Source organism: Zea mays, chromosome 3, assembly GCF_902167145.1.
Source record: "Zea mays cultivar B73 chromosome 3, Zm-B73-REFERENCE-NAM-5.0, whole genome shotgun sequence".
In the NCBI taxonomy this organism is placed as follows: Eukaryota; Viridiplantae; Streptophyta; class Magnoliopsida; order Poales; family Poaceae; genus Zea; species Zea mays.
The window spans coordinates 232,749,865-232,821,953 of record NC_050098.1 but is presented as its reverse complement, the minus strand read 5'-3'; the positions used below and the strand labels follow the sequence as shown (position 1 = coordinate 232,821,953).

At 42.5% G+C, this 72,089-nt stretch overlaps 2 protein-coding genes across 2 annotated transcripts; one reads left to right on the top strand and one right to left on the bottom strand.

The window, feature by feature from the left end:
• Window positions 1-48,956: 48,956 nt before the first annotated feature.
• On the top strand, window positions 48,957-60,907 carry LOC100276737 (uncharacterized). Its single transcript, NM_001150454.1, is given in 3 exon segments — window positions 48,957-49,272; window positions 60,090-60,321; window positions 60,402-60,907. Coding segments are annotated over 3 exon segments (723 nt in total). The 5' UTR covers window positions 48,957-49,078; the 3' UTR covers window positions 60,699-60,907.
• A 3,527-nt stretch (window positions 60,908-64,434) lies between these two features.
• Window positions 64,435-66,065, bottom strand: LOC100384373 (zinc finger protein). The gene is given in 3 exon segments (NM_001176916.1): window positions 64,435-64,876; window positions 65,009-65,082; window positions 65,520-66,065. Coding segments are annotated over 3 exon segments (423 nt in total). The 5' UTR covers window positions 65,864-66,065; the 3' UTR covers window positions 64,435-64,871.
• Window positions 66,066-72,089: the final 6,024 nt, after the last annotated feature.

Genomic DNA, 72,089 nt, shown 5'->3' with positions numbered 1-72,089 from the left:
CACAGCAGAGCACGCACAAAACTCCATTTCGAACCTGAGAAACACCTCTCACTCTCTCACACACACCTCTTGCCTCTCCCATTTCAAATCTTTGGAGAGAAATCTTTGAGTGAGATTGAAGAGCTGCGATTTTGGTGCTTCATCTCTAAATCCTTCTTGCTCTTCTTGATTCGAGCTTTGGTATTACATCGAGTTCTTTGTGGATTCATTACTCTTGGAGCTTCTAGCTCCTAGACGACTAGGTGTCTCTTGTGAGTCTCCAAATCTTGTGGAAGACCACAAGAAAGTTTGTATTACCCGCTCGTTTGAGCAAAGATTATTGTGTGGGCTTGACCTTTGTGGTCGGCAAAGGGAGGATTAGGGTTGAAAGAGACCCGGCTCTTTGTGGGCGCCTCAACGAGGAAGTAGGGCACCTTGGTGGTGTGACCGAACCTCGGGATAAATCTTGTGTCTCTTGTGTTCTTGCTCATTGTGTTTGGTTGTGTTCGTCGTTCTCTCACCATTCCATGAAAGATTTGTTTATATCTTTTTGGTGTGTGGATTTTGAGAAGTGTCCTTCTCAAATCTACTACTTTGAACCCTGTGGATCATTTAGAACATCTCATTTCCAAAGTTAACTGGGTGAATTTTGAGATCAATTCAGTTTTACCCAGTTTGCTTCTAGTTTTTGTTGAAAAAGTTTTAACTTGCCTATTCACCCCCCCTCTAGGCAACTTTCAATTGGTATCAGAGCCTAATCCTCATTCTAACGCTTAACCGCGTGAGGAAAAGATCATGTCGGGGGGACTAAGAAACGGAAGTGCTTCTAAGCTTGAAAAAGTCGAGGTTGCCTCAACTTCATCTTTTGGTGCAGATGTTGATCCTAGGGCAATTGATCTTGCCATGAGAATCGCCGAAAGGATGTTCCTCAAAATGAAGGAAGATGAGGCAAAGAACAAGATTGAAGAAGAAGAAAATGATCGATGGAGACCAAACGACGAATCCACCTCTTCACAAGGTTCGTCTTTCAAATCCACTTCTCATATGTGCGTTGTCGCTAATGGGAGTGACAGTGAAAGCGAAAGTGAGGATGAGGAGGAGCAAGAAAGTGATAGTGAAGATGAGGATGATCTTCAACAATTCTTCGCTCAGATAAGCAAGAAACATCGGATGAGCTTGCTCAAACTCATGAAAAGAGCGGAAGAACAAAAAGAAATGCTTCATAAGCAAGAAGACTTCCTCATCAGAAAAATTGAAGACTTAGAGAAGTTGACCAAAGAGCATGAGAAGCTAAAGTGCTCTCATGATGATTTGGTCCAAAGGTATGAAGACATTTCAATTGAGCAAATTAAAGTTGTTAATCATTCATCATATGTTGCTCAATTAGAAAATAAAATGCTATGTTCAAGAACACGATAGAAAGGCTAAATATTGAAAATCTAGCTTTGCAAGAAAAACATGATATGCTTGTGTGCTCTCATAATAAATTTATGGATTCACATATCATGTTAGAAATGGCTCATGAGGTTGTGTTAACTAATTTGAAATCATACCAACCTCACATATGTACATGTACTCAAGTAGAAACTATATTATCATGTGCTAACAAATGTTGCTCTCAAGAAAGCCAATCTTCCATTGAGCTAGAAATTTCAGGAATTAGTGATATTTCTATCACACAAGAAACAAAAGAGCTCAAGGAAGAAGTTGGAAGGCTAAGAAGGAGCTTAACTCTTTTGAAGGGAAAGTGTCATGCTCAACCTTCTCAAGATAACCGTGATAATATGGTGATAAAGCTTGAGAAGGGGACAACCGTAGCATGCACAAAACCCCTTCAAAAGAATACCAAGCTTTCCAAGAAGGGCATGAGCAAAATTCATGGTAATAAAATTAATGCTCATATGATTTGCTCTAACAATGTACCTATGTGCTTCAACAAAGAAAGATCAAAGAGAAGCAATAGGAGGTGCTATGGATGCAAGGAGAAGGGCCATGAAATTTATTCATGCCCCCACCTGAAGAATCAAGACCTTGCACGATCAAGAAAGATGACCATCAAAAAGGATGAAAGCAAAAGGCAAATGCATTGCAAGGACAAGCATCACATTTGCTACAATTGTCGTGACAAAGGTCATCTATTCAAGGTTTGTCCAAAGGGTAAAACTCCTAAGCCTAACTTGTCAATACATTCAAATATGCTTAGGAGACCCAAATTTGACTCTTGTGCTAGAAAGGTGATGAGTTCACCACATTCTAGGACCAAGGCTATTTGGGTGCCTAAGTCCTTATTGGCTAACCTTGATGGACCTATCATGATATAGGTACCAAAATGTACTTAATAAGTTTTGCAGGTACCTAGAGATGATATGAAGCTTTGGGGTGCTTGAGCGGTTCAACTCAATTCTTATCTCAAGCTATCAATCTTACATTGTCTATCCTTTAAGATTGACCCAAAGATGAATTGAGTTGTTATATCACTAACTTCATATTCATCTCTAGCAAGAACTTGTGTTGTAGGGAATAAGGATTAACCTTTGTGGAAATCAAGCAAAAGGCCTACAACCAAGTGATATCCAAAGGATGGTAACAATTAATTCTTAAGTGCACATTGCTTTTAATTGGTATATTCCTTTGTGTCTTTTGTAGCCACATAGGAAAAATGAAGCACTTGAGAATGAACTTAATATATTTTTACCTTGCTTTGGAAAGGATCTAATTATATGGTAGATTGCAAGTTCATATTTTTATATTGTGACAATCTACATGCTTTAAATTGATTGTATGTATCTTGTGGCATATTTCAAGTTAATCATCATATTATTGCCATGACCTAGACATAAAGAGTATTATCCCATGTTCTTAAATGAATAGAGTGCTAAGTAAGAAATTCAAATTCTTATAGCACTTACCAAATGGGGAATTCTCTATATGACTAGAGTTGTGAGACTAATGTTTCTATCTAAGTGTTTATGTAGTCTCACAACATGAGAATGTGTTTCCCAAATGGAGTGTGCCATTCAACATTCAAAGAAGATCGAACCAATCTCTACTACTACATAAGAAGCTAATGTAGACGTTCACAAAAGCTTTTGGTGCACGGTTCTGCCGAGGACCTCCGCCATCAACGCTCGCGATCGGACCAATACGCGATATCACAACACCGCCCGTTGCCGAGGCCGCCATCAACGCCATCCTCCCGCAATCCCCGCCCTCGCCACCTCCATTTCCTCAGAGGAAACGCCTTGCACAGCACAACTCCTCCCCATCTACCGCCACCTTTCTACCTACCCATCTAGCACCCCTCGCTCGCAAATCGCAATGGCGCTGGCCACCAACTCCGCCGCAGCAGCCGCGGCCGTGTCCGGCGTGGAGGCGACGATCCATTCCGCCCCCCGTAGGATTTTGCTCCTCCCGATCCAGACGTCAGATCTCGCGTGGCGGCACGCGGATCTGGTGGTTTCTCTAGAGGCGGCGGCGGCGGCCGGAACAGGGGCAGATGGCGCTCTCGGGGATGCGGGGGCTCTCTGTCTTCATCAGCGACGCTCCTCCGACGCTCGCCCCGCTGTGGGACCTCCGCTGGCGAGCCCCTCACCGCCGAGGGACGTCCGCTGGCGAGCAGACCAGGTCCATCATTCCCTATGCTCTTCTCCTTCACCATGGGTTAGGCAAGTTTCCTACCTCCTGGTATACGTTATAACCCTACCTCCGTATACAGTGCACCTGATACTGTATGGTTGCCAAAGGCCCGCAGCGGAAGCCTCCACGTCTCATGTATGCGCGCCGCCAGCCCCTGCCGATTGGAGACCCCGCTGATTGGAGTCGCCGCCGCCGATCCGTGGCCGCCGACGCCGATCTGTGGTCGTCAACTCGTCCGTCGCCACGAGGTCGGTGGTCGTGTTCTGTTGTCACTCGTCAACCCGTCCACCATTGCTAGGTTTGTGGTCGTGATCTGCCGTCTGCCCTGCCCTTCTTTCTTCTCAAAGACTCAAACTCCTCCCGTTCTTCTCTGTTCTTCTCAGATCTCATGGCCCGCGGCAAGTTCTGTACTTCTGTTGGCGCCTGACTCTGACTGCTAATTGTTCCATTCTCTGTTCTTATTAAATCTATAGTAACCACCTTATTTTTCTTCTTGTTTATTTCTTTTCAGGGAAACCATTAAAGGGGTTTAACTTTCAATAGTATATAAATATTAATGGGTTGCCGATATGATTTTGTTATCCCTTTTTACCTCCAGCTTGGGGCATGAAGCTATATAGAAGAAATTACCTTTTGCTTTCTACTTACATGACATATATTAAATATAAAAATTTGTACAACAATTTCATGCTAGGACAAGCGCAGCTCCTCCAAACTTGGATGAACAACAACGTAATCAGGTATCTTGTCTTCTCTTGTTTATCTGATATTCTGATGTATGTTATTCTTATTTGTTTGTTCAGTGCTTGTTTATTTGACAGCTAGAACTAGCAAAAATATTCTTCCAATGACACTATCCGTCCACAATATGCCTAGAAAAAGAGAGTACTTTGCTAGAAAAATCACCATAATGCAAGTGAATCATCAAACGAAACAACAGATTTTCGCAGAGCTATGTTAATACGGATTAAACCTGTTGTGCCTATGTTAATACCATTCTAATTGTAAGACACTTGTCATTTTTCCCTACACCACGGTTGCAATGGAAATCGATGCGCTAATTTAGCCAAAGAGACAACTGTAGCATTGTGCTTACTACTCAAAAATAGAGACTGTACTATATATCTACAGTGCTGCACAAATCCTGACGAGCAATTTGCTGCTGCAAATTTACGTCATAATGCTCTTTAGATTAAGCAATTCTGCCCAGTTCAGGAGTTCCTATGATGCGGACATGAATGCATTCAGAGACCCTTTACAGCGAAAACACCTTATTGAAGTATCTAGCAGTACAAACTACAATCGATCATCCAGGATAGCACATTTTATTTTTTCCACATGATATCTATGTGTCATAGAGATCGTTAATCTCAGAGTCTAGACTGAACACAAGTGTTACTCGGGTCAAGCTAGATGGCATATCCTGCCACTATTTAGCGTCTCTGCATCTAAGCCATCAAAGGTCACGAATCTCACTATCCCCGGAGATCATCCAATCCAAAAACACTTACCGTAAACTTTTGCTACCTTCAGTTCAGTAGTAATGTTGCCGTGTGTCTATACTGTACCGTTAGACACTTAGATAATACCTAAAGCTTGTGTGATCATCTGTCGTCTTACAATTCTTTTTTAAGTGGGCAGCGCCGCTCCCCAAGATCTGTTTGCGCTGTTCGTGCAAAGCCTGCCTACACCATTTTAGTCCCGCTGGTTTGTTTCTTTTACGAATCGTGCATGCAGTTCTGTATTTACCTGATGGTTCATGGCAAACGCTGCGTCATCATAATATAGCTACAGTACTTTGTAAGCTGTTCTTCAACTGTTCTATATTATGATTGTAAGATGCAAAATATGTGCACGCTTCATTGGTTTCGCGATTTTAAAATGTTGTTTTTTCCAGTGTGAGCGTCGTGACCAAGGACCGGCAGAATGGCAGGTGCGCAGTGCGCTCCATCTATGAGCAGCAACAACATCAATAAGGGATGCGATTGGTATGTGGGCACAGGAGGGCGCACCATGAGGCATGAGCTGCCAGCAGCCTGATGATGCGTCGCGGCCAGTCCTCCGGTTCCGTGTTCTTTATTCCTGGTGGATGACTTCCCGAGTGGTGAGGTTGCCTGGGCCCTGGGCCAAGGGAAAATATTAACGCTGCGTTCGGTTTGAATGTTCCCTGAACTAGGTAATATAGTGATGCATGGTATGCTCCACAAATAGTCTACTAATCAAACACACTAAGCAAAGAAAAGCCATGGTAAACTTTTGCTACCTTCAGTTCAGTAGTAATGTTGTCGTGTGTCTATACTGTACCGTTAGACACTTAGATAATACCTAAAGCTTATGTGATCATCTGTCGTCTTACAATTAGGAACTAAAATATTTCAACATTTTGAGTGCTGCAAACAAAGAGTTAATTCTCATTGAACTCAAGAACAGCCTGGGAACATATGAGTCCTTTTAAGATGTTGTTATCTGCTCATACCATGCAGTACTTTTCCTCAACAAGTGGTGTTGTTTTAAATACTAGAATAGAACTACATCCATGAAAACTATTACTGCTCATATCCACGACAAAGCGCCAGTGAACGTGTGTGCGACGAGGAGGGACCGCCTGCTGTTCTGAGTCCAACCAACTAGACCTACAAGTGAAAGGTATGCTATATATAATATGGTGCTATTTTGTCGTGATCCAGATTGTTATTGTAGGCCACACACAAAACGGGGACCGATAAAATAAAACCACAATTACTTCTGATTCTGAATTGGAAGCATTACATAGTTTCGAAGGTATACACTTCCCTTTTGATTCTTTGGGCAGTTCAACCACATTAGCTACTCCATCCACACTAGCTACTCCATCCTCAGATTCTAGAACTGCTCATCATTATCTTCATCCAGGTCAACACCTTTGTCATCTCTAATTGTTTTAGCGTCTTGATGTCATTGTACTCGTGGACAGGGGCTAGCTGTCTTTGTGTCATTGTACTTGTGGACATGGGCTAACTCATGTAAGTTTCAGACTCTCAGGTATTCTCTATTGCAACATTTTCAGGCTAGAGCACAGTGTTGTTACCTAATCCTTTGTTTTATTTTTTACCTTCAAGCTCTGGAATTACATTCTCCTTAAGCATAAAAGGAATGCCACTATAATTCTGGAAACATTAGCACATAATCCTATCTTTTAAAGGGTTATACCTGGTTCTTCCTGTGCAATCTTACCAATTTTTGCATGCAATCTTCCTGGTTATACATGATAATTATGAAGAGGGACGTATGGTAGCGGGTTCCAGAGGCAGCAGACCGCTTGATGCCTAGCTGGGGATGCAGGCGGACGTGGTGGGAGCGAGCAGCGCCGTGGTTGGTAGGACTGGCGATAGATGACAGGGAAGAACTAGCATGTTTTTTTGATATATGTCCATATCAATATTTTATACTAATTTTTAACTCTCGCGGCAACGCAAGTATACAATGCTGCTCATCTAGGCGCCACTCACCATGCTTTGCCCTTATACTATGACTTATTAGACTGATTTGTTATTCCTGCACACAAATCTCAGGAAACCAAATGATTGAAAGACTTCAACATATATTTGCTTCATCAAGTCACACATATGGTGGTTTGACTCTAGATTTTCATTGTAATCGACTGGGTCCAACTACTTTATCTCAAGTTTTTACAATCCTAGAAACTTATCTATCAAAGTGAAATAATATGATACTCCTATCATCTCATCGGGATTTTGGCTTAAATTCTCCATTCAACTTCTGCACATTAGTAACATGCATCTTGGATGTTATAGTAATGAGAGGAGGTAGATGATATAATTTGCATGTTCCTGTTCCAGTATAAATTCAATTCTGGTTTCTTTGGATGCTCATTTCCAGTTCAATCCTGCCCTTAGCATGGGGATGTGGTGAGGTGGTACATCCAGTCCGCGGAGCCCAGGATGAGGTGGAGCGCCGACCTCCACTGCAGCTTCGTGCAGGCCATAGACTGCCTCGGTGGCCAACACAGCACGTTCTCCTTCCTCTGCCTCTTCCCTTCATCATAAAGCCTCCCATGGTGTAATCTTGCCCTCAGTTTTTGTATGCTCATGTAGTAACATTGCCCTTGAGTGATTCAGTAGAATTATTCAGTGATTTGTTCCCTATCGGTTCTAATATTGATTCCATTCTTTCTTTCGAAGAAACTATTGGTTGTGTTGTGTGCTTGTGTGTATTTCTCCTACGTCCAATCACGTTTTCAACAGCCTAGCTAACTTTTGTGTTGGCGGTGTAATAAATCGCAGAGGCTACACCAAAGCTCATTCTTCAGTTCATGGGCCATGGGTGCCAGGGGGCTCACCATATCTCATGTCAAGAGTCATCTCCAGGTTAGTTGTTTCACTTCTTCATCCATTGCCTGGCATGCACCTGTAGCTTCTCTGCCACTCATGTCTTCACAAAATCTTGTAAGCATGGCTGCCAATGTTATCTTAGCCTTTTTCTAAAAGAATTATTTTGCTTACGATTGTTATGTTTGTCCACTGTTGTCGTAACCAGTGTAGGTCCTCTAGATTTTAGCAAACCTTGAATCATTCTGCAATTCTTTTTATGGTGAGTTAACAAAAAATAATTGTTATACTGTGACGATAAAGGCGAAACAACTTTTTAGGTTCTTTTTTGTAGAATATAACAAGCTGAATTAATCTTGCAAGTTGTTCAATGTAGACCTCATACTTATCAGTTTCTTTCTTGTTGTGGGATATCTCAGATTTTATCTCAATATTGACTTTAAGTATCGTAAGCCTTTGTCAGTTTGTGGTTGTTCATTGTTGTGTCAATCTAAGAATATTGATTGCAAATTCTGTTGTTTGGACAATGAAATTTACAATATTTAGAATATATGTTAGACACTGAATACTGTAATGTTGTCTTTGAGTTGGTGGACATTGATAAAAAGGAGATGGAGATGATCAAGGACCTGCCTGAAGAACTCAAGCAGGACATCAAGCGCTACCTCTGCCTCGAGCTGGTTAAGTAGGTACAATCATTAAAGTCACTTGGGATCTTGCCTAACTTTTTTACATATGAATGTGCGGTGAGATTGTTACAATATTTTCCATTGCCAGGTCTCTCTGTTTCATGACATGGACGACCTGATCCTGGACAACATTCATTATTGTTCTGAATGAGATATGGATTGTTCTGTTTAGGTTATGATCCTGCTATGGGACTGCTTCAGTTATGACCCAAATTCTAAGTTGTGACTATCATTGTGTGCATTTGTTTTCTTTTACTTTAGAAAAGTAGCTCATGTTCTATGTCAGCTTCTCTCAAAATCCGAAACACGTTTTTGAGGTTGGCATAGTTGTAGTTTGGCGTTCTGATGTTTATCAATTTTGTTTTATATTTTTGCATCCAAAATTCACTTGTCTTTCTTCATAGTCTGTTTCAAAGATGCCATGAATGTTTTAGACAATTGGTTTACAGTTGACAGACTTCTTCACTTAGCTTGTGATCTACAACTGATGTACAAGCTGACATATGTAGTTCATTTGAGTGGAACTGCAGCCGCATCAAGATTTCTTTCATTACTTCTACAACCCATTCTAAAGAGATTTTTGTTATATAGGATTCGACCGAGGATAAGCATTGGTCATATCCATGATTTTGACCACTAATATTGTTGCTTATAGTTGACAGAAGCTCTCACTTCTTCACTTCTAGATGGAGTCCTTTTGATACTTGGGGTGTTCGGTAAGTTGGTGTTCAATTGGAGTATGTTGCATAATTTCATAGCTTTCTTAATATGCCAATTCTGTTGATGGAGCTTTACCGACATGCCAATTTATAAATGGAGCATGTTGCAGTTAGATGTAGTCTATTTCAGAATTGAGTGTACAAATAGATTTTACTTATAATGTGTTGCATAATAGGACTAAGCTTTAGGGGAGTGCTTTTGTACCAATGGTAGTAATTGGTTAGTATCTTATGATCTTCATGAGAAATATGACATCGTTATATGACTGTATTTGGTAGCACCTTATGCAATTTTTTTGAATTGGCCAAGTAGTGTGGTTTCGTGCCCATAATAGAATAGTGACACTTAGTTGATCTTTTGTTATTCTTTTTCAGATGTGAAGACCAAGTAGGAGACAACTCATGGGCATAAGCATATTTTCTAGAAGAGGAGAGTAGCACTTGATGACTTTGATAGGTTCAAAGTCATGCTATCAAATGTTTAGTTCGTGTTGGCACTGTTTCTATTGCTCGCTCACACTTTTTTCTTTATGTAAACAGAGGGTTGGTGCTATCAGGCAAGAGCTCGCCAAGTTGAAGAAGGCATCCATGGCTTAATCGAGATCAATTGTTTGTATATATCTTATCATAACATTTTTACTTCGTAGCAACACATGAACATTCACCTATTTGTATATAAGTTATCATGATATTTATAAGTTGCCGTTGCAACGCACGGGCACTCACCTAGTACTATGTGATGTATTCATTCTTGTTTAAATTGGTTTTGAGTCTTCTCCATTAATCACTCACCATGCTATGAATTAAACTTGCCATGTAAACTTAATTAAATAATCATGCTACTTTCATCTTTTTTACAATTGATGTTATGCATGATGCTTGTAAGGGTAATTTAGTTCATATCATGAGGTTTCCTTGTTTTAGTAACCTTCTTGTCATTCATATACTAGTGCTAAATAGGAAACTATTGCTTGTGTTACTAATAGAATCTCTTTTAAGATATTTTATGGAAATTCATAAGTAGAGATTGTGCTCTTTCAATTGGTAAAATCACAAGCATTAAAGGTTAATCTTCACCTAAAAGAAAGATTAGGAATGCTCAAGGCAAAGGTATTGAACTAATTGCTTCAATTGGTTGTTGATCAATGGTAGTTCCTTTCAAGTGACATTCTTTCAATTGCTAATAATATATTCTATGGAAAGGAATGTCAATATGAAGGTTAAATTCCTTTTGGCTTAAATTTGTAAATTAGTGCATATTGTGAATTCACTGCTCCATGTGCATTAACTTAAAAGAATTTAATTTATGCCTTTACGCCTCATAAATGATGATTTGTTTGCCATTCATATATAGATATCATCATTCATTAAATACTTCCTTGTACTACTAATACCTCTTTTCAAAGTGTTTTATCGACTAGTTTTAAAAGGAAAAGAGATAACAAAGAAGGAAGTCTCCACAAATGATGAAAAGAAGAATACTAAGGTGACACCACCACAGATAGTAAGATCTGTCAAATTGGTATAACAAATGGTACATTCTATATGGTGGTAAGTATTCTTAGGCATAAGTTAATTCATTGCAAATTTGTCATGCCTTGACCATGATATGTAATATACTCCTCATGAGACTCTTAACTGAATTGAAAGTGCAAGTGGCAAGTCATTCAAATACTTGATGCACATATCTAGTGGGAGAACATTATATATCTTGTGTCATAGAGAATAAGTTTCACTTGAGTAAGCTATACTAAGACAATCCAAAATGGTAAATTTGTATCTCATTCATATGGATTGTAATATTTGTTTTCTAAATAGCTACTCTTGATGCAGTTTAAAATTCCCTTATCGTTAATTCTAAAAGTGCATAAGAATCTTTTTGTTGATATTCATCACATACATATGCATTAACATGGATATGATTTTAAAACTGTAAAAGGTACAATTAGTGATCCATATTCTCTAAATTTTGTAAACCCATATTTTGATATCTTAGAAATCTACTTCAATCGATATCCATATGCTTCACATTGAATTGGATCACTAAGTTGTAAATTCCATGCATAACTTGTCTTTATGATATGAATGCTTGTGCAACTAACCTTGATAAGCTAGGTGCACCCAAAGTCAAGGTAGGTTCATCATCAAGAAGGCAACTCAATGATGTATTAATAAAAGGAGAAAATGCTCCTATTCTTAATTCTAGTTTTTATCTATGTGATTAAATATTGGCTTGAAACCATGTAAGATGGTTGTCAAGTATATGTGGGTGCCTACACAAAGAGAAATGCCACAATAAGAATTGTGTGGGTACTCAAGGCTCTTACTACTAATCTCAAAGGACCCCATTCAAATTGGGTACCAAGATATGAAGCTTAAACTTGTTTTGCAGGATCACTCCTTCAATGGATCAAGTTGGGTGCTCGATAATGAATGTATAAATCATCTTTGGAGATAGCAGCTAGGGTGGTAACAACTGAATCTCATGTGCATATTATTTTCAAAATCTTATCTTTTTGTGACTTGTGTAGCCACTAAGGAAAAAGAAGCACTTGAGGATACACATCAGTTGTTGATTATGAAATAAAGGTCTAATTGGAAGTTGAATGAATATTACCATATGGTGAACAATCCAAAATTATGTGACGTATTCTCTATCTAGTTAATTTGGATTTGATTCTTCTATATTAGACACTCACCATAATATGGATTAAGTCATCCCATTGGACTTCTGTAACACCCTCGGGGTCCACAAACACCCCGGAATGATACTAAACAACACTTCTGACATCTATATATAAAATTTCGGCAGCATCCCCTTTGCAAAATTGCATAAATGAGGGGGCAACAGTGTATAAACATATATCATGACAAGAACATACTAAGTATTATTAATCGGCTAGCAAAGAGAAGTTAAACATACGACATGAACTGAATTAACTAGTGCGCATGACTAGTTAAAAAACAAACTTCCTTTGACAATAAATTTCTAATTAAATCATGGTTGCGCCTGGGCAGCGCTATTGTGAGAGTGAAAGTGGACGTGCTGCTACTCCCCTCATTCCCAACATGTATCAAGTACCTGCATTGAGTAATGCAAGAGTGAGATGACACATCTCAACAAGTAAAATAATATAAAACTGTTTAACCACATAAGAACATTGTTTTACCACCACTTGATTACACAACCTTCTTATTACGAAGGTGTAGCATGTATACAACGTACAACACACCTAGTCTTTACACCTCGCAGGTAGGAACCACAATAGTAACATAGTAATGTCACACTTCATATATACCTCATGAGTGCAAATGTCTGCAAATGTAAGGATGACTTCTGCCTTCATACCTCTAAGGATATGAAGCCGCATCGTACCCCTCCTCGGGCAACGTACGATGCTAAAAATGTACCGGTACGGTCGGACCATAAGATCACGACATAACTTCAAAATGCAAGATGGATGATGCGATGTGCATGTCATGCCTACAACACTTCATATAACGTGATTCAAAAAGATACTTCAACTTCATCCAAGATGAGAATCAACCACATATATCATTACCAAATTATGATCATCCACAACATTAGACAATTGAGAATTAATACTTCCAAACAAATAAACTTCATCATAGAATTCAATGATTAACACAATTAAAACTTATGTATACTCAATGACAGGGAATAGGATGCAAACCAAACGGTAGCAACCACCACTGTATTTACTTGCCTTTACCGGAAGTTCGGGCAAATCCCTAAGTACGATCCGGAAGTCCACCACCTGTTTTTGACACACAACTTAGTGCACCAATTTCACATAATCAGGCTCATAAGCGACGTCGCACCTATGCACAAACTCAAACCCCGTCGCGGGTTACTGTTAGAAATATAGGCATTTTCTGTATCATTTTAATTCCATAAATTAACATTATGATGATGACATATAATAGATAGTCAAACATAGAAAACGTGATCTCAAAAATATCCATAACAATATGGATCATGAGAACACAAAGCATATGAAGCATGTAAATCATATAAATAAAATAAGTATATAAGCATGGTTCATGGATTATTGCGGAACAACTGGAAATAAACAGATAACAATATAAACAGGATGACTGTAAAATTAAGACAGACAGATATAACATATTATAATACGATAGAACAGAGGTACATACGACATATATAATATGCAGAATATAAAACAGTAACGAACTGAATTGATCATACCCTCCCATGCGCTCCGAGGATCCTGATCCTTGTCCAGCTTCTCTTGTCATCCGATCGAGATGAAGACGCCAGGAACCAGCGATGAAGACAACGACAGACGTTTGGGCAGTCGCGTAGACGCTCCCCAAAAACCTAATTGTCGATCCCCCGAGCAGGGTCTCGAACGGCAAGGGCTTCGGAGGCACCTGCCCTCTCGCCTCTCTGTGCGCGCAGAGCCACGAGATGGAAATACCCTCACTCGGCGGCTGAACTGTGATTCTGAAAGTGTTTCTCGCGTGTACCGAGTGACAGGGGTGCTCCTCTATTTAACCTCTCACAGAGGGAAGTTGAAGGAGAAAGGTCGCCGAGTCACACCAAGAGTCGGCGAGCTCTCGCCGAGTCATGCAGTGAGTCGGCCAGCACTCGCCGAGTCATGCCATGAGTCGGCCAGCTGAAGGAGAAGGGTCACTCGGCTGGCTGACGAAGAGACAGGGTCACTCGCATGACGTACGCGGTTAGTGAGTGCTAAAAATTAACACAACCACACCACGCCCGCTCTCCTGCCTGCCTGCCACGCCACGCCACGCCCGGCCCGGCCCGGCCGGCGGCGGCGCGCGCGCGCGTGTGGCACGCCCTTTTCCATTTCTTGACATCTCAAGTTAAGTGGAATAAATCCCACCATATAAGTCAAGGTAAGAGACCCTTGGACTTCCAATGTGGTACTATTCGTATTCTCCACCATTACACACCATAGAGTTTATTCAATAAATGGGCCAAGCCCATAAAAGATCCAACAATCCCCACCAAACTCTAGGGTTTGTAATGATGAAGTATCAGAATCACAATCCTTTGATATACCAGTGTTTCGATGGAGACTGTTAAGTTGAACATCCATCTAGAATAAGAGTTTCACTCATTCACAACTGAACAATGGACTATGCCTTGAATTGACAGTTTTGTGCGAAATAAGATTCACTCAAATCCTTTGCTGATACTAGGCTGCAAAAGGGTATTCCCGCTTTTTAGAAGCATATAAGTCACACTTCAGTGCCTTTCATGAGTATTTAGGGATTACCCAAGTCCCATAGACTGTGACCAGCAGTCTGACTCATATAGGTGTATTCCTCAAAAGATGTTCTGTAGGACAACATCTCACCTTTATAAGACTCTTGGAATACATTAAGGTAAAAACCATCCTGCCTTACAGATAGGAAAAATGTGCATCAGAAATGAGTTAAAGAAGGGATCTTTCCTCACAATCTACTCCTAGCTTGTTTCTCCACTCTACTTCACGGGATCTCCGATCACATAGAGCAGGTTACCACTAGAGTAGATCTCACATGGGTCTCATACCCATTTCCCTCGATGCACTTTCTATCACATTGCGTGATAGACCCTTAGTGAATTGATCTGCCAGATTATTTGATGTGTGGACATAATCCACAGTTATAACTCTGGAGTTTTTCAACTTTCTGACAGATTTCAATCTCCTCTTAACATGCCTTGTAGACTTCATGTTATTCCTAGAACTGTTAACCTTTGTAATCACCGTTTGGTTGTCACGGTTCATGGAAATAGCCGGTATCGGTATTTCAACTACCGGTAAGTCCAATAGGAAATCACGAAGCCACTCGGCCTCAGCCCTAGCAGTGTCTAATGCTGCGAGTTCTGCTTCCATTGTAGACTTCGTTAAGATGGTCTGCTTGCAAGACTTCCAGGAAACAGCGCCACCTCCAAACAGAAACACATATCCGCTTGTGGCATAAAGCTCATCAGCATCAGAAATCCAGTTGGCATCACAATAGCCTTCCATCACTTTTGGGTTTCCGGTATAATGAATATCGTATGTCATAGTACCTTTCAAATACCGCAACACTCTCTCAAGAGCACGCCAGTGATCATCTCCTGGTTTCGACACAAACCGACTTAGCTTACTCACAGCATAAGAGATGTCTGGCCTTGTTGCACTTGCAAGGTACATGAGCGAGCCAATGATCTGGGAGTATGTCGATTGATCCCTTGCTATTCTCCAATTCTTTCTTAATAGCACACTGGGGTCATAAGGTGTTGGAGCAGGATCACAGTCACTAAAACCAAAGCGACTCAATACCTTTTCCACATAATGGGATTGTAACAGAGTTACCCCACCATCAGCTTCTCTAACAAGCTTGATGTTTAGAATGACATCAGCCTCTCCCAAATCTTTCATCTCGAAATTGCTCGATAGAAGATTTTTAACTTCCTCAATCACATTGAGATTTGATCCAAAGATCAAAATGTCATCAACATAAAGGCACAGCATAACAGACTCACCCCCACCATATCGATAGTATACACACGTGTCAGATTCATTTACAACAAAGCCAGCTGTTGTAAGAGTATTATCAAACTTTTCATGCCATTGCTTGGGTGCTTGTTTTAGGCCATACAATGATTTTATCAACCTGCACACCTTGTTCTCTTGACCATCCGCAATGAACCCTTCTGGCTGATCCATATAGATCTCCTCATCCAACTCTCCATTTAGGAAAGATGTCTTAACATCCATCTGATGAATGATAAGATCATAAGAGGCTGCCACAGCTATTAATGTGCGAATTGTAGTCAATCGAGCCACTGGTGAGTAGGTATCAAAGAAATCTTCACCCTCCTTTCGGGTATATCCTTTGGCCACAAGCCTTGCCTTGTACCTCTCGATTGTACCATCAGGCCTAAGCTTTTTCTTGAAGATCCATTTGCAACCTATAGGTTGACAACCATAAGGACGGTCAACGACCTCCCAAGTTCCATTAGACATAATAGATTCCATCTCACTCCTTACTGCTTCCTTCCATAAGTCAGCATCAGGAGAGAAATATGCCTCACTAATGGTAGTTGGTGTGTCTTCCACAAGGTACACTATAAAGTCATTACCAAAGGATTTTGCAACCCTCTGTCTCTTGCTCTTTCGAGTGACTATAGTGTCATCCTCCTCAGGGATGTGCACGTGAGAATCCTCAGCATGATCTATAGGAATCGACAGTTCGTGCTCATGGGGAATTATAGTCTCATGACTTATATCACTAGGTGTATTCTTCATAGGAAACTCATTCTCAAAAAATGTTGCGTCTCTTGATTCCATGATAGTATCAACATACATATCAGGCACATCAGATTTTATAATTAAGAACCTATACCCAGTGCTGTGAAAAGAGTACCCAAGGAATACACAATCAACAGTTTTAGGCCCAAGTTTACGCTTTTTGTTGATTGGCACATTCACTTTAGCCAAGCAACCCCAAGTGTGCAAATATGAGAGATTTAATCTTCTCTTTTCCCATTCCTAGAATGGTGTGATCTCTTTGTTCTTTGTTGGAACTCTATTCAGGACATGACATGCTGTCAAAATCGCCTCACCCCACCATGCCTTGGATAATCCCGCTGTACTCAACATGGCATTCACTAAATCTGTTAGAGTGCGGGTTTTCCTTTCAGCAATCCCATTGGATTGTGGTGAGAATGGTGGTGTCCTCTCATGAATAATACCATGTTCCACGCAGAACTCATCGAACACATTAGAGAAATATTCTCCACCTCGGTCGGACCTTAAACGTTTTATTTTCCTCTCAAGTTGGTTCTCAACTTCAGCTTTATAGGCCTTAAAATATTTGAACGCTTCATCTTTTGTTTTTAAGAGATACACATAACAAAATCTAGTGGAGTCATCTATAAGAGTGAGAAAGTATCTTTTACCACCTTTGGTCAAAATTCCATTCATCTCGCATAGATCAGAATGAACAAGTTCTAGAGGTGCCAAACTCCTCGCCTCAGCAGCCTTGTGTGGCTTGCGGGGTTGTTTTGATTCAACACACACATGGCACTTAGACTTTTTGACCAAGTTAAATTGAGGAATTAAATTTATATTTGCTAACCGCATAAGACAGCCAAAGCTTGCATGACAAAAACGTGAATGCCATAAATCTGACTCATCAGAAAAATGAACAGAATTCACCAGTTTATTACGCACATCATGCAGTGATAAGCGGAACAAGCCTCCGCAGTCATATCCTTTACCAACAAAAGTACCATGTTTCGACACAACACATTTATTAGACTCAAGAACAACTTTGTATCCATCTCGACATAGCATAGAAGCGCTAACGAGATTCTTTTTGATAGAGGGCACATGCTGCACGCTCTTCAATGGCACCGTCTTTCCCGAAGTAAACTTCAGAATGACCGTACCAACACCAAGAACATGAGCATGCGACCCATTTCCCATCAACAAGGCGCCAGACCTCCCGACCTGATAGGAAGTGAACATAGAGGCATCAGCACACACATGAATGTTTGCACCACTGTCCATCCACCACTCAGGTGAATTACAGACTGAAAGAACAAATGGTAAAGAATTACCATACCCAGATGTTCCTCCTTCAGTTTCAGTGGTTACAACATTAGCTGATTTCTTGTCTTGAGTGAACTTGCGATCAGGGCACTCTCTTGCCCAATGTTGATCACTGCCACAGACAAAGCATCCTCCCTTTCCCTTGTTATTGTTGTTCTTCTTTTTAAACTGTGCTGTTTGAACAGGTTTATTTGCGTTCTCTGGTTTGTTCTGGTTTTTCTTCTTGTTAAACTTGCGGAAGTTTCTCTTCTGCTCCACATTAGCAGTAGAGGTCTCAATACCTTTTCCACTGTCCTTTGTTCTAGCCCTTTCCTCAACATCAAGAGTACCAATGAGCTCTTCCACATTGAACTCTTGTCTCTTATGTTTGAGAGAGGTAGCAAAGTCCTTCCAAGAAGGTGGCAACTTGACGATTATACCGCCAGCCACAAACTTGTCAGGCAAAGGACAAGGAAAAAGTTCGAGTTCCTTAGCTAGTGCCTGAAACTCATGAGCCTGTTCCACTACAGATCGGTTCTCAACCATCTTGTAGTCATACAACTGCTCCATGAGATACAGCTCGCTACCAGCGTCAGTTACTCCAAACTTTCCAACAAGTGCATCCCACAGCTCTTTCCCTGTAGGAAGGATGATATAGCTTTTCTGGAATTTAGTGTCAAGTGCGCTAATCACTGCACCTCAAAAGAGGTTGTCTTCAGCCTTAAACTTAGCCTCATCCTCAGGAGGTAAGTTGGCAGGCTTGCCCTCAGCGGCACGAAAACAAGACATTGCAGTTAGCCACAATTCCATCTTAGCTTTCCATATCAAGAAGTTTTACCATCAAAAGGATCAGGCTTTAGCACAGCAGCAAAACCTCTGACAAAAAAATGCCTAACATTAGGTTTTTGGATTGTTAGAAATATAGGCATTTTCTGTATCATTTTAATTCCATAAATTAACATTATGATGATGACATATAATAGATAGTCAAACATAGAAAACGTGATCTCAAAAATATCCATAACAATATGGATCATGAGAACACAAAGCATATGAAGCATGTAAATCATATAAATAAAATAAGTATATAAGCATGGTTCATGGATTATTGCGGAACAACTGGAAATAAACAGATAACAATATAAACAGGATGACTGTAAAATTAAGACAGACAGATATAATATATTATAATACGATAGAACAGAGGTACATACGACATATATAATATGCAGAATATAAAACAGTAACGAACTGAATTGATCATACCCTCCCATGCGCTCCGAGGATCTTGATCCTTGTCCAGCTTCTCTTGTCATCCGATCGAGATGAAGACGCCAGGAACCAGCGATGAAGACAACGACAGACGTTTGGGCAGTCGCGTAGACGCTCCCCAAAAACCTAATTGCCGATCTCCCGAGCAGGGTCTCGAACGGCAAGGGCTTCGGAGGCACCTGCCCTCTCGCCCTCACACCACGCCCGACGATAGAACAGAGGTACATACGACATATATAATATGCAGAATATAAAACAGTAACGAACTGAATTGATCATACCCTCCCATGCGCTCCGAGGATCCTGATCCTTGTCCAGCTTCTCTTGTCATCTGATCGAGATGAAGACGCCAGGAACCAGCGATGAAGACAACGACAGACGTTTGGGCAGTCGCGTAGACGCTCCCCAAAAACCTAATTGCCGATCCCTCGAGCAGGGTCTCGAACGGCAAGGGCTTCGGAGGCACCTGCCCTCTCGCCCTCACACCACACCACACCACGCCTGCCTGCCTGCCTCGCCCTCACACCACACCACACCACGCCTGCCTGCCTGCCTGCCACGCCCGGCCCGGCCGGTGGCGGCGCGCGCGCGCGTGTGGCACGCCCTTTTCCATTTCTTGACTTCTCAAGTTAAGTGGAATAAATCCCACCATATAAGTCAAGGTAAGAGACCCTTGGACTTCCAATGTGGTACTATTGGTATTCTCCACCATTACACACCATAGAGTTTATTCAATAAATGGGCCAAGCCCATAAAAGATCCAACAGTTACATCTCTCCCCACACCCACCAAACTGCAGCGACGCTGCTTAAAAATTTCATAACTTTAAAATTATGACAGCAGTGGTAACAAACAAAAACTCTAGAGGCATCTACATAAAATTCCCCACAAGTTTTGTATACAATTTATAATTAAATTCAAACATCTAATTAGCCCAAAACAGTCCACAAGATGAACCCTCTAATCTGTTTTTTTGTCTTTTACACAGCGACATACCCGGATTCAAACAGCGATATCTTTTAAAATACAATTCCAAATCAAGCGCATAAGTACTCATTGGAAAGATAAAACAAAGCCCTACATGATTATCATACTGGTTAACACTAATTACCCCCGAAAAATTCCCAGAAACTGCTAATACTACTGCTGTTCATCCCCCTGAAAATCTGTTTGTTGGACAGCCACATACCCGGATTCAACCGATGATAACTTTTAATTTATAACTCCAAATTGAGCGCATAGATACTTGTTGGAAAGGTATGCCAAAGTTCTACATGATTCCCAAACTGATTCCCATTAATTCTCCACGAAAGATGCCCAGAAACCACTAATACTGCTGCTGTTCGTCCACCCCCTAAAATTTTGGACAACCCTTCTACCCAATCGCATACGCAACATCTAAACAATTGGATTGCAGCACAAATGAACAAGAGATAAACACAAAAATCACCTTGGGTTCTCCCCCTTTCCTTCCTCCCTTCCTCCCTCCACCAAAAACAGTTGAAGATTTGCACCACGCGACGTAGATCCGAGCGACAACGAACGACACCTTGGGAGGAGGAGATGGGGGGCGGCTAGGGTTAGGTGTGTGGCTGCAAGTGCTTGAGAAAGGAGGAGATGGGAGGGGGCGGCCAAAGGGGTAGGGGAATGGGGGGGCTGCATCAAGAGGGGGGGGGGTTAGGGGGGAGGGCGGCTAGGGTCAGGGGAGGTTAGTGGGCTGAATCAAGATTCGCGGCCCAACTCGCCCACGCGACAGCTCCCGACCCCGTTGCAAGCGCCTAACCAAAGAAATTCTACTGCCCTACTGGTGAATGATTTTCCTCAAATTCCAAATTCCCAAAATGCAACAACCGAATGAGAAAAAAAACAAAAAGAATAACTTCCAACTTCTCTTCTTTGCAAACCGGGTATCACACTCTACCCCCTTAAAAAGAATTCGACCTCGAATTCCGACGCTTCTATCGAAACGACAAGGAAAGATCAATGAACCAACAAAACTCACACATAAAGAAAGGTTCGGGTACTTCTGTCGCATCAGCTCCTCAAGCACCTAGGATTCTAAGATACACAGCAGACGACACTCTAGAGTCTGGTCTTGCTACACAGGAATCGGCTCTAGCTCGATTTGATGGTCTGGATTCCGCAAATACTTCCTCAACATAAAGACATGGAATACATGGTGTACTCTGATAATAGACTCCGACAATTGTAGGTGCTAAGCCTAGCTGCCAACTCGGGCTAAGATAGTAGACGGTCCTATATAACTCGGACAAAGCTTTCCAGACACCAAATCAACATTGACACATGCAAGTACTTCAATGAATATATATATGAATGCAATACATACTGTGCTCAAATAGCCTAAACCAAACCTATCCAAACAAGAGTAACTTCAAAAGATCAATTTAATGCTTGCATATTTCTAGACAGCAGCACAACGGTTATTTGTTTTCCTCATAACTCACAAAATATGCATCCAATAGAAGTAAACTAGGACTTTAAGGAAAGCTTACAAAGTCCACTATACCCTTGGTATTATCATCACCACAAGATTTGACACTTAGAAAGGCCAAACAATGTGAAACGTAAATTTTGTTCAGACTTGGACAGAATTCAACTACTCACTTCAAAAATCCATAATTGGAGTCTCAGTCATCCAATTCAGGCGCTCCTAGACTTTTTAGAAAGCCAGTAAAATTGTCTATATTTCATTTATAAACCTATCAGGTTAATTCAATGCATATCAAGATCAAAAGACATAAGAAAGGCTTTGCTGTCCAAATTTGGACAGATTCAAATATTCCAATTAAAACAGCTGTAGCTTAACCTATAGGTCACCAAAAAGGGTGATCCAAAATTTGTTGGAAAGCTTAAGGAAAGTACTACCACTTCTTTATAATTTATAAGAACTGATTCGAAGTTTAACTTGGGCAAACAAGGTCAGTTTCGAAATCTGTACAGATTCTGGACAGATTCCAAGACTAGACTTGAGAAAATCATAACTCCCAAACTACTAGACCTATGGTCATGAAATTTTACACAAGTAAGATGAAGAAGTTGGCTACAACTTTTATATACAACACCTCTACCGAAAACATGGTGTACTTCATTGAACTAGCGGCATAACCAAAACTGGTCATGTAGTCCCAAACATCAAGCAATAGATTTATTCAGGTTCTATACTCTTCTAAGATTAAGCGTTCATCGAAGGACTAATAATTTTAGGTTCTTCATTACGAGACACTTAGAGCCAACGTAAGGGTAGAAGCAATATGCTTACTTTTTAAATCATTTTAAGTCTGATCTCACATCATGCAAGCAAGAATCGATTTAAGCATACTATGCCTGCCCATATATCCATCCAAGCACATTCTATACATTATATCATCCCATCGAAGAACTCTCTCTTTTTTTAATTATACTATGCATATATATATCCATCCAATAACTCACACAATCTTCATCTCCACCTAGACTTCACACGACATAACTATTTCATACTTACGCAAACACGCCAAGACCAGAAAACATGGCTTCACAACAATACGTACTGGCCTATTCAAACATCCCTCGCCAACTCTCTGTGTCAGCCCACGCTCCGCATATACAATAACAAGATAACTATCACAACCACTACTTCTATTCCCTCCCACCATACAACATAATTAACATAGATTACGAAAGAGCTCACCATAACTAAACCAAACTCCCAAAGAAATATCCCTAAATAGAAAATTGACAATCAACAGCACAAATTCTCATTCTGTCTCTACCTCTTTCACTATAAAAGCAATGATAACAAAGAAATATTGTAAAATCATCTAAACTTCATGACCTACAACTTTTGTATTCAAAGGATAAACAAAGTTTTATTTTATCTCCATTTTTTTTAATTTGGCTTGTAAGGCGACATACATGATCTGCCACCAGAACCTGACGGAACATGACCCATAAATTCAAAACCTCATAACTCTCTGCATCTAACAAAATTTTACAAATATAAACTCATTGAAAAGATTATAACATTCCCTAAAACTTTTATTATAATGAGTGTCTCAGAATTGGTTTCCAAACCGATAAAACAATGCAACTGCTTTGTTGCAAAACTGATAGGTTAGAAACAATGGACAACTAAAATTCAAAATACTATAACTCCTGCTATACTCAACTTAAAACTACAACGAACACGCGTTGGAAAAGTTTGGAAATTGTACACGACTTTTGCAATAAAGTTGCACCCAAATTTATCTTTATAGCCCTCAACTCTTCATGACCTACATCTAAACTCAGCCTGAGATACTGCACATCAGAGGTTCGACTTATATCCGGACCACCACCTCTCTCAGTCTATTTAACAGACAATTACAAGTAAATACCCATTAAAAGGTACTAAGAAAAACTAAAAGTTTTTTTTTCTTAAAGAGAATTCCCAAATTTGGGCTCTGAAACTATCAAAACGTGGTCGATTTATTAGTGGTTTTAACGACACCTAAAGCTCAGACACAACGGTGCAACAACTTCAGAGTAGCCTAACTCCAATTATATGCAATGAAAATTACAAACCAATACTCTTTGGGAAGATCATGAAATTACTAAAACTTCCATAATCCAACAAAACCCAAAATCTACCGTATTCAATGTCTATACTTCCGTACAAACTTAAGGCTGCTATAGGAAACCCATAACTCTCAAATGTTTAGACCAAACTAGGTGATTGAGCATCCTATGCAAAGATGAAGAAACCTACTACAAAACATTCTAGATAAGTGAAGTCTGATTCAGCCTCCAACTAATTTAAAATGACTCCTAAAACAAAACAACACCTTACCCATAATAAAAAAAACAATATAAAATAAAACCCAAGGCATTGGCAGGTGCGATCAACACTAGGATTTTCCACTACCAAATGGGGATGCAACTCCCAAAAGCCTTTAAGCAACACTTTATCTAATAGGTTAGAACACTAAGCACATCAATCAACGAATTCAACAACCTCATTTGCTAATGCAACTAAGGTCAAACATCCATGTATCGACAATGTATGCAACACCTGACATACTCGTCTCTAGCACTATAAAACATGGTTGTTATTACACTAGAATCCAACTATTAGAGCTCTCCACAACTATTCTGTTGACGTGAAGCAAATGGTGCTCATGTCATGTAACGTCTTTTCCTCCTCTCAAAAGAGATAGAATTTGCAATACTCATAAAGCAATGGAGAGATAACAACAAGAAAAACTAATGTACTTCTTGACACAGACTCATGCAAAAGCTTCATAAATATTACTTTCAATACTAAAATAATAACACGATACTATGCTCAACAGGAGTAATTGGACGTCAATAAGACAATCCACATAACCAAACTACCTTGATTAACCTCACATACAACAAAACCTACTATTACTGCACTTGAACAATTTGTACATCGTGATATCACAGGATGCATTCAAAGTAGTAGACATACATGATCTATCAGACCATCATTCATATAAGAAAAATCTCAATCCGATGCAACAACCCCATCATTAAAGAGATAGATGACTAACAAACATAAGCAACTCCCAGTTAAGCATTGACTTCGTTTAAGATAAAGCGGTCCAAATAATGATTCAACAAGCATGCATAGAGAAACTGCTCATAAAAAATCAAAATTCCATACAATGTTGGCAAATAATAAAAAAATAATATATAAAACGGGTTGTCAATATCGCCCACATGACTAGCCTGCAACAACTAAAAATTATGCATAACCTTTATGACTATTGAAACAAGCCATAGAAGGAAAACATGCACGAGATAAAATCCACTTGAAACCACCCTATTTATTGTTAAAAATAAGGTTGCACATAATAAGAAAATCTATCAGGTAGACATGGTTGGACTTATCAATCTACGTCATCTCACAAATTCACTCGAGTTCTACCAGTCTAAAGAATTCATAAACATTACAATGCTGCCTCTGCTCTATAGAGACAAACCATTTTATACTAAGATCAAGTTAGCAAGTAGCCACACTAGCTTAAAAAAAAGTGAGGCGCAAAGCATTGCACCCATGGAAATATTACATTGATAAGTTGGGTTGTAACCCAACAGTCAATCAAACTCAACAACAGCATAAAACTACATTATATAGTGTTTTCACACTACACCAAGTCGGATTAGACCCACTATACACAAGCTCAATAAACAATCGGTCCTATAAGTACAAGGACCCAAGAATCCTTTTGGGGAAAAAACATCCACAGTCAAGCATATAGAAATATATGATGGTAATAGCTCAGAGATTTGAAAACATTGCATTCCAAAAAACATCATGACGACATGTATATAAAACAAGTACATTAGTAGCTTCACTTGCATAATATCTTCAATAACAACCACATCAAGAAACCAATATTAAATAGAAGTAACATATCATATCAAGCATTACGTCGTTTACGACATACCCCATCAAACCATAAAGGGATTTGGAGTAAGGAAGTTCTAGTCATCTATACAATAAAATACTAATATGAAAGATATACGAACCCATACCCTTCCTATATGTGCAAGTGTGTCAAATTTATCTTCAAATTGCGTAGAATCTAAAGCCTATCCTCTGATACCAACTGTAACACCCCCGGGGTCCACAAACACCCCGGAATGATACTAAACAACACTTCTAACATCTATATATAAAATTTCGGCAGCATCCCCTTTGCAAAATTGCATAAATGAGGGGGCAACAGTGTATAAACATATATCATGACAAGAACATACTAAGTATTATTAATCGGCTAGCAAAGAGAAGTTAAACATACGACATGAACTGAATTAACTAGTGCGCACGACTAGTTAAAAAACAAACTTCCTTTGACAATAAATTTCTAATTAAATCATGGCTGCGCCTGGGCAGCGCTATTGTGAGAGTGAAAGTGGACGTGCTGCTACTCCCCTCATTCCCAACATGTATCAAGTACCTGCATTGAGTAATGCAAGAGTGAGATGACACATCTCAACAAGTAAAATAATATAAAACTGTTTAACCACATAAGAACATTATTTTACCACCACTTGATTACACAACCTTCTTATTACGAAGGTGTAGCATGTATACAACGTACAACACACCTAGTCTTTACACCTCGCAGGTAGGAACCATAATAGTAACATAGTAATGTCACACTTCATATATACCTCATGAGTGCAAATGTCTGCAAATGTAAGGATGACTTCTGCCTTCATACCTCTAAGGATATGAAGCCGCATCGTACCCCTCCTTGGGCAACGTACGATGCTAAAAATGTACCGGTACGGTCGGACCATAAGATCACGACATAACTTCAAAATGCAAGATGGATGATGTGATGTGCATGTCATGCCTACAACACTTCATATAACGTGATTCAAAAAGATACTTCAACTTCATCCAAGATGGGAATCAACCACATATATCATTACCAAATTATGATCATCCACAATATTAGACAACTGAGAATTAATACTTCCAAACAAATAAACTTTATCATAGAATTCAATGATTAACACAATTAAAACTTATGCATACTCAATGACAGAGAATAGGATGCAAACCAAACGGTAGCAACCACCACTGTATTTACTTGCCTTTACCGGAAGTTCGGGCAAATCCCTAAGTACGATCCGAAAGTCCACCACCTGTTTTTGACACACAACTTAGTGCACCAATTTCACATAATCAGGCTCATAAGCGACGCCGCACCTACGTACAAACTCAAACCCCGCCGCGGGTTACATCTCTCCCCACACCCACCAAACTGCAGCGGCGCTGCTTAAAAAATTTCATAACTTTAAAATTATGACAGCAGCGGTAACAAACAAAAACTCCAGAGGCATCTACATAAAATTACCCAAAAGTTTTGTATACAATTTATAATTAAATTTCAACATCTAATTAGCCCAAAACAGTCCACAAGATGAACCCTGTAATCTGTTTTTTTTTTGTCTTTTGCACAGCGACATACTCGGATTCAAACATCGATATCTTTTAAAATATAATTCCAAATCAAGCGCATAAGTACTCATTGGAAAGATAAGACAAAGCACTACATGATTATCATACTGGTTAACACTAATTACCCACGAAAAATTCCCAGAAACTGCTAATACTACTGCTGTTCATCCCCCTAAAAATCTGTTTCTTGGACAGCCACATACCCGGATTCAACCGGTGATAACTTTTAATTTATAACTCCAAATTGAGCGCATAAATACTCGTTGGAAAGGTATGCCAAAGTTCTACATGATTCCCAAACTGATTCCCATTAATTCTCCACGAAAGATGCCCAGAAACCACTAATACTGCTGCTGTTCGTTCACCCCCTAAAATTATGGACAACCCTTCTACCCAATCGCATACGCAACATCTAAACAATTGGATTGCAGCACAAATGAACAAGAGATAAACACAAAAATCACCTTGGGTTCTCCCCCTTTCCTTCCTCCCTTCCTCCCTCCACCGAAAACAGTTGAAGATTTGCACCACGCGACGTAGATCTGAGCGGCAACGAACGACACCTTGGGAGGAGGAGATGGGGGGCTAGGTTTAGGTGTGTGGCTGCAAGTGCTTGAGAAAGGAGGAGATGGGAGGGGGGCGGCGGCCAAAGGGGTAGGGGAATGTGGGGGCGGCTGCACAAAGAGGGGGGGTTAGGGGGGAGGGCGGCTAGGGTTAGGGGAGGTTAGTGGGCCGAATCAAGATTCGCGGCCCAACTCGCCCACGCGACAGCTCCCGACCCCGTTGCAAGCGCCTAACCAAAGAAATTCTAATGCCCTACTGGTGAATGATTTTCCTCAAATTCCAAATTCCCAAAATGCAACAACCAAATGAGAAAAAAACAAAAAGAATAACTTCCAACTTCTCTTCTTTGCAAATCGGGTATCACAACTTCATTGAATAACCATGCATATTATCCATGTCATTCAAAATATATTGTGCATGAGGGTTCAAGGAAATTTAGTCCATATTATGATGTTTCTCTATTTTAGCAACACGCTTGTCTTCCACATATAAAGGGTTGCTAAATAAGAAACTAGTGCTTGTGCTACTAATGCCATCTCTTGTGTTGAGTTTATCCATAGAAAATCTATGTTAAGAGATGGTGCTTGTTTTAAATTGGATAAATCACAAGCTTAAAGGATATTATTCAACTAAAGTAAGATGAAGTTGATAAGAGGCCAAGGTATGAAAACTTCCTCTCCTTCAGTTGTTTTTAGTATTCTATCCTTAGTGGGATGTACCATAGTATAGGTTAAATTCCTCGCAATATAAAATGTTCAATAGTGCATATAACTTTGACATCAACTATATGTGTGCACTAATTTAAAGGAATTTAGTCTATCCTTTTAGGTTTCAATAATGATGATTCATTTGCCATCTGTATATAAGGATCATCATTTGTGAAACCCTCCCTTGTGTTTCTAATGCTCTCTTTTCTAAGTGTTTCAATAAGGTCCTTCCAAGTGCTTTCAAGATGGATTGAAAATCTACGGATATAAGAGTCTTGGTTCTTTGAATCATTGAGTTTCAATGGGTCTCATATCAAGTATGATCGAACCAAGCAAAGATGAATAAAGTTCAAGATCACTTGGTTGGATGAAATCATAAAAAAAGCACAATGATTCAAGAAGGGAGTTACACTTTTTTGTCAACCAAATAATGAAGATGTAGTGACATATTTATATGATATCCTTCATTATGAGGTTTGAGGTTCATATTAGCATGCTTTACCCTTCAGGATTTCAATTGATATACTTTTAGTTCTTAAACTTTCAATTGGTTTGATTTTCATCATCTATGTAAAGCATGTTATGTTAAACCAAGATATAGCGCAAACTTCACCTTTAACCTCGTATTGTTGATGTGCATAAGTGTACTTTGTGTACTCTTGCATGCACAAATCGAGGAAGAGTTTAGCCTATATCTTGTGAGGCTAATGATTTCTTCAAGTTCATGTTTTGTAGTCTCACACCTTGGAGAACATCAAATGAGGATGAGTGGTTCCAAGGAAATGATCAAATATTTACCACATGTCACCCCATGGATTAGTTCTATTGGGGAACAATATGTGCTCTCTAGCATAAATTCAATTGTTTCAAATATATTATGCCTTGACCAAGATATATGATGAACTCCTCTAAGAATCTTAATTGAATCAAGTGCATGTTACAAGTAATTCGAGTACTTGATGCATACATTTAGGGGGAGCTCACTCTATATCTTATGTCCTTAAAGACTAACATTTTCTTTTAGTGAATTTGTGTAGTTCTTTGAAGAGAATGAGTTTCTCTTGATCATTTAAAGAGGATAAGTTTCTCTTTGAAATGTCAAGCCTATAAAAAGCTAAGATAGAAATTCATGATTATAATGAAGACCATATGGCATGGAACAAAGGTGTGTCACTCCATGAACTATTGTATTATATTTGTGTATCTAGGCTCTTACAAGTCAGTGTATGCATGTATATGCAATATCTTAAGTCACATCATAAGGTTGAACTTGAATCTTGGCTTAAAATATTGCATATCATGTCTATTAGTATACCTTTTGATTATGAGTAATTCCTTAAATTGGTGCAATTTCATATTTTCATACTTTATTTGTACCAAGGTTCAAATTGTAGAACGTAATCCCCTGGCCTCACAAGCATCACTTGTATGCATACATTTAGAGGGAGAATGGTCTATAATTTGAATCTTTGAGACTAACTTCATTTTCAACTCTATTATGTGTGTAGTCTCAAATTAGAAAGGAATCTTCAAGCAAAGACAATCGCTTCCACTGCAAATTTTGATGGGTATCAAAAAAATTCTTTGCTCCAATAAATGTATCTTTTATACATTTCATAAGAGAATGAGTTTCTCTTGTATATGCTACTCCGAAATCATCTAAAACTGGTAAACATGTATCATATTATTTTAGATTGCAAATGTCTAAAGTAGCATAGCTTATAAATTCTCTTGTCTAGAACTTAATTGATTAAATAGTGCACATGTTTCTTATGTTGCATGATTATGTTCAATTGATACTCCTTTTATGCCAATGGTACTTTAACTTGCAAATAAGTACTCTCAACATATATCAATTGAATTCATATATATGTGTGCACTAAAACTTGAGGAGAACTTAGTGTAATATGCAATTAGTGATCTGTTCATCTATCAAATTGTATCAATTGGTTTTTTTCAATTGGTATTTTTCGTACATGGTCACTAGTTGTACAATCCATACTTGTTAAATTTTCATGTTGCCTCTTGTTATGATAAGAAAATGCTAGGTGACATCTAGACTCCAGGTATCAAGATTTATCTTTCAAATTAGTATGACAATATTCATTTGATATCTTGGACCTATGTCACATTTTTGCAAACAAGAGCTTGCTAATGAATTCTAAATCCAACACAAGTCTGGAAATCCCTTGAAAAGGTAAATCGCAAAGGTACATCACTTTTGACACTTATCCATTACCTTTGTGCCATCTAAGGACCCTTTTCATGATAGCGTGTTTAAATCTTGCTTAATCAAAATTTCTTCCCTTTATATCCTTTGTATCCTTTTTGGAGATTTATGACAAAGGGGGAGAAATTGTGCATTAAAGCTTATCTTTAGTCTTATGAAACTAAGTGTAAGAAGACTTTTGAAAAGGGGGAGAAATAATTGACAAAAGGGGGTTGAATCATAAGTAAAACATAGAAATTGTGCATTAAAGCTTACCTTTAGTCTTATGAAACTAAGTGTAAGAAGACTTTTGAAAAGGGGGAGAAATAATTGACAAAAGGGGGTTGAATCATAAGTAAAACATAAGATGAAGGAAATTGATGAGTGCATAATATGTCATGAGCATCGCATTTATTTATGACACAAAGCACCCTATGAATAGTATGATATAAGTTGTCTTCACTCTTTGACCCAAATATGTGCTTTTGGCATTTGAGTACAAAATTGGTATTTTCTGAAATGCACATATTTAGGGGGAGGAAACTATATCATAGGATTCAAAATCTTATTTATCAAATCTTATGTAAGCTTTAAATGTGTTGTCATCAATCACCAAAAAGGGGGAGATTGAAAGTGCATTCATCCCTTTTGTGAGTTTTGGTGATTTGGATAACAACACATTTAAAGGTCTAACAAGTTTGCTAAGTGTTGAACAGGAAATTCAGTATGATCAACATACTTGAATGGTGTATAATGACAGTGAACAAAGGTTCACCACAAGGTTAAATAACCAGTGAGACAATGCAAATGGATATAATATGATCTCTATATTGGTTTGAATATATGGACAAGACCTGAGAAATCATTATGCATAAATATGATCATAATAGAGGTTGAAGTGATTAAGAGGATTGGTCAAGCCAAGGTGAATAAGATATGAGGAACCGTGATTTGGCTTGACCATATTACTATTAGTCCATATATGAATATATGAGAATCAAACTAGAGCTTGATTGATCTTAGCAGTTATATCTAGATGACATTCAAGCAAGGTTCACAATATTGAAGAAATGATTCTCTCAATGGATGCTCAATAGGATGTGACTCAAGAATGGCTTGATAGGGTGAAGATAGCAAGAAAAGGGCTTCGAGGAACTAAGCGAAGGTGAAGGCCAAGCGACGGCTTGTAGACCGAGGTACCATGGCTAAGGTGAAGAAGAGAGTACTTGCACTAAGTCGATGAACTAATCAGCTATGAAGAGTTACAACATGTTGATGCATCAGTAAGGTGTCTTGAAGCCATGATTTGAACTCATATATGGTGAAATGGCACAAGTCACATGCTCGATTTGTGTTTACTTCAAAAGGTGAGACAAAGATGTTTGTGATCCTTATCAAGCAACACCATGGAGAAATCACACTTGAGACACCAATGACTCAAGGAGTTTACTTAATTATATTTTATCTAACTTGAGTATAGGAATCGTCGTACTATCAAGGGGGATCCATAAAGAAGGTTGGTGTTGGTACTAAAGCTCAAAATCCTTGATCTAAAACTTCCATTTTACCCTTGTTTCACTTCAGTTTCTCAAAATCTGTGCAACAGTTTCAAAAATCGGTTCAACCGGAATTAAAACCGGTTCAACCGGTTTCTGCACTGTTCCCCTCTGTCACAGTCTGACCTGCCAGTCTGCGAGTCAGAAAAAGTCGTGAGCAGATTTTTGGAAAACCGGTTCAACCGAATTTTGGTCCGGTTCAACCGAATCTGAGTCCGGTCCAGTCTCCGGCTGAGTCCGCCAGTGAACCGAAAACCCCTGGTGGAATCCGGTTCAACCGGTTTTAGAACCGGTTCAACCGTTTTTCAGTCAGATTTCCCCAACGGCCACCAGCTTTTGGGGGCACCTTTATATACACCTCCCACACTCTTCCCCACAGCAGAGCACGCACAAAACTCCATTTCCAACCTGAGAAACACCTCTCACTCTCTCTCACACACCTCTTGCCTCTCCCATTTCAAATCTTTGGAGAGAAATCTTTGAGTGAGATTGAAGAGCTGCAATTTTGGTGCTTCATCTCTAAATCCTTCTTGCTCTTCTTGATTTGAGCTTTGGTATTACATTGAGTTCTTTGTGGATTCATTACTCTTGGAGCTTCTAGCTCCTAGATGACTAGGTGTCTCTTGTGAGTCTCCAAATCTTGTGGAAGACCACAAGAAAGTTTGTATTACCCGCTCGTTTGAGCAAAGATTATTGTGTGGGCTTGACCTTTGTGGTCGGCAAAGGGAGGATTAGGGTTGAAAGAGACCCGACTCTTTGTGGGCGCCTCAACGAGGAAATAGGGCACCTTGGTGGTGTGACCGAACCTCAAGATAAATCTTGTGTCTCTTGTGTTCTTGCTCATTGTGTTTGTTTATGTTCGTCGTTCTCTCACCATTCCGTGAAAGATTTGTTTATATCTTTTTGGTGTGTGGATTTTGAGAAGTGCCCTTCTCAAATCTACTACTTTGAACCCTGTGGATCATTTAGAACATCTCATTTCCAAAGTTAACTGGGTGAATTTCGAGATCAATTTAGTTTTACCCAGTTTGCTTCTAGTTTTTGTTGAAAAAGTTTTAACTTGACTATTCACCCCCCTCTAGGCAACTTTCAGTGAGAAAAGAATTAATCACAATGATGTATAGACTTGTTGGTTGCACTTGTGTACTCAAAAGGGTGCCAAGGGGGTCCTTTTATAGCCCCAAAAGATCCCCTAGCCGTTGCCCCTTTCCATGCAAAGAGGATCTCAAATCAGGGAGAAAAACTGCCATTCTGCTGGGGCACCGGACTGTCCGGCGCTGACATTGGAGCCCGTCATCATGGGTACTGATTGCCTCCTTCCTTTTGCGCTGACAAACATCGGACTGTCCAGTGTGTCAGGTAGTCATTGCCACTGAGTAGCCGTTAGAGGTAGTCGTTGCCTCCGAGAACCACCGAATTGTCCGACATTTTTAGACGAGACACCCGAGGCTGGATAGTAGGCTGCCCAGGGCACCGGACTGTCCGGTGCATGGGCTCGGACTGTCCGGTGCACATCGGACTCTCTGGTGAGGTGCACCGGACTGTCTGGTGCTGTCCAGCCAGCATCTTTTTCCTCATTTTCTTTTTAACTCTTGGGAGCATTTTCCTGTGATTTATACAAGCATGTTTAGAGTGTAAATCAATTGACTGAGTCTCAGAAGATTACCTCTTTTCTTATCTTCTCCCAGCTTTTCTGTTTCGCCTCAATCTGAGCTCCAAAAAGACACTTTCTCGTTTTGGTCTTTATTGCTTGTTTGAGGTTGATGTTGGACTCCAAAACTTCAAGTCTCCTAGACTTGATCTAGATTGCCATCTGAAAGGGAATTAGGCTTACACCTAGTTCCTAAATAATTTTGGTGGTTGAATTGCCCAACACAAATAATTGGACTAACTAGTTTGCTCTAGTGTATAAGTTATACAGGTGTCAAAGGTTCACAACAAGCCAATTAAAAAGACCAACGTTGGGTTCAAAATGGAGAGCTAAAGGCATACCGAAGTGTGCCCTGGTCTGGCGCACCGGACATGTCCGGTGCACCACCGGACACTCTACAGTACCTGTCCGGTGCACCAGGGGACTTCACGCTGAACTCGTCACCTTCGGAAATTTCCAGAGGCACTCCGCTATAATTCACCGGACTGTCCGTCCGGTGCTCCAAGGAAGAGCAGCCTCAGGAACTCGCCAGCCTCGGGAATTTGCTTCGCTATAATTCACTGGACTGTCCGGTGAACCAGCAGAGCAACGGCTACTTCGGCGCCAACGGCTACCTGCAGCGCATTAAATGCGCGCCAGCGCGCGCAGAAGTCAGGCACGCCCATACTGGCGCACCGGACACTCTACAGTACATGTCCGGTGCGCCACCGGACTTCCAGGCGGGCCCAGAAGACAGAGCTCCAACGGTCGAATCCCAACGGCTTTGGTGACGTGGCTGGCGCACCGGACATGTCCGGTGTACACCGGACTGTCCGGTGCACCATACGACAGTCAGCCCCACCAAACGGCTAGTTTGGTGGTTGGGGCTATAAATAACCCCAACCACCCACCATTCATTGCATCCAAGTTTTCCACTTCTCAACCACTTACAAGAGCTAGGCATTCAATTCTAGACACACCAAAGAGATCAAATCCTCTCCAATTCCACACAAGGCTTTAGTGATTAGCGAGAGAGATTTGTCGTGTTCTTTTGAGCTCTTGCGCTTGGATTGCTTCTTTTCTTTCTCACTTGTTCTTGTGATCAAAACTCCATTGTAATCAAGGCAAGAGGCACCAATTGTGTGGTGGCCCTTGCGGGGAAGTTTTGTTCCCGGCTTTGATTTGAGAAGAGAAGCTCACTCGGTCGGAAGGACCGTTTGAGAGAGGGAAAGGGTTGAAAGAGACCCGGTCTTTGTGACCACCTCAACGGGGAGTAGGTTTGCGAGAACCGAACCTCGGTAAAACAAATCCTTGTGTCACACTCCTTATTTGCTTGAGATTTGTTTTGCACCTTCTCTCGCGGACTCGGTTTTATTTCTAACGCTAACCCGACTTGTAGTTGTGTTTATATTTGTAAATTTCAGTTTCGCCCTATTCACCCCCCCTCTAGGCGACTATCAATTGGTATCAAAGCCCGGTGCTTCATTAGAGCCTAACCGCTCGAAGTGATGTCGGGAGATCACGCCAAGAAGGAGATGGAGACCGGCGAAAAGCCCACTACAAGCCACGGGAGCACTTCATCGGAAGAGTCCCGCACCAAGAGGAAGGAGAAGAAATACTCCTCCAAAGAGAAGAAGAAGGACTCCTCCAAAGGGAAGGAGAAGAGATCTTCTTCACACCACAAAGAGAAAAAGGATAAATCCTCTTCCCACAAGCCGCATCGGAGTGGGGGCAAGAAAAAGAGGATGAGGAAGGTGGTCTACTACGAGACCGATTCTTCATCGGCATCCACCTCCGGCTCCAACGCGGCGTCCGTCACCTCTAAGCGCCAAGAGCGCAAGAAGTATAGTAAGATTCCCCTACGCTACCCTCGCATTTCCAAACATACACCTTTACTTTCCGTCCCATTAGGCAAACCACCAACATTTTATGGTGAAGATTACGCTAGGTGGAGTGATTTAATGCGATTTCATCTAACCTCACTCCACAAAAGTATATGGGATGTTGTTGAGTTTGGTGCACAGGTACCATCCGTAGGGGATGAAGATTATGATGAGGACGAGGTTGCCCAAATCGAGCACTTCAACTCTCAAGCAACAACAATACTCCTCGCTTCTCTAAGTAGAGAGGAGTATAACAAAGTGCAAGGGTTGAAGAGCGCCAAGGAGGTTTGGGATGTGCTCAAAACCGCACACGAAGGAGATGAGCTCACGAAGATCACCAAGCGGGAGACGATCGAGGGGGAGCTCGGTCGGTTCCGGCTTCGCAAAGGGGAGGAGCCACAAAACATGTACAGCCGGCTCAAGACCTTGGTGAATCAAGTGCGCAACCTCGGGAGCAAGAAATGGGATGACCACGAAATGGTTAAGGTTATTTTAAGATCACTTATTTTTCTTAACCCTACTCAAGTTCAATTAATTCGTGGCAACCCTAGATATACACTAATGACTCCCGAGGAAGTAATCGGGAATTTTGTAAGTTTTGAGTGCATGATCGAAGGCTCGAGGAAGATCAACGAGCTTGATGATCCCTCCACGTCCGAAGCTCAACTGGTTGCATTCAAGGCAATAGAGGAGAAGAAGGAGGAGTCTACACCAAGTAGACAACCAATCGACGCCTCCAAGCTCGACAATGAGGAAATGGCGCTCGTCATCAAGAGCTTCCGCCAAATCCTCAAACAAAGGAGGGGGAAAGACTACAAGCCCCGCTCCAAGAAGGTTTGCTACAAGTGTGGTAAGCCCGGTCACTTTATAGCCAAATGTCTTATTTCTAGTGACAGTGACAGGGGCGATGACAAGAAGGGGAGAAGAAAGGAGAAGAAGAGGTACTACAAGAAGAAGGGCGGCGATGCCCATGTTTGTCGGGAGTGGGACTCCGACGAAAGCTCTAGCGACTCCTCCGACGACGAGGACGCCGCCAACATCGCCGTCACCAAGGGACTTCTCTTCCCCAACATCGGCCACAAGTGCCTCATGGCAAAGGACGGCAAAAAGAAGAAGGTTAAATCTAAATCCTCCACTAGACATGAATCCTCTAGTGATGAAAATGTTAGTGATGAGGAAGATAACTTGCGCTCTCTTTTTGCCAACCTCAACATGCAACAAAAAGAGAAACTTAATGAATTGATTAGTGCCATTCATGAAAAGGATGATCTCTTGGACACCCAAGAGGACTTCCTTATTAAAGAAAATAAGAAGCATGTTAAGGTTAAAAATGCTTATGCTCTAGAAGTAGAAAAATGTGAAAAATTGTCTAGTGAGCTAAGCACTTGCCATGAGACTATAGACAACCTTAGAAATGAGAATTCTAATTTATTAACTAAGGTTGATTCTATTGCTTGTAATGTTTCAATTCCCAATCTTAGAAATGATAATGATGATTTGCTTGCTAAGATTGAAGAATTGAACTTATCTCTCGTTAGCCTTAAGAATGAAAATGAAAAATTAATTGCTAAGGCTAAAGATTTTGATGTTTGCAATGCTACTATTTCCGACCTTAGAACTAAGAATGATATATTGCATGCTAAGGTTGTAGAATTAAAATCTTGCAAACCCTCTACATCTACCGTTGAGCACACTTCTATTTGCACTAGATGTAGAGATATTGATGTTAATGCTATTCATGATCACATGACTTTAATTAAACAACAAAATGATCATATAGCAAAACTAGATGCTAAAATTGTCGAGCATAACTTAGAAAATGAAAAATTTAAATTTGCTAGAAGTATGCTCTATAGTGGGAGACGCCCTGGCATCAAGGATGGCATTGGCTTCCAAAGGGGAGACAATGTTAAACTTAATGCCCCTCCTAAAAGATTGTCTAACTTTGTTAAGGGCAAGGCTCCCATGCCTCAGGATAACGAGGGTTACATTTTATACCCTGCCGGTTATCCTGAGGACAAAATTAGGAGAATTCATTCTAGGAAGTCTCACTCTGGCCCTAACCATGCTTTTATGTATAAGGGTGAGACATCTAGCTCTAGGCAACCAACCCGTGCTAAGTTGCCTAAGAAGAAAACTCCTAGTGCATCAAATGAACATAGTCTTTCATTTAAAACTTTTGATGCATCTTATGTTTTGACTAACAAATCCGGCAAGGTAGTTGCCAAATATGTTGGGGGCAAGCACAAGGGGTCAAAGACTTGTGTTTGGGTACCCAAAGTTCTTGTATCTAATGCCAAAGGACCCAAAACCATTTGGGTACCTAAAGTCAAGAAATAAACTTGTTTTGTAGGTTTATGCATCCGGGGGCTCAAGTTGGATACTCGACAGCGGGTGCACAAACCACATGACAGGAGAGAAGAAGATGTTCTCCTCCTACGAGAAAAACCAAGATCCCCAACGAGCAATCACATTCGGGGATGGAAACCAAGGTTTGGTCAAAGGATTGGGTAAAATTACTATATCTCCTAACCATTCTATTTCCAATGTTTTTCTTGTAGATTCTTTAGATTACAATTTGCTTTCTGTATCTCAATTATGCAAAATGGGCTACAACTGTCTCTTTACTGATGTAGGTGTCACTGTCTTTAGAAGAAGTGATGATTCAATAGCATTTAAGGGTGTGTTAGAGGGTCAGCTATACTTAGTAGATTTTGATAGAGCTGAACTCGACACATGCTTAATTGCTAAGACTAACATGGGTTGGCTCTGGCACCGCCGACTAGCCCATGTTGGGATGAAGAATCTTCACAAACTTCTAAAGGGAGAGCACATTTTAGGACTAACCAATGTTCATTTTGAGAAAGACAGGATTTGTAGCGCATGTCAAGCAAGAAAGCAAGTTGGTGCCCATCATCCACACAAGAACATCATGACGACCGACAGGCCGCTTGAGCTACTCCACATGGATCTATTCGGCCCGATTGCTTACATAAGCATCGGCGGGAGTAAGTATTGTCTTGTAATAGTGGATGATTATTCTCGCTTCACTTGGGTATTCTTTTTGCAGGAAAAATCTCAAACCCAAGAGACCTTAAAGGGATTCTTGAGACGGGCTCAAAATGAGTTCGGCTTAAGGATCAAGAAAATTAGAAGCGATAACGGGACGGAGTTCAAGAACTCTCAAATTGAAGGCTTCCTTGAGGAGGAGGGCATCAAGCATGAGTTCTCTTCTCCCTACACTCCACAACAAAATGGTGTAGTGGAGAGAAAGAATAGAACTCTATTGGACATGGCAAGGACCATGCTTGATGAGTACAAGACTTCGGATCGGTTTTGGGCCGAGGCAGTCAACACCGCCTGCTACGCCATCAATCAGTTATATCTACACCGAATCCTCAAGAAGACATCCTATGAACTCCTTACCGGTAAAAAGTCCAACATTTCATATTTTAGAGTCTTTGGTAGCAAATGCTTTATTCTTGTTAAAAGAGGTAGAAAATCTAAATTTGCTCCTAAGACTGTAGATGGCTTTTTACTAGAATATGATTCAAACACAAGGGCATATAGAGTCTTTAACAAGTCCTCTGGACAAGTTGAAGTTTCTTGTGACGTTGTGTTTGATGAGACTAACGACTCTCAAGTAGAGCAAGTTGATCTTGATGAGATAGGTATTGAAGAAGCTCCGTGCATCACGCTAAGGAACATGTCCATTGGGGATGTGTGTCCTAAGGAATCCGAAGAGCCTCCAAATGCACAAGATCAACCATCCTCCTCCATGCAAGCATCTCCACCGACTCAAAATGAGGATGAGGCTCAAGTTCATGAAGGAGAAGATCAAGCAAATGAGCCACCTCAAGATGACGACAATGATCAAGGGGGAGATGCAAAAGAGCAAGACAAGGAGGATGAAGAGCAAAGACCGCCACACCCAAGAGTCCACCAAGCAATCCAACGAGATCACCCCGTCGACACCATCCTCGGCGACATTCATAAAGGGGTAACCACTAGATCTCGTGTTGCACATTTTTGTGAGCATTACTCTTTTGTTTCCTCTATTGAGCCACATAGGGTAGAGGAAGCACTAGAAGATTCGGATTGGGTGGTGGCGATGCAAGAGGAGCTCAACAACTTCACTAGGAATGAGGTATGGCATTTAGTTCCACGTCCTAACCAAAATGTTGTAGGAACCAAATGGGTCTTCCGCAACAAGCTAGATGAGCATGGTGTGGTGACAAGGAACAAAGCTCGACTTGTGGCCAAGGGATACTCCCAAGTCGAAGGTTTGGATTTCGGTGAAACCTATGCACCCGTAGCTAGGCTTGAGTCAATTCGAATATTATTAGCCTATGCTACTTACCATGGCTTTAAGCTTTACCAAATGGACGTGAAAAGTGCCTTCCTCAATGGACCGATCAAGGAAGAGGTCTATGTTGAGCAACCTCCCGGCTTTGAAGATAGTAAGTACCCTAACCATGTTTATAAACTCTCTAAGGCGCTTTATGGGCTCAAGCAAGCCCCAAGAGCATGGTATGAATGCCTTAGGGATTTTCTTATCACTAATGGATTCAAAGTCGGAAAGGCCGATCCTACACTCTTTACTAAAACTCTTGAAAATGACTTGTTCGTATGCCAAATTTATGTTGATGATATTATATTTGGGTCTACTAACGAGTCTACATGTGAAGAATTTAGTAGGATCATGACACAAAAGTTCGAGATGTCCATGATGGGGGAGTTAAAGTATTTCTTAGGATTTCAAGTGAAGCAACTCCAAGAGGGCACCTTCCTTAGCCAAACAAAGTACACTCAAGATATTCTAAGCAAGTTTGGAATGAAGGATGCCAAACCCATCAAGACACACATGGGAACCAATGGGCATCTCGACCTCGACACGGGAGGTAAATCCGTCGATCAAAAGGTATATCGGTCGATGATAGGTTCTTTACTCTATTTATGTGCATCTCGACCGGATATTATGCTTTCCGTATGCATGTGTGCAAGATTCCAAGCCGACCCTAAGGAAGCTCACCTTACGGCCGTAAAACGAATCTTGAGATATTTGGCTTACACTCCTAAGTTTGGGCTTTGGTATCCTAGGGGATCCACATTTGATTTGATTGGTTATTCGGATGCCGATTGGGCGGGGTGTAAAATCAATATGAAGAGCACATCGAGGACTTGCTAGTTCTTGGGAAGATCCTTGGTGTCTTGGGCTTCAAAGAAGCAAAATTCGGTTGCTCTTTCCACCGCCGAAGCCGAGTATATTGCCGCAGGACATTGTTGCGCGCAATTGCTTTGGATGAGGCAAACTCTGCGGGACTACAGTTACAAATTAACCAAAGTCCCTTTGCTATGTGATAATGAGAGTGCAATCAAGATGGCGGATAATCCCGTCGAGCATAGCCGCACTAAACACATAGCCATTCGGTATCATTTTCTTAGGGATCACCAACAAAAGGGAGATATTGAGATTTCATATATTAACACTAAAGATCAATTAGCCGATATCTTTACCAAGCCTCTTGATGAGCAAACTTTTAACAAACTTAGGCATGAGCTAAATATTCTTGATTCTAGGAACTTCTTTTGTTAAATTGCACACATAGCTCATTTATATACCTTTGATCATGTCTCTTTCATATGCTATGACTAATGTGTTTTCAAGTCCATTTCAAACCAAGTCATAGGTGTATTGAAAGGGAATTAGAGTCTTCGGCGAAGACAAAGGCTTCCACTCCGTAATTCTTCCTTCGCCGTCACTTCAAGCAACTCTCCATTCTTGGGGGAGAAAGCATGAGCACCAAGCAAAAGGACTCCATCTTTGGTACAATCTTCACTCATTTGTTTTTGACCAAAGAGGGAGAAAGTATTTCAAAGGGCTCTAATGATTCCGTTTTTGGCGATTCATGCCAAAGGGGGAGAAAGTATGAGCCCAAAGCAAAAGGACCGCACCACCACCTAATTTTAAAATTGGAGATTTTCAATTAGTAAATTTCAAATTGGTATCTTATTATGTTCAAAAGGGGGAGAAAGTAGCATTTCAAAAATGATATATCAAAACCCTCTTGAACACTAAGAGGAGGATCTCATTTAGGGGGAGTTTTGTTTAGTCAAAGGAAAAACATTTGAAACAAGGGGAGAAAATTACAAATCTTGAAAATGCTTTGTAAAATCTTATTCATTTAAACTTTGACTATTTGCAAAAGAACTTTGAAAAGGATTTACAAAAGAATTTGCAAAAACAAAACATGTGGTGCAAGCGTGGTCCAAAATGTTAAAAATGAAGAAACAATCCATGCATATCTTGTAAGTATTTATATTGGCTCAATTCCAAGCAACCTTTGCACTTACATTGTGCAAACTAGTCCAATTATGCACTTCTATATTTGCTTTGGTTTGTGTTGGCATCAATCACCAAAAAGGGGGAGATTGAAAGGGAATTAGGCTTACACCTAGTTCCTAAATAATTTTGGTGGTTGAATTGCCCAACACAAATAATTGGACTAACTAGTTTGCTCTAGTGTATAAGTTATACAGGTGCCAAAGGTTCACAACAAGCCAATTAAAAAGACCAAAGTTGGGTTCAAAATGGAGAGCTAAAGGCATACCGAAGTGTGCCCTGGTATGGCGCACCGGACATGTCCGGTGCACCACCGGACACTCTACAGTACCTGTCCGGTGCACCAGGGGACTTCACGCTGAACTCGTCACCTTCGGAAATTTCCAGAGGCACTCCGCTATAATTCACCGGACTGTCCGGTGTACACCGGACAATGTCCGGTGCTCCAAGGAAGAGCGGCCTCAGGAACTCGCCAGCCTCGGGAATTTGCTTCGCTATAATTCACCGGACTGTCCGGTGAACCAGCAGAGCAACGACTACTTCGGCGCCAACGGCTACCTGCAGCGCATTAAATGCGCGCCAGCGTGCACAGAAGTCAGGCACGCCCATACTGGCGCACCGGACACTCTACAGTACATGTCCGGTGCGCCACTGGACTTCCAGGCGGGCCTAGAAGACAGAGCTCCAACGGTCGAATCCCAACGGCTTTGGTGACGTGGCTGGCGCACCGGACATGTCCGGTGTACACCGGACTGTCCGGTGCACCATACGACAGTCAGCCCCACCAAACGGCTAGTTTGGTGGTTGGGGCTATAAATAACCCCAACCACCCACCATTCATTGCATCCAAGTTTTCCACTTCTCAACCACTTACAAGAGCTAGGCATTCAATTCTAGACACACCAAAGAGATCAAATCCTCTCCAATTCCACACAAGGCTTTAGTGATTAGCGAGAGAGATTTGCCGTGTTCTTTTGAGCTCTTGTGTTTGGATTGCTTCTTTTGTTTCTCACTTGTTCTTGTGATCAAAACTCCATTGTAATCAAGGCAAGAGGCACCAATTGTGTGGTGGCCCTTGCGGGGAAGTTTTGTTCCCGGCTTTGATTTGAGAAGAGAAGCTCACTCGGTCGGAAGGACCGTTTGAGAGAGGGAAATGGTTGAAAGAGACCCGGTCTTTGTGACCACCTCAACGGGGAGTAGGTTTGCGAGAACCGAACCTCGGTAAAACAAATCCTTGTGTCACATTCCTTATTTGCTTGAGATTTGTTTTGCACCTTCTCTCGCGGACTCGGTTTTATTTCTAACGCTAACCCGGCTTGTAGTTGTGTTTATATTTGTAAATTTCAGTTTCGCCCTATTCACCCCCCTCTAGGCGACTATCACCATCTATGAGCTCCAACATCCTGCAAAGGTCACATAGACATATCCAAACACAGGAACAACCCGAACTAAATGTCAAACTAAACTTAGCTTTTTCGGGCTACTTCCAGTTCTGGTTTTGACATTACTCCTTCTAGTGACATTGTTCACTTCTTGAGCTTGATCTTCAGCTTTATGACTTACACCACATAACTAGAGATGTTACTTCATTGGTTGTAAGTCATGTCCTTATGTAGTGATCCTTGATGCACCATAACTCTTCTTTAACTCGATCAACCTTGGCTTTGCAAGTCTTCTTCTTCATCGGTCTCCTTGACCCTCTCCTGTGCACTCGGTACCTCAAAGCTCTTCTTGCTCCATCCTTGGCTTGATCCGTTGTCTCCGAGTTACGCACACCGAGTCTCACTTAATCAATGTCCATCTTACTTGTGATGTCCATTATCTATAAATATTCCAGTCTTTGGACCATCACACTTGTTCACTTGTGTTGAACCCTGTAAGCTTTGAATTAAGCACATGTTCAACACTTAGCACACTTGTTAGTCCTTTAATTGGGTTGTCATCCAAACCACCAAAACCCACAATAGAGCTTTCAATTTCTACTATAGAGTGTTCGAAGGAAAGAAGAGTACCTTTGCGTAGAGTCAAAAATCTATTCGGATAGTCTGTGTCCACTGGTATGGACGAGTTATGGCTTGGTTTTGACAATTAGTGTTTTATTTTTAAAATGGGTTGAAAAGGTCTGGGGGTTGAGCCGTGAGATATAGTAGACAGGAAGACCATTAGCTACTTTTGGTTTTGAAAATGAAAACCGGTGGGAAACTACCAAGATTCCTAGATGATTAAGTCCAGGGGATTTGTTTTGATAAGGGAAAACTTTCTGCTTCTTTAGCAAAGAATGTGTTTTGGAAAAAGGTAAAATGTTTTACAAAAATAGCTCTACATCAAGAATTGATTTTCTGTAAAATTCTTTGAGATCCACTAACTCAATGCATGTATTATTGAATCCCCATTCCGTGGATGAAGGTGGGCTTCTGAGTACATAAGTACTTACCCTTGCTTGTTTGTTATTTTTCAAAGGAGATCATTTATCGTGTAAGAGTTGTACCTGCTTCCCAACCATGCTTGTGGCAGTGGAACCCTAAAACCCTCTGATGATATGTCATGTGTTGTGGACCAACTCTTAAAGTTGATCGTCGCATGTATATGTTTGTCTCGTTTAAGCAGATATGAAACCATCTGGTAGTCGCCTAGAGGGGGTTGAATAGACGAAACCTGAAATTTATAAACTTAAACACACACTAAGGTCGGGGTTAGAGTTAGAATTAAATTCGAGTGCGGAAGATTGTTTCTCTTGCTATGAGTTGCTCAATTAATGCGGATGACGTTTGGGAGCAAACTCAAATCAATATTAGCAAGGAAACTTTAGAGAGAGGAAAGAGGGCAAACAAATCAAACGAAGATCAATGCAAGTGAACACGGTGATTTGTTTTACCGAGGTTCGGTTCCAAAGAACCTAGTCCCCATTGAGAAGGCCACAAAGGCTGGGTCTATTCCAACCCTTTCCTCTCTCAAACAGTCACTTAGACCAGATGAGCTTTCTCCTTAATCACTTGGGTCACTAAGATCCCGCAAGGATCACCACACACTTAGGTGTATCTTGCTAGCTTTACAAAGCACTTATGAGAATAAGAACAGGGAGGGAGAAAGCAATCCAAGCAACAAGAGCAACAAATGAACACAAAACTCTCTCTCTCAAATCACTAAGTGGTTGAGTTGATTTTGAGACTTAAAGAGGATTTGATCTTTGGAATGTGTCTTGGAGTGAATGCTATTGCTTTTGTATTGAATAGGAACTTCATAAAACTTTGATGCCATTGAAGGATGTGGTTGGGGGGTATTTATAGCCTCCAACCACTTCATAGTCGTTGGCTGAGTCTGCTGGCGATGGGCACACCGGACAGGTACTGATCACTGTCCGGTGTGTGCCACGTCAGCACGCCCGTTGGGGTTTGGAGCGAACAACCGTTGGAGCCTTTGTCCTGTAGTTGCACCGGACAATCTGGTGCCACATCGGACATGTCCGGTGTGCTCTGACTCCTCTGCTCTGAGCTCTGCCGCGAACTGTTCACCACTGTTTACTTTTGGCACACGACGATTGACGCCAGGTTACCGTTGTTCCGTTGGCTCACCGGACAATCTGGTGAATTATAGCGGAGCGCACCCTGAAGAAACTCGAGAGTGGCCTGTTCGCTTGGTGCTCGTCCTGGTGCACCGGACGCTGTCCGGTGCGCCACTTGGCAGCACACTCTCAAATCTTGCTCCAAATATTGTTAAGTGCCCAACTTAATTTCTTTCTTGGTTTGTGTTGATCCTTATGCCCCTGAGATAAATGTTGACTAGACAAACTAGTTAGTCCACATGGTTTGTGATGGATATCAAACACCAAAATTGTTTATAGAAAATGATTAAGCACATTTCCCTTTCACCATCTGATGTATAAATGTGTATACTAGCCTCCTCGGACTAGTATTTGTATCAGATTTGAGTCCCAAAGGATGGGTACACTTCACTAATCGTCGATGATTTCTAGATAGTGAATTTATATGTAGGTATTTATGAGATCTAAGAACTAAAAGTAATAGCACATGAGACACAAGATTTATATTGGTTCGGGCTCTCATGAGAGATAATACCCTACATATAGTTTTATCAGTGGCTCTGCTTCTGGTCATGATCCCACTCAGGGCACATTGTCCATCCTTTTATAGTTGAAGGATGGGATCATTTATAAGGAAAGGAACATGTCCCATAACATACTAGGACTCTTATCTAGGTTACAAGATCTTCCTACCCCTTATTTCTATATGTTAACTCCCTTACACATCGGGTGTTACTATTACACCGAAGATATGAAAAATAATGCCACCTTCATTTCAATCAAATCTCCTCCTAATGTGAGATATAAGTCCTAGGTGGAATTCGAGTTGTTGGTGCGGATCGAGTTGGGCCCACAAACTAACCTTTCAAATATCAACATACTCATGGTACTCCTGACACATACTTTTACAGTGTTCGACTATGAAGTATCTGACTTTGTCGTGTTGGGGGAAAGGGCTAGGATAAAAACTTCGGTCGCGCCTAGTTTGTACTTTTTTATCGTGTCTTCTTGAAGATGTTGATTTCCATGCATTTATTTGTTATTGTAGGTGATCGCGCGTTGGTGCCGCTGGTGTCTTCATTGGTTCATCGCCCAATGCTGGAGGTGAGGGCCTAGGAGAGGTTTTGGGCCTCTGTCCGGGCATGCAATGTGGTGGTAGAGACCGAGGCCACTGAAGAAGTGGTGAAGGTCGTCGCGACATCGTTCCACTATATTAGTTCGTGTATTTTGTTTTGTTTTGATCAGTTCCTAACCAAGGTGATCAAAATAGCTCGATGCTCTTACCGACCGCTTGACCCATTGTGAGGACCCACCAAACTTTGTCCTAGCTCCAAGTGGAAAAAGATGTGTTAAGTTTGGAGCTGATGTAGCTAAAGGCATAGGCAAAAGAGTGGGTGTGAAGACTTGAGGCCATGGAGACTGAGTCCCAGTGATTGGCAAAGTGGGCGGTGGCTACTGAGAAGGAGAATGAGGTCCTTCGTCGTGAGGTGAAAGATCTTAAAGAGTCTGGAGAGTTTGCCACTAAAGAGCTAAATTAGCATAGATTCCACGCTAAAGATTTTTTAGCTTAGGGGGACTCTTCGTCTCTTCAAATACTAAAGAGTACCTAGGAGAGCTCGAAAACTCTTTAGACGAGGTCTCTACATCTCCCCTCGTTATCTACGAGGGGGCTCTAGGACTCTTCTTTACCGTCTCCAACCTCTTCGTGTTTGTGAGACTGAGATCAAGTTCTGGTCTCATGTTTTCGGTCTAGATATGGCAATGAGTACCTGAAATTTGATACCCGATGGGTAAAAACCCCATTAAGGCATGAGTATGGAAAATTTTGATACCAGCAGGTATTTTATTAGGACATTTACTATATTCAACTGGTATGGTGGACATGAGTATGTTTTCTCTTGCACTATATCCGCTATCCGATGGGAAGCCCACTAACCTATGATACGTGTGTTCAGATTATTAGAAGTGTTCCGTATAAAATAAAATACCAAAACCCTAACCTTAATTCCTTGTGCAAATTATTCATATGCGGATGATTAAGCATGGTGTACTAAACAATTAGATAACTAACCCAATGTTGTATATTGTAATTGATAACTCTCTTTTAGGCCATCGGTGCTATATTTTGTGTAATATGATAGTATGATGCCACTATTCAATATTGAATGTTGCTGAACTTACGATTAAATTATGCTGGGTTCGATGATTTTGACATGTTAGACATAGACAATATGATATTTTAGTATCTTTTATTATTAACGAGGTATGTGGCTTTAATATTTTGTATTTGACATTTACTTTTACGATTAAAATGATCATGTCTACTGAAATGTTGGTGGGTATAGATACTCAATGGGTACCCGCTATCCGTGGTAGGTATGACTATGTAGTAATTGTATATCTATGATATATAGTAGCTACAAGTAGAATATTTTTTCTGATATTTTTGTATGTGTATGGTTTTATATGCCGATAGAGTATTTTTCGTGTTGCCATCCCTGCTACTCTGTCGCTTTCCATCTCGGCATCTCGCACTTGGCTCTCGTGACCCCTCCTTCTGGTGTCTCCGGTGCGATGCCATCTCCTCGACATGGCTCTGGCCCTGGCCAGTGGCCACCCCACAAGGCCTTGGCTGTCATATGGGCGAGTGTGGGTCTACCGCCGCAGGCTAGCACGACCTTGGCCTACCATGAGAGCAAGTACGGGTCTATCATCGCGGGGTGAGTGCTGACTTTGGTGAAGATCTATCTAGAGAGAAAAAATAATTTGATCCACCTGTTACCGAGATAAACTAACAAAGAACTCATAATCGTTAAACCAAATAACTCTCACTTTTTGTGCAACAAGATCACGATAGCACATATAAGCCAAACCTACCCTTAATCTAAGGGCCTTTTTAAGAAACTTTTTCAAAACCACAATTTATAATACCATAGTTATAGTATGCCATAACACAATTATAATATATTTTATAAATCAAATCCAGTACTTTTTAAAGACACAATATTTTGGTTACAGTATAGAAGAGGAGGAGAAAGAGTAAGACTTTGGCCGTCGTCTCACACGCGCCTGCGAAACGCTTTGATCTAGACTAAAATTTTTTATATCCAAAAATACTATAATACTAATCAGATGCCCGTGAATTACACATTTTTTATATATTACGTGTATAGACTTTTTTTTTCATAAAACACAAATATATATGTCCTCTTGGTTAGGTGAATTTGAATATAGAACCAACCATCAAAGTTCGAATTCTTATTTATACATTATTTGCTAAAACCATAATTTAAAATACAGACTTCGTAGATGTGCTGCTAAGCCTAAAATATCATGATATTGGAACAAGAAAAAAAAGATGGTGTGTCCCCAAACAGGACCTTTGTTTAAGCCGCGCCTTGGCTCGTCACGACTCACGACCATGATTTGGTAAAGAAAGCAGGAGGAAGCCGGCGGTGTAGGCGACCCATGGCTCCACAGACGAGGAGAGAGAGGTTGGCGGGGGAGGCGCGGCCGAGCTCGTCGGGGCTAACACCGGCGAAGCCGGGGGCGGTCGAGGTGCAGCGCCGACGGGTGGGCAGCGGTTGGACGAGCCGTCGGATCTCCATCTACGCCTCCCGAGTCTACTTCCTCCTCATCATGCTCCAGATCCCGCTCTTCAGGTCGGTAATGAATCGATGTAACGCTTCTTCCCATCAACTCCCCGGAGCAATAATCAACCAGATTTTTTTGCTTTCTCCATAAATTGCTCAGTTTTCTTAGTCTTAGATTTCTGGGACTTGCGACTTTATCATCGGGCTTGCTTACGTTTTGGTGCTAGATCCATTATCGGCTCACTCATCATTAGTACTCGCGTGCATTTACTTTTGTTTGCGCTTTGCATTGGGGGGGGGGGGGGGGGGGGGGTGTTGAATGATTCGTTGCAATTGTATTTTATTTCGATACCTTGTGGAAACCTTAGTGATCAATTCTAATTTCTATTGGTGCTGGTGCTTGCCATCTAAAGAACGGAAAGCTGCAGAATGTTTCAATCAAATGCTACCGGTTACGGGCTTCAAGTATCAGCTTCGATTGCAAAATTAGCAACGGGTACCATCAGCTTTCATGTGCCAACCAATAATTTTCATGTGGCTCGACTCCATCCACCTTGAACTTTTGAGTACTGCTTCATCTTTAATGTTTATGCACATAAACAACAGACTGCCAGCAGGGTACATGTTAATGCATGATTGCAGTTTAGTAGAACAGAAGCATGGGGTGAAAGGATATTGATTGACTTTGCATGTGATTTTTTTTTCTTCAAATCAGTGACTGCAACACACAAATAATATAAGGCAAACACACGCATAATATAACTAGCATCAGTGGGTTACCGCTGATGTGCATTGCTTATTGCCCAACATACATTTTCTCGATTTAAGGGACTTAGCCCTGTCCATATATGCATTGTACAACACAAAGGTTATAGAGTTTACAGCGCCAAATTAAAAGATCAGCATCTGGCCATTTGCTTACGAAACCACGTGAAACATGGAAACACCACACGGGTGAATTACTTGTCTAACTTTCCTACTCTCAAAGGAAAGTCGTTACTAGCTTAACACATAACATCATACAATTCAGTAACAAGGAGTTATTCTTTTATCCCTTCCCTTGAAAACATGTGCAGCTGAGAGCACACCTTCCTTAAACTTTAGTGCAGAGCTCCTCCAATCCTCCTAGCTGCCTGGAGCTCATTGGCGATCATTTGCCCAACATATTGATGGTAAACGATATGTAATTCATACATTATTGTAAGTTGTTAACTTGAACCTCCCCACCTATATGAATGAAGATCATAAAATGCAATAAAGTATGATGAAGAAACTCAAGAGAACCCTCTTAAGATATCTGTGTTTGAGTTATGCTAAGCATAATACGCATTCCACTCCAAGCACCAAAGATGCCAATAGCAGATTGAAGAGTGAAATGTGAAAAATATTTTCTTCATGCTCCAGCAGGCAGCAGTTAATTTAGAGAATCCTTGACTGGATTTTAACAATAGATATGTATGTATGAATTGTTCTGCTTCTTTTCCCAGCAGTTTACCTGGATCATAATTTACTATCATTCCTAAGAACTTCTGTTCACCATAATTTACTATTTTCTCTGGTCACAACAGTGTTGGGTCAAATTTTTTAAACTACAGACTCCAATAACTATTACATTGTTTAGTTTGGAAACATGTAAGTTACAATGTTTTCAAGTTATCCGGTCGTCTAGTCGAATTCACCGGGCGACCAGGCGATTAGTCGCGACTAGGGCGGCGACCTAGACGATTAGTCGGTCCTGGTCACGCCTAATCATCCATCTAGTCGTCCAGTGCATCTCCAGGACTTGTATAGATATAAACTATACATTATTATTAAATAGACATTTTGGAGATTAGACAGTAGAGGCAATCAGGCAAAAGAAGTATAGTAGAACTGGAGTGTTTCAGTTGGAATTGAAACTGGAATAGTAATACTGGAAACCGGACAACTGATACTGGATAGTGTTTGCTGGAACTGGAATCAACCATTTAATAAGCAAAGTTAAATACAAACTTACTAGTGACCTAATACAGTTGATCTTCATGACTAAGATGCAAATAGAATCTGAATTCCATTACTTTGCAGAATGACAGACACAAAATTAGGATTTAGGACGAAAGAAGGAACTGCATAAGAATCTGTATTCTGTACAGACTACGGAATACAGAGGGGAAACAGAGAAGAGAGAAGAGTGTAACAGGGACAGGGGTGAAGCAACAAAAGGAAATGGTACAGGTAGAGACCTATAGATGAATTGCTCATGATGGAGGATGAACCGCCGCCGGTGATCAGTAGCCGCTAGGAAGTTCTAAAGAGGGGGCGAGAGGGAAGGCAGCTGCCTATGCAAGGAACTGAAGAGTTTTGAGGGGGGTGTTTAATGTCCCCTATAGCCAGGCCGAAAATTGGCAGCCCAATTAAACTAAACTAATTCTGGTCGCTATCTCTTTCAAGTCGGACGATTGGATGACTAGCAGACCTAAATCGGACGACTTGAAATCATTGGTAAGTTATATGTGTATATTACAATGTTTTCGAGTCGAGAAGTCGAGTCTGAGTCGTGCAACTACCGACTAGTAGACTAGTCGTGACTAGGACATACTAGTCGTGACTAGTCGAACGTAAGTCAATGATTATATTTTTACAATTTTCTATATATGCTAAGACTGAAAACATGCTGAAACACTAAAAACACCATGTTTAGTATATCTTTTTCCATCTCCATCTTCTACAATACATCATTAAATATTAGCAAGTCTTCTATTGTTCTCTCTGATTTTAAAGAACTTGTTTGGATTAAAAAACTGTTATTTGGGATGCGTCAGACCCTAGAAACAAAAGGTTTTAGAATCAGTAGGACGAAAACTGAGTATATGAGATGTGACTTTGACACTACAATTAGTGAGGATGGTGATGTAAGCTTGGGAGACCAGGTAGTACCAAAGAAGGTGTCAGGGCCTAAGGAGGCCCATGGAGGGGCTGCGGCAGCAGCAACCATGGGCCCTCAAGGGGGATTAGATAAGAATAGTTAGAGATAAGATTAGAAGATTAGTTGAGATTATCTAGGAAGGTTATCAATTAGTAGTTTGTTGAGTGTTTTTAGGAGAGTTTTAAGGAGATAAGGATCTCTAGCTAGATAGGGGCGGCCAACCGGACTATTTATGTAATCAATGGATGAAAAATAAAGTAGTCAAGAATTAGAAGGGAGAAACCCTCCTCTTGCTCGGCCGTGGGCAGAGGCCCCCGGCCGGTGTTCCTGCCCATCGATACACCTCTCCAATCCCTCACCGATCTAGCGACCATAACATCTGGTATCGGAGAGCTTGGGTTTCAATCTGATCCCATGGCTTCTGCTGCCAATTTCGCGGCGTCATACTGGCAACTGACGTCCCCATCTCCATGGATTGCGCCGCATGTCACCTTCGTCACGCTATCCTGGCAACCGACGTCCCTATCTCTATGGGCTGCGTCGCATGCCACCTTCGTCACGCCATCCTGGCAACCGGCGTCCCTATTTCCATGGGCAGTATCGCCTGCCAATTTTGTCACCACATCCTGGACGCTGGCATGCCCATCCCCAGGGACAACGCCAAATTTCGTCACATCATCTTCGTTGACGGCGTCTCCGTCCCCATGGGCGACGCCACTAGGGGCAGCCACGGCTCAGCAATCACCAGCTTCGTCGATGGGGGATTTGTGGACCAACATAAGGGCTGATCTCGCAAAGATGCAAGCCACGCTCCAGAAGGTTGAGCAAGGGCTGCTGCAAATCAAGGCAGCAGTGCAACATGAGCAGCACCAGCTGGCGTTGTCCGCAAGGCTCCAGACGTTGGCGGTTGTGGGCATACAAGCTGCTGCTCGTGGCTTCCTTGCACGACAGAGAGTGCGGGAGATGCGCCGGCAGATGCTCGAGGCAGCCTTGGTGACGGTTGACCTCGGCACACGGGGGCGCGACCTTGCCCTATCAGACGACCATCATCAGCGGCACTGGGCCGCTTTCTCCAAGTGCGAGCATGGTACGTGTCCCGCGGGCGACGAACTTCAACTCTACGGCAGCGGCGGTAGGGAAGGCACTCCCCTCGTCATCGGGAAGGGCGCACTATTTAGCGCCACCACATTCCGCTACCGGCCGCCACAAGGGCGCCTCCGCTGGTTATTGTTGCGACCTACTCCAGGTGCTCGTCCATGTGCTTCCCTTTCGTCTAGATGGCGTCCATGGGATCTAGGTGGCTGCACACGTGCAAGTCCAATGCGCGGAGGGTGTACGCCTTATCTTATGGGGTCAAAAAAATTCAGATTCGGAATAATAAGATAAGCCGAGATGTAAAAGGCTTGTCTTCTAGGTGTCTGGTTTTGGGTCAAGTAGACTCGATCTTTCAGCACCCGTCATGCTGCAGCTCGAGGACGAGTTGTTTGTCCAGGAGGGGTGTAGTGTCAAGGCCTAAGGAGGCCCATGGAGGGGCTGCGGCAGCAGCAACCATGGGCCCTCCAAGGGGATTAGATAAGGATAGTTAGAGATAAGATTAGAAGATTAGTTGAGATTATTTAGGAGATTAGTTGAGATTATCTAGGAAGATATCAGTTAGTAGTTTGTTGAGTGTTTTTAGGAGAGTTTTAAGGAGATAAGGATCTCTAGATAGATAGGGGCGGCCAGCCGGCCTATTTATGTAATCAATGGATGAGAAATAAAGTAGGTAAGAATTAGAAGGGAGAAACCCTCCTCTTGCTCGGTCGTGGGCAGAGGCCTCCGGTCGGTGTTCCTGCCCATCGATACCCCTCTCCAATCCCTCACCGATCTAGCGACCATAACAGGACACCTTCCTTTATTTGTGATTTATACTACAGAGAGATGGTGATATTGATGAAGATGTTAGCCATAGGATCAAAGCGGGTGGATGAAATGACGTCAAGCATCGGCAGTCCTATGTGACAAGAGAGTGCCACAAAAGCTGAAAGACAAGTTCTATAGGACGGCGATTTTTTTTTCAAAAGCGCAGGAGAACTGCGCATCATTTAATTAGAGAAGAAAAAAGGTCCAAAATGGACCAAGGTACAAAGCCCTAAGCAGGCTTAATCAAAACAAAAAACTCACACATGCTACCCACTCCCTAGACCCTGTGAAGGTTACGCGTGAGCTCCAAACCAAAACTCTGAAGATGTTTGGCTCCAGCCGTAATCCAACATCCAATCTCATCGAGAAAGACGCATCTGATATAGCTTAGCGAAGGGGTCTCCCCATTAAAGACAACTTTGTTGCAGTGGATCCATAAACACTAGGCCCCCAAAATGATGATGTTGTTCATGCCCTTTCTCTTGCTTTTATGATTCTTCTTACTTGTTTTTCGCCACCAATCAGCAAAGGAGGTCTCATCTCCTGGCGGAGAGAGATTACCTAGATCCAACACGAACAGAATGGAATGCCAGAACTGTCTTGCAAAGACACAGGTACACAAAATATGTTGTATGGTTTCCTGTGATTGATCGCAGAAGAGGCAAGACACTGGGTGGTCCAGACCTCTCTTCTCCTATCTATCAGAAGTCCAACATTTATTTCGAATAGCCAGCCACAAGAAATACTTGCACTTTGGGGGAGCCCAAGATTTCCAAAGCCTCTTCCAAGGTTCAAAAAAAATAGCTCCCATAAAAAAGCCTTGTAACAGGACCTAGAAGAAAATTGACCAGGGGAAGTATGCAGCCAGGTATGAATATCCGCCTCCTGTGTTAACACAATATTGCTTACAACATCTCAAATCAGCAAAAATTATCGGATCCCCGTCCAGGAAAGAGGTATCAAGATGTCACTGATCCATTGCTGTCCTCCAAGAGCCTGGGCCACTGTTCTAGTGGAGACAATATGTTTATCAACCTTGGAAACAACATCAGGAGCAAAAAGAATTTGAAGGAATGGAATATCTCGAAGGAGTTGTGTTTGGATAAAAGTGCTTGGAAAGAAGCTATCCACATGTCCGAACCGTTATTAGGCCTTTTCCCTTTTAGTGCTCTAAAAAATCTTTTCTCCCTCCCCTTTCTCTCTCTCTTTTTGGTGACTTCTTGTTGGGTTTCAACTCTAGCCTACCCCAACTTGCTTGGGACTAAAACGCTATGTTGATGTTGATGATGCTGCCCCATATAGATTGGTATCCATCTGACTGTCCCACAATAGAAATTACTTCATCTATTAATCACTCTTTCTGTTCCAAAGCTTCTTTGATGCTCTTTTTTGCATGGTCAATGGCAGACCACATTTCAGCCATTGTTGGTCTCTCATCACCATCAACTATCCTCAAGAATATTAGAAGAGGTTGTGAAGCTCTCATGAAATCTTCTACTGCTTGCCAAAATGACCAAAATGCAACAGATAACACATGCTTTTCCTACTCAGCGTTCTTCAATTTGCTCTCATACCATCCATCACTAACAAAGAAAGCTTTCAGCCCTTGTCTTTGTTTCACATACTAGCCAATGTTAGGAAGGATGTCGCAAACCGAATAGTTGCATGCCTCACAAGATCTCTACCATTTGTATTGATCCTCATCAAGTCATGAATCCTTCCATGCCCATAGATAAATCTGGTTATCTTCTTTGCTTTAGTAATGCAGCCACTAAACTCTTTTCCCTTCCCAATATCCTCCAGCATGAGATCCAAGCAGTGGACAGCACAAGGCGTCAAAATAAGGTAGGAAACTTATCCATTAGCATCCTACCTACTAGGGTTGAGATGGCTGGGCGGGCTCACATTTTTATACCTCGGTCCAAATAAGTTTTCCGTCTGAACTGCTACGACTAGTTGTGACTAGTCGACGAGTCGAGCGACTAGCAGAGAAAGTCGAGTTGCTCAGATCGACTATCATCTCTGCACCGACTTCTCGACTAGTCGCCCAACTTTAAAACCTTGGTACATTAGTACTTGAAATACGTGCAGTACTCTTAAATTTGGAGGATTCAAAACTTGAGAATATATTCTAGAAGATACTATTGGCCGAAGATATGCATTCAGGAGTCAGGACCATACAAACTCAAATGTGTTGTTTTTGGCAAGAGGGAGTACCATCATAAGAAAAAGTGTTGGAAGAATAGCTCTTAGATTACTGGGCCAACCCTATATAGGGTTTATACATGGGCCTCATGGGCTTAGCCTCATGGGCCTAATCCACATATTCTAACATCCCCCCGCAGTCTGAACTTCCGTCGCAGCGGAGTTTACAGACTGGACTCGAAAAGAAGTACATCACACACAATAGGATCCCCCCACAGACTCAACTAGCCACTACTGATGTTGAGGCTGGACCGAAAATCGGCGAAGGTCGAGGACGGAAGACCCTTGGTGAAGATGTCGGCAAACTGGGAGGTGGTCGGGACGTGGACGACCCGAACAGCACCGGCGGCGACATAATCGCGGACGAAGTGTAGATCGATCTCTACATGCTTGGTCCGCTGGTGCTGCACTGGGTTGGTGGAGATGTATACCGCGCTGACGTTGTCGCAGTAGACCAGCGTGCTCCTGGAGAGGGGACTGTGAAGCTCGGCGAGGAGCTGCCGTAGCCAGGCAGCCTCCGCCACGCCGTTGGCCACGGCACGGTACTCCGCCTCGGCACTCGAGCGGGAAACGATCGGCTGGCGCTTCGACGACCAGGACACTAGGTTGCCGCCTAAGAAGACAGCGTAGCCGGAGGTGGAGCGCCGAGTGTCTGGGCACCCGGCCCAGTAAGCGTCGGTGTAGACGACCAGCTCGGAGAAGGTAGACCGATGAAGAAGCAGCCCGTAGTCGGCGGTGCCCTGAAGATAGCGGAGGAGGCGCTTCAGGGCCGCGAGGTGGGGCTCCCGGGGATCGTGCATATGGAGACAGACCTGCTGCACGACGTAGGAGATGTCTGGCCTGGTGAAGGTGAGGTACTGAAGGGCACCGACAAGACTCCTGTAGTCGGTGGGGTCCGCGACGGGGTCACCGGTGGCCTCGGAGAGCTTGGCCCGCGTGTCGACTGGGGTGGAGCAGGGCTTGCAGTCACTCATTTGGGCCCGCTCCAGAATGTCAAGAGTGTACTGTCGCTGGTGAAGGAGGAGTCCTGAGGGGCGAGGCTCAGCAGTGACCCCCAAGAAATGGTGAAGTACGCCCAGATCCTTCACCGGAAACTCCTGCTGAAGTGCGTCGACGAGACGGCGAGAAGTGACGGGCTGGAGGCGGTGAGGACAATGTCATCCACGTAGAGAAGCAAGTAGGCAGTCTCGGTGCCATGATGGTGGACGAACAGAGACGTGTCTGACTTGGCCTCCACGAAGCCCAGGGTCACCAGGAACGTAGCCAGTCTGGAGTGCCACGCCCGGGGGGGGGGGGGGCTGCTTGAGGCCGTAGAGGGACCTGTTGAGCCGGCAGACCATGTCAGGGCGAGAGGAGTCCACGAACCCCGCCGGCTGACAGCAGTAGACGGTCTCGGTGAGGGCACCGTGCAGGAAGGCGTTCTTGACGTCGAGCTGGTGAACTGGCCAGGAGCGAGCGAGGGCCAGCGAGAGCACCGTGCGGACGGTGGCCGGCTTCACAACCGGGCTGAAGGTCTCATCGTAGTTGACTCTGGGGCGCTGAGTGAAGCCCCGAAGAACCCAGCGAGCCTTGTACCGCTCCAGGGTACCATCGGCCCACCGCTTGTGCGTCCAGATCCACTTGCCGGTGACGACGTTGGTGCCGGGCGGACGGAACACCAAATCCCACGTCTGGTTGGCGACGAGCGCCGCGTACTCCTCCATTGCCCGACGCCAGTGGGGGTCCAGCAGGGCGGTCCGGACGGAGGAGGGAACCGGAGAAACCTGCGAGTCTCCGGTCGTGGCCGCTAGGACCCGGGGCGGCAGGGTACCAGCCACGTGCCGCGTCACCATCGGGTGGACGTGCCGCGGGTCGCGGTGAAGAAGCGGTGGGTGGTACACCGGCGTCTCGACACGTGCCGCGGATGGCCGCGGCGGAGGTGTAGGTGTCCCTGGCGGGGACTGGGCCACCGGCGGTGCCGCCGAAGGAGAAGTCACCAGTGGGGACGGCGGCGGTGGTGGCGACGGTGGAGGTGCGAACCCCGGCGGCGGCAGCCGGCGCTGGTAGACGCGCACCGGCTGGTCGGACGGGCGCGCGGCACAGGGGCAGGGCGCGGTTTCTTTGGCACCTGGCGGCGCAGGCGGACGGAGCAGGGGCGGCGCGACCGGGGTCGGCGGCCTCTGGGCGCGGGCGGGTCGGCGGCCGTCGGGCGCTGGCAGGTCGCGCGGCACAGGGGCAGGGCGCGGGGGCGCGGCCTCCTGGCACGCGGTCAAGCAGGGGCGGCGGCCAAGCGACGCCTGGAGGGAGCAGGCGGCCTGGCGGCAGGGAAGAAACCCTAGCCGCCGGCGGCTGAGGGATGAGGGAGGAACGAAAAACCTACTGTGATACCATGTTGGAAGAATAGCTCTTAGATTACTGGGCCAACTCTAGGGGGTGGCTATATAGGGTTTATACATGGGCCTCATGGGCCTAATCCACATATTCTAACAAAAAGTACAGTCAACTTTCATGAACAAACCAACACACCCACCCAAGTACACTTTTCAGTGACTGGAAACCTTAGGATGCAGCAGTTTCTGGATTATGACAGTGTTTAAGCCTTCTTAAAGTTTCTGTTGGCCTTTTCGATGGTATGGGAGGCTGGGAGTCAATTTTGAGATAAAGCAAGAAGGCACCTGAGATTATCTACTTTTTGTAGAAAATTCTGGTAGCTTGTGTTTATCTTCTTACAGAATGAGGAATACTGTTTCTTGCAACTAGAACTGACTTTACCTACTGTTTGCTTTTAACACATGTTGGTCTTGACTGATTGACTGTAAGGCTATCTTCTGCAGCTTACCCATCCTCATCCCGATATTCAAACTTCAGTTTGCGAACAGTGCGGCCTACAGTGTAAAATAGTGCAAAACAGTGTTTTGGGTGACCATATGAGTGAACCGCTTGAGACGGTCTAAGATAAAAGAAAGAAGAAAAGCAGGTAACGACTACTGTGTAATCAGACATTATGTGCAAGCGAGCCTTATGGTCCGTTAGATCATGATCCAACCGTAAGTCACCTTTAACACTTATATTTATAGTTGGATCATGATCTAACGGACTAAGATGTTTTGCTTGCACGCTTGCACACAAGGTTTGATTGAACAATAGTCACTGTCAGAAAAGCATGGGGGAGAATTGATGTACTCTGTTTGTGGCGAAAAAATGTCAAAACAGCAAAATGAGTTCCATGTTATGGTGTATAACTTGTTACTACGAATGGTACCTGCATTGAGAGATTGACCTTGGTGCATGTCTAGCATTTGACAGTATGAACATCCCCATAATGTGAAAAAGAAGGTAATTAAATGTGATGAAGAAATTTGAGTTAATATCTGCATTTGAGCTAAACCAGTATGCATTCTACTTCAAGCAATCAATCCACCAAAAAGGTACTTAAAGTGGCCAAATTGAAGAGTAAATGTGTAAAAAAAATATCTCCAGGTTTTGTCAGCATTTAAATTCTGAGAACCCTCAACTTGAACTAGCTGGATTGTTCTTGTTTCCCCAGGAGTGTACTTGCACTGAAATTCGCTATCATTCTTGAGTAACTTTTTTGGACCTGTGGTTCAGTTTCAAATACAATTTTGGAATTATTAATGTTCTACAAGCATTTTTTCTTTAGATTCACAGCAACAAATATCTCGTTTCTTTTCATATATTTTATGGTTCCTCTAAGTATACAATAACCTAGTTTTACTTTTTTTACTACTGAACCCTCATATTGATGTTTGCATTTTTTAATAGAATTTAATGGTCTGTGTATAGGAATTAATTGGAAGGATTAGAAGAGTTGGAGTTCTTTTATGAGCAGGGACATAATGTGCTAAGGGGATTTCGCTTGCTTTTGGCATTTCAGGGTCCCTTGTAGAGCTGGCACATGCACAACTCCTATTCAAGTAACATCATCTCAGTTGGTCTCAAATGATATATTCCCAGCAGCTGTTGTGAAGGCCATGCTCTACCCTGGAGCTACCGTGAGCAGCCTAACTAAAAGCAAGACATTTCCGAGTTGGAATGACCTGTTTGACATGTACAACCTGACAGAAGCAAAAAATGCTTCTGCAGTAGTTGATCTCCAGCGTCTAGAGGTGCTCCTTTTTTTTCTCTCTCTATAACCAATCTACAACTTGCTTGAACTCTTTAAATAGCTGGCCCTCTTCTTAATCAGATACTTGCCGGAAGCTACTTCTGTGTTGCTGGAGCGCTCATTGGCATCATAAATCCTGGGAGGATGACTTTGTTTGGTACCCTTTTGATTATCTGGGGTATGGTGAAAGAAGCACTATTTGGGAAGCCAGTGAACAGTGATCTGACTCAATCAACTCATGTCTACCCAACCATTTTGATTGCACTTATCTGTGCATTCATGTCAATAACTTACAACGTAAAGAAGACAGCAAGAAGTAGTACTCCTGTTTCTATCGCTAAGCCACTGATAAGTTCTGCCAAGTCAAAACTGAAGTAGACTTACAAGTTTAATCCTCGTAACTCTTTTGAGATATTTATTTATGTGAAAAAAAACAGGTTTGAGGATGACCTGAGGATGCTTTTGGTGTATATCTGACTCTTTCAATACTGTAACATTCAGTTTCCTTTATTGTATTAACAATTCGCAAGGGCACACCGTCTGTAATGTTTACAAAAAAAACCAGCTAAATCTTGGTTTTCCCCCAATGTTTCTGCTATCTAGGCAGGTTTAATTCAGTTTCATATTGTATCCAATAAGATTGTAGTCTATTTTACCACAAGGATGGAAAGTTGTAATTCCTGACAGGTTCTGGGTCAGTTGTTATTCTTCTGTGTTTGGATTTTCATTTGGGGGGTCATGGTATTTGGAGTTATTAAAGAAATTGTTCAGAACTGACAGCTGATAAACATCGATCACACAGATTGAAATGAGCAAAGGACACATGCAGTGATCTCATCTTTTTCCAGTTGACAAGGTGGTCCATCATTGCAGCAATATTGCTGTCCTATGCTCTTAGCATTTGTGCTGTTGTATTGTGCAACAACGGCACGGCTGAATATGCAAGTGGCTCTTATTGCCCTGCCTCATGGTCTCCATCTGTGCTTATGTTTCCGCCTCGCAAGTTGCAAGCAAAGTCAACTGAGATGCTGATGAGATCTCTCTGAGGCCCAGATATGTGAAAACACGCAAGGAGAAATCCCGACCAAGAATCTAGCTAGGAACCAATAAAACTGCAGACGCGATGCAATGTTTCAGGAGGTCAGGTTGTTGATAGAATTAGAACAAAAAAAAAATGGAGGCACCCGGCACACTTCTCCGTTCCAGATAAGCTGCAACCGTAGCTGTCGCAGTGTTTTCGCTTTGAGGAGGCGGAGGCGGAGATTGTTGAATGGCTATCCAAATTAGAAAGAAGGCATTTTTTTTGCGGTGAATAAATAAATAGTACGGCCTTTGCAAGAGCTGCAGGCGTTACGAATTCTCCAAGGCATCGATTTGAGGAGACAGAGCATCTGCGTCACTATGGTCTTCCTCTATCACAGCACAGTAGAATCGTATGCCCGAACCGGCGAAAGGCAGCGATCAGTGTCATCAGGAGTTGAAACAGTGCATTTGACCCTAGGAAAGGTGCTTGCTGCTGTTCCACAGAATCTACTGATTGGTGTGGAATGGAGAGAAGAGGGCATTCTGACAGAGCAGGCACCGCACCAACACCAAGCAGGGGCAAGGGGGGCGCCGCGCGGGTGGAAGGAACGGGGACTGCAAAAGCGGTGCATGATTAAACGAGCAGCGATGCAGGCTGTCTGCAGGCCCTCTCTCCCAAGTCCCAACGCAGGAAGCAGAGGGCCAGAGGATGAGAGGAGGCGCCCTTGTGAGGGTAAGGCAGGCACTCAATGTGTGCTATCGTACATGCCCTTGTGCGCGTGCATGTCTCTCCGAGCATGCTGTGGCACTAGGAAAAAACACGGTGCAATTAAGTTTTTTTTTTGCAATCACCGTGTAATCGAGCTACATAAAAAAAATTGTAGACGTACTTCATTGTTTATTCTCAGTATATCAAATTTGAAGCCCTAATTCATTTTATGTTAAGAGAAAATTCTATAATTTTTTGAGCTTCATTTCATCTTATCTTAAGAAATATAAAAAGACAAAACCCTATGTAATTTTTTTGTTTTGATCTTTAGTTATGTTATGAAGCATATTATGAAAATAAGACTAAGATTTTATATATTTTTGTGCATTATTTTTCTCTCTACAACGAAAAATGTGAAAAATCATTTGAATCCGGATTTTATATCTATCGTTTGAGAAGATATAGGACAAATTTAAGGTTTACTTTTTTTATGAACCTTAACAAGCTCAATGCTGCAAAAAAAATATTGAATTTATATAGCAGATTCTATATCTCATTTATTCGCAACTAAAAATTAAGACAAAAAAACTTAATACCTGAATAAGTATCCAACTCCATCCCTAACGAAAACTAACTTTACCTGTGAAGCTAGAAAGCACACCAAAACCAACTTCAGACGTGAAGTGGGAAAACACATTGAAGGTATGCTTTGTGGTTATGAGACAAAAATTATCCACCTTCAAGCACCATGTGAGCGAACCATTTTTACCTAGTGTCTTTTTCCTCGGCCGACTCCTTCCCCGCGAGCGTGAGTCGAGTGTCAGGGGCGTGACGGCCCGGGCCACCGTGTAGAGCGAGGTGGTGTGGGATAGGGTAGGACGACGACGACGACGAGGGGGTGACGGCAGCCATAGCCGCAGGATATGAGAAACCTGTTAGAGTGTTCGTCACGCTTGGTAACAGAAACCGAGCGAAAGGGGAGACCTAACTGATTGTGCCCTGATCGGGGCGCATCCTAGCTAACTGGATTAGTTGCAGCTTCGATCATAGGGCACTATATTAGCAGGGCTAGGTGTAGGCATGGATATTCGAAGGGCTAACGTCTCCTGCCTTTGCATAAACCCTAGCCATTAGTGATCGTGAGATCTTAGGGGCCTAGCTAGGATAAAATTCAAAACAGAGGCCCTTTTAATTATTTTTTTATTATAAATAAATGTTATCATAATAGACATAAAAAAACATATCAAACAAGTAAATAAAAAAGATATAAAATTTCTTCTATAATCTAACTACAAGAGAAAAAAAGAGGATAACAACCAAACCTGGTCGATATTGACCTAGACTCTAATTAATATGGACGATCGACCGTAAATTTTCCTGCGATGACAACTATGGGACCCGGTCGACGCAAACCTAGAGACTCTAGTGTGATCGGTACCGACTACGTCGACCCATTGACATGCCCACCGATCGACCGGCAGGCAGGCCATAACGTAATGTGTGCTACGCGAACGATCGACAATGAATATTATATTGTCCATGTACTACGAGGCAAAGCTAGAAGCCAGCCAAATCAAACCTAAGACTACTAACCGTTCGCTGCATCTTGTCCGGCTATATATATGGCTGCATGCAGGAGATGAGATGGAGATGGAGATGGATGTCTGCGACAAAGAGAGCAGGACGTCGTCATGTGGTCATGGTTTACGTCCTATACGTACCCGGATATGATGATTTTACACACGACACGACGGAAATAAACATTCGCCTGTGGGCGCCTGTCGCCTCCGATCCTCTCAGTTGACTACTGCCTCTAGCTAGCTAGCTACTAGCTAGCTAGGTAGGCCGTCAATAGAATGCATCATTCTTCTTTTGCGTATTATGCTGTGCCATAAATCGATTAGCTAGCAGCGCATCTGCGTGTTCATCGCTTATATATATTATCGGCAGTTTTTATTTTGTGTGTGGAATTATTATTGCGGTAAACAGTCAGGAGATTGGGAATAATATATATAAGCATCCATGTCACGCTCCATTCGTCGATCAATCCGCGCTTCACTTTAATTTTCCTGCAGGTTGCGTAAAACTAAAGTGCGCGTTAGCTAGGATAGATTGGCTTTTGGCTATCGAGATTTGCAACAGACTCTCCAACATGTAATAAGTTAGCTTAGCTAGCGAGATTTGCTAGCCAAAATTGGCTAGCGAGGGAGTCAATTTAAAGAGCCGGATAGATTGTCAAGTTAAATATAATGGCTAGCCTGTTGGAGAGAAATTTTGCTATTAAGTAGCTAAAATTTAGCTTGACAAGCTATTTAGCTAATCTCTTAAAGATGCTCTTATATATTACGACTGTATAAAGGGATTAGAGATGAGCTAGTGAGTGACAACAAAGCATGCATGCATGCATGCATGCAGGCGAAGGGAACTCGCATTTTTCCTTTCTTAAACGACCTCGGCTTTTACATATTGGAAAAAAGAAGAAGATAGAGAAGCGAGATACTGATTGTTGGCATCAGTCACCCTCTTTTATTCCTTTTCTTTTTTCGTTTCACATTCTTGCTCCTAAATATCCTTTTTAGCTTCGGCTGCTGCTCTTCCAAACGACTAACCCTACCTCCACCACGTACTCCAGCTGAGTGTTGTCGAGGGTTATATTGGATCATTCAAAAGAAAAAAAAAAGGAAAGGAAAATGCAGTTAATTGTGCTGTCTCTAGCTCTTCGATCTCGTACAATAATACTTATTATTACTATATATTATTGTTTTTTCCTTCTGTTTTTTTTTCTCATCGATCAGTGTACGCGCGTGCAGTTGCCCCCATCAACCTGAAAAAGGAAAAAAGAGAAGTTTGCTAGATTAGCTGGGAGTAATTATATTGACATGAGGTCGTGCATGGGCATATAATAATAATAATAATAATAATATATAATATAGAGTGGGCTCTGCAGCTTAATTACCGTAGTATGATTTGGGCATGCTGCACCGGAAGCACTCGGTTCGGTTGGCGTAGTTCTGCACGTTGCAGCCCAGTCTGCACATACGAGATCAAACATGAAGGCAACATTATTAGCATATATATATCGATCTCTATCGTATGTCCAGCAAGTATACTATATATAATTAAAGGATTATTATCGGAATATATACGCTTTATTTAATCTAGTACTAGCTGGTAATATTACTACACTAGAGCTATTCTATCCTAGTAGTCCATAAGGAATGCAGCAGAGCCGACACGACAGGAAATTCCATTTGGTGGCTCAGCATTCTTCATGACGGGCAGAGAATATTCCTGGGCCAAATGTTATGAAGCCATGCATACTAGATAATTAACTAACACAGTACGTGTGACACCCCACTAGTTAGTTTAATCTGCATTCGACAAGCAAAGCAACGGCTGCTGCATGCATGCATCATGCATGCAAAGTACGTCATTCATGCATGCATGCATGCACATCTGACACGCACCTTGGGCAGATCCAGTCGCCGGGCTTCATTCCGGCCTGGCCGGCGGCGGTGTAGCCCCAGCCCTGGGCGACGGCGGCCGGCGGAGACTCGTTCTTGGCGGCGCCGCACTTGAAGCAGCCGGCGCGGGAGGCGTAGTTGTTCACGCCGCAGCGGTAGCAGTACCAGTCGCCGGGCTTCACGTCCCAGTCGCCGCCCAGCGCGCCGTAGTCCGTCCGCTCCACGCCCAGCCTCGCCTCGCCGCAGCGCTGGCACGCGTCGCGCTTGCAGAAGTTCACGTACTGGCACGACCGGCAGATCCAGTCGCCGCCCTGCTTCCTGCTCGCAACCACGTTCATCTTCTCCATTATTCTCTTCTGGCCTGATCGCGCGCCTTTGCTGGTTTTGCTCTGCTAGCTGTACTAGTGTACTAGCTGCTCTCTCTTCTTCCTCTAGCTGCCAAAAACTATCAAGCGATCGATGTTATATATAATGGAGCTAGCTAGCAAGCCGAGAGAGCTCGCTCGATCGCTTGCTCTGGATGCTAGCTGAGTGGAAGGCTTGTTCTTCTTCGTTGGTTTGAGGAGGGAGGAGGCGCACGCGGGCTTTTTATATAGGGTTTGGTAGTGCAGCGCTGCGTGCTACAGAGCTGATCGATGAGGCGCGCCCCATGCTACCTAGCTGCTACCGTGTCAGTCATAACAGGGCCGGCCGGGGAATCTCCAGGATTGATGGGGACCTAGCATATGCATGCATAATGCAGTCACCAGGAGATCCGATCGAGCTGGGGTGGAGGAACCAAATAAATGCCTCCTTGCGTCCGGCCTCCTCCAGTTCCCAACTTCATCAGGCAATGCTAGGTAGCCTGTGTGTGAGATCGATACCTCACTCTCATCTTTAATTTGGGACCAGTACTACTATATATGCACCCATGCATGTCGCCATGGGAACTGATCAAATCTTAGTCATGTGTGTTGGTTTAAGGGCATGTACAACCCTGAGACGGTGGAACGATTTTTAAGTAGAAGAGACAACAAAAAATTTACATGGTATAATCCTGAGCCCTGAAACCATAAATATAGTTAAGAGACAATTCGTATAGATAACTGTATAGAGACAAACTCTTCTTGTATTTTTTTAATTAACATCCTAGAGACTCCTCAAGAGACCCCTATTAAATGGGTTTTACACGCCCTAATTAGGGTATCATATAGTGAATTAAAGGCTTTAACCGTTTGTAAACGGTCTACATACAATCAAGCTAAACGTTATTACATATGCTAAACGGCGATCTAGTTTACTACCACATTCCGTACGTAGCTAATTACTAACATAGTAAATATGTGAGATTGGAGTGACATTTAAATTCCGTTTTTTACTAGCTAGGGAGGATATATTCTGGCCATCTCTTGGTTTCACCAGATTGTCGCCAAGAGCTGTAAGAAAGAAGCCGCCGGCTGGTAGATATACACACTAGCTAGGCCAGCCCTGAGCCTATGCGACAGAGGCGATGGACGGGGGCCTAAAACTATTAGTGGTCCAAGATTTAGTATCTATAACACTATATATAATATACCGGTTTAAACTTTACAAAACTCATCCAACCAAATATCTCCCACACACCCATAATATTTACTAAATCAATCAAACAAATTACACACATACTTAACACAACTTCAAAATCAACAGTTCAGATCCTTAAATAACATCATCTCTCTTGCTCACTCAAATCTAATGAACAATATCATTTTATCATCATTTAGCCCTCCCCTCCTCGTGTCCCCACCACCATCAATCCATCCTCTCGCACTACCACCATCATCGTCCACCCCTCTCCTCTTCCTAGGAACATAGCATTAGCACGAGCTATACACTAGTAGTACTAATATGCTTCGCATGGGCACCACTCCAGGATTCCAGGGAGCGGGGCACCACTGTGCCAGCCTTTAGACACGCATGATCGAGCAATCAAAATTTAGGTTATTCGACGATCGTCGTTCTTATTTCTCAACCTGTGAAGTGCTAATCTTTATCAATGTATATTATCTAGCTTCTTAGATATATTAAAAAACTAATTTCAATACACATCATCATTTATTTATGAAGTACTAATATACTTCGCTGCATATCATAGAATTTTTTTATACTCTAGAGGGTCCCCACGATCAGATCGCCTGGGGCCCTCAAAGTCATAGGACCGGGGCTCTAGCTAGGCACCACTAGGCTAGCATTTCCTAATTATTGGTAGGATTTACTAGCTAGTTGTCCCCTACATGTGCTAGCTAGAGACGTGCGTCAGCTCATATATCATACATCAATATCATGATTAAATAAAAAAAATCACCATTGCTGCTTAAAGGGTGAGATATATACGCTCATCATTCTCGAGACCTTGTTCTTGTTTATCTCATGGAACATGGGACACAAGATAGAATAGCTATATTATATATCACGATGACGAGATCATTTTTTTTTTTGATGTGTGCAATCGATCTATCCAATCTTTTTTTAATACCAAGCTCCATGCATGTGCACGTAAATATACTGATGCACGAGCATATGTGCAGCATCCGGTCAACGATAGTTGCTCTCAGTGACAGATGCATGTAAACCGTTGATGCTGGGAGTGCTGAAAATGTCCAAGCTAAAACTAGCTAGGAGCATAATAAAATACATCCTTATACTAATATAAAGTAGAAGTTTCGTCGTGCGTCGTCTTCCTTCCCACGCGTGTGTAGTTTCTGTATTAGTGAATATTTGACATAGGGCAAGACTAAAGCCCTGTTTCAATCGTACAAGATAAATTTTAGCTTCCTGTTAAACTTTAGTCATATAAATTGAAGTGCTAAAATTTAGCTTTTGGGTTGTTTGGACTACTCTAATAAAGTTTAGCATATTGGAATAAAAAGACACCTATGCCCCTAATAATGCGGAGAGAGAGGGAATGGGGTTAGAGGGTATGGGTGGAAAATAGGGTTCTCTGGCTCATGTTTAGCTACTTTTAGCACCCCTTGAGCAGCTTATGAGATATTAGGCGCTAAATTTTATCACATCACTATTAGCTCTCCTGTTTAGATCACTAAATGACTAAAACTAGCTAAAAAACTGCTAAAGTTTATCTAGTGGGATTGAAACAGGGCCTAAGAGCATTTCCAATAGTTCAAAAAATGCATTTTTTTTTGCTTGTTGAATCCCCCGTGTACTATTACGAGTCGTTTTGTTGTATCATGACTTTGAAGTGTATATCTACAGCAGCCGAAAGGATTTGTTATGTCGTTCTCACTGATTTAAAGTAAAAAGATGATCTCACTTATTTAAAAAATGTGATATGTCATTATTTAATAAGGTCTAGTAATCCGAAAGTAGAAATTTTTTGTAGATTGTAAATGTTTTTACTCTCAATGTTTGTTTAGGGAACTTTGTAAATCTGCGTGTATATATGTTTTGAACCGGTGAATGAGGCACACCTTGAGCGAAAGAGATGGGTCTCTAATCCTATACATCAGGTATATATCAGACTATTATTATATGTATGATTCCGACAGGCCCAGCGGAAAGATTTGATTCGCTATATATTTATACATGTCACTTACGCGCGCGCAGCATGATGACATCCCGGCGGCGACGGGCGACGGCGACCGCGCGCGAGATGCCAGTTTGCCTGCTGCACCTACACACGGCCGGCCGGCGAGTGAGCGAGACGATCGAATGCTATCTTCTTGACCGTCGCGACCATCTGCACTGCACAGGAATCGAACACAGAGGCACGGCGCACACACGCGACACGGCAGCTAGCACAGCGCGTGGCCGGCTAGCTCACAGTCGTGCCATGGTGTCATTCACTACCGGAATCGGTCTATTTGCCAAGTGTTCAGCGTTTTGCCGAGTGTTTTTTATCGGGGCGCTTGACGAAGTTCTGTTTTCGGTAACAACCGCGTTTATCGAGAGTCCTAATTTCGACACGGGAAGATAACTTTGCCGAGTGCCAAACACTCGGCGAATGACGACGGTCGGTAAAGGACCATCAGCAGCCGTCTATAGTTGACGGTCGTTATCTTTGCCGAGCGCCAAATTTTGGTACTCGAAAAATAAACTACTTTTCCGAGTGTCATACGTCTAACACTTAGGAAAATATGTTTTGCCGAGTGTCATTTTTGAACACTCAGTAAAATATATTGTCATCTATTGGAATAATAGAACGGATGGCGCCGCCGCGTGCTAGCTCTTTTGTGCTGTGTGGCTAGCTAATAGCTTTGACAGTCCGATTATATTGGTCTACAACAGAGTGGTAGTTAATACTCCACATAATTGCAGAGAAGATACGATTCTATATACCTTGCTGGGGATGGGCGGCCGCTGCATGATTGTGTTGGGTAGCTATACACAGAGAGAATATGCAGACCCCCACATAAAACCTGCCTTGCATAGTCTATCTATCTATTCTTCGGAGCTGGCTTTTGCAACACACCACAACATTTTGACACTGCCAACACTGCATGCGTGCGTGATCAGCTGGCAGCGCAGCTCCCCATCAGCATCAGGCCAGGCCCTTTCACGCTTGGAATCACGCGCGCAAGATCGCCACCGCCGCTGCCGGCCGGGTATAATAATTAATTTGGGGGGCTCATCTCAGGATCAGGGCATCAAATAATGTGTACCATATATATATCTCTACAACTATTAAGAGCGGATTGTAGACTGCCCCCGCCGCTACCAAATCCTCCCGCTACCACGCGCCCAGCCCCCGCAAAAATCGCCGCAACCGAACGCCGCGATTCCCCGCCCGCAGATCACGCGCAAGCGCAACCGACCCCTGCCGCGATTCCCCTCCGCGGCGAATCACCTGCATCCGCAACTTCCGCTGGAGCAGGGGCCCCATCTCCGGCCTGCTCAAGGGCTACGTCGGCCTCAGCACCGCCATCTTCATCGACACCTGCTCCGCGCTCTTCGCCGACGACCCGGCCTCGTTCCTCGTCATGCTCGCCGTCGTGCCGGCCGCCGTCTGCGCGCTCGCCATGGTGTTTTCCTCCGCGAGGGCACCGCCGCTGCGGACGAGGAGGACGACGGGCGCTGCTTCGCTCGCACCGCTCCTTCAAGGCGGGACAGGCAGCGGACGGTGGAGGGCTCGGACGCGCGGCTAAAGTGGGCGGCGGGGCCGCGCCGCGGGAGATCTGGAGGTTGGCGAACGCCCCGGAGAGAGCCCCCACCCCGGAGCCTGGTGGCCCTGGCTTGAGCCCTGCGCGGTAGGGTTTTGCGCGGCGAACGGCGGCAGCGGCTGCGGAGACGACGCCATGGATCGCAGTGAGATCGGGTGCTCTGCTCTGCTACAGCATGGATCGTTTCGTGCGCGGTCGGGTCTGGCGGTCTGGCCCGCCTACTCTGCCCCGCGAGCAAGCCGCCGCCACCTCCCTTCACCCTTCGCTTCTAGCATCGGCGTAGTAGCGATCGAAAGCTTGTCTCTTCTACCCTCCTCTGACTTCTGGGACCACCAAATGAACCTCCTTGACGGCGTGGAGCCACCCCGTTGATCTACGTGCGCGCTGTCTCTGAGGCTTCTTCAGCACCGAGGACGACAGGTACTGCAGCATTTCTGGCCTATTGTTTTTTATTACTATGGTTTTCTAGCTTCCAGTGGAGACTTATGCTCAATGTATTAATATTTCTAGCATGGCAAGGAATGTTTCTTAATGTTTGCTAAATCAATGGGAAACGAAAGGTCAACGTTGCATCTTCTGTATTAGCTGAATTAATACTAACAGTCACTCATTTATTCAGAACTTCTGTTGGTAACATTATATGAGTAATTGTTTGCTAACTGCTCTGACCTTGGCGACGACGTGCTCCTCGTCGACCTCTACTCGTTGCTTACCCACAACTATGTCGAGGACGACGAGAACATGTTCCACTTTCAACTACTCCTTGGGCTTCCTTCGCTAGGCGCTCAAGCCACTGTCCTTCATCCAAGCCTGGCACATCGACGTCCATTGAGATATTTCATTCTTTTTATTACATGATCTTACATTGTTTCTGGACAACACTACATGGATTTCGTGAAGATATAGGATGGTTGCAAAGAACTCGACATTACTTTGTTCAGTTGATGGGACATGTTGCTTCAAGGAGATTTTGCATGAGATCAAGTGAATTTTTTGTGCCCGTCTTTAGTGAACTCTGACAAAACAAACCAACATATCTTTGTAATGGTTTTTACTGTCTTGTAGCCCCATAGCCTCATTGCCTCATTTGATCTAAACAACTATCATGATCTATGTTGTTTGTTGTCTTTTTGCTAAGGTGAAGTGGAAAAGTATCTTTTGGTCGTAGCTAGGAGCACAAGGTTGTCATAATCATCAAACATGGTTTCAAGTATATCTTCACGAAAACATTATGTTTTTCATGTATTAAACTTAGAGCAGAAAAATGTGAGGTAATTGATTTCCTTCGACACACACATAGTTCTCATTACACAAGTATCAGTTGTCTAACTTGGTTCGTTGGTGTACCCTTTACCTAAAACATTGCTTGTTGATATTATCGGGATGGTCTCAATTTTACAAGAACTAAGCTGATTGTAGATGATAGTGCTAAATTTCT